Source organism: Ailuropoda melanoleuca, chromosome 7, assembly GCF_002007445.2.
Source record: "Ailuropoda melanoleuca isolate Jingjing chromosome 7, ASM200744v2, whole genome shotgun sequence".
Taxonomy (NCBI): domain Eukaryota; kingdom Metazoa; phylum Chordata; class Mammalia; order Carnivora; family Ursidae; genus Ailuropoda; species Ailuropoda melanoleuca.
In genome coordinates, this window is record NC_048224.1 from 47,062,195 (window position 1) to 47,133,110 (window position 70,916).

The 70,916-nt window shown below is 41.7% G+C and overlaps 4 protein-coding genes and 1 long non-coding RNA gene across 21 annotated transcripts in view; 2 read left to right on the plus strand and 3 right to left on the minus strand.

The window, feature by feature from the left end:
• Positions 1-1,831: 1,831 nt before the first annotated feature.
• Positions 1,832-31,281, minus strand: FBXW2 (F-box and WD repeat domain containing 2). Its single transcript, XM_002915957.4, has 8 exons — positions 31,117-31,281; positions 30,906-31,014; positions 26,120-26,629; positions 18,627-18,821; positions 16,358-16,491; positions 13,615-13,701; positions 12,615-12,784; positions 1,832-6,808 (listed from the first exon to the last, which is right to left on the minus strand). Exons 3-8 carry the CDS (start codon positions 26,607-26,609, stop codon positions 6,520-6,522), a joined length of 1,365 nt encoding a protein of 454 aa, XP_002916003.1. The 5' UTR covers positions 26,610-26,629; positions 30,906-31,014; positions 31,117-31,281; the 3' UTR covers positions 1,832-6,519.
• Positions 31,282-33,934: 2,653 nt separating this feature from the next.
• On the plus strand, positions 33,935-36,273 carry LOC109489097 (putative UDP-GlcNAc:betaGal beta-1,3-N-acetylglucosaminyltransferase LOC100288842). The gene is made up of 2 exons (XM_034663723.1): positions 33,935-33,940; positions 35,170-36,273. Exons 1-2 carry the CDS (start codon positions 33,935-33,937, stop codon positions 36,271-36,273), a joined length of 1,110 nt encoding a protein of 369 aa, XP_034519614.1.
• Positions 35,389-58,798, minus strand: PSMD5 (proteasome 26S subunit, non-ATPase 5). 5 transcript variants are annotated; one of them, XR_004626566.1, is made up of 12 exons: positions 58,475-58,798; positions 52,443-52,623; positions 51,204-51,317; positions 50,639-50,767; positions 48,751-48,860; positions 47,311-47,453; positions 46,232-46,423; positions 43,614-43,723; positions 43,094-43,234; positions 39,422-39,670; positions 38,117-38,199; positions 35,389-36,037 (listed from the first exon to the last, which is right to left on the minus strand). XR_004626566.1 is itself a non-coding variant. In XM_034664425.1 (11 exons), exons 1-11 carry the CDS (start codon positions 58,645-58,647, stop codon positions 40,379-40,381), a joined length of 1,551 nt encoding a protein of 516 aa, XP_034520316.1. In that variant the 5' UTR covers positions 58,648-58,798; the 3' UTR covers positions 39,894-40,378. The 5 variants fall into 5 exon arrangements, 4 of the variants coding, with proteins under 4 accessions (XP_034520317.1, XP_034520316.1, XP_002916002.1 ...); XM_034664425.1 differs by lacking the exons at positions 35,389-36,037; positions 38,117-38,199; positions 39,422-39,670 and adding exons at positions 39,894-40,636; positions 52,299-52,347 and having other exon boundaries at positions 52,492-52,623; XM_034664426.1 differs by lacking the exons at positions 35,389-36,037; positions 38,117-38,199 and having other exon boundaries at positions 39,421-39,670.
• Positions 58,799-58,810: 12 nt separating this feature from the next.
• The window catches only part of LOC105236146 (protein CutA homolog), a 20,920-nt gene continuing 8,814 nt past the window's right edge, over positions 58,811-70,916 (plus strand). For 7 of the 13 annotated variants that reach the window (XM_034664408.1, XM_034664409.1, XM_034664410.1 and 4 more), the window contains exon 1: positions 58,811-61,286. In XM_034664408.1, the coding sequence (XP_034520299.1) occupies positions 58,989-61,070 (2,082 nt within the window). In that variant the 5' untranslated portion in view covers positions 58,811-58,988 and the 3' untranslated portion in view covers positions 61,071-61,286. Of the gene's footprint in view, positions 61,287-67,193; positions 67,343-70,916 lie in introns of all 13 variants that reach the window. The other 6 variants (XM_034664421.1, XM_034664419.1, XM_034664416.1 and 3 more) reach the window with 1 other exon arrangement.
• The window catches only part of LOC109489100, a 12,913-nt gene continuing 8,455 nt past the window's right edge, over positions 66,459-70,916 (minus strand). The window contains exons 4-6 of the long non-coding RNA XR_002142049.2: positions 70,054-70,815; positions 66,886-67,004; positions 66,459-66,772 (exon numbers count right to left, since the gene is read on the minus strand). This is a non-coding gene — a long non-coding RNA (uncharacterized LOC109489100). The remainder of the gene's footprint in view (positions 66,773-66,885; positions 67,005-70,053; positions 70,816-70,916) is intronic.

A 70,916-nucleotide genomic window follows, 5' to 3' on the forward strand; every position in this document is an offset into this window, starting at 1 on the left:
CCGATGAGTCTTCTACTGGGAACTTGTTTAAGAAAATATGCACAAAGAAGTCCTCTCTGTAGCATTGTCTAAAAGCAAAACCGGAAGCTACCTAATTATCCACTGAAACAGGAACGGGTTAGCAAATCATAATAATAAAAGAATATTACAAAGTATTACAGTAACTGGAAAGACTTCAAGCACATTTTTGGCAGCACAAAACACAATGATTTGTCAATGACTTGTAATCATATAAATCTATACTTATGTGGATAAGGATTAGAAGAGAATATTAAAAATTTTTGTGATACAGGAGCTCTGGGGAATTTTCTCCATAAATTTGCCTTGTTAGATGATCTTTACCACAATGAGAGCAGAACATGTGGTTCAAATGCAAAGGACAGGAACATCCCACTGGCAAGGACCACCCATTTCTAATCACGGAATGATCATCAAACATTGTGCCCAAATGTTCTCAGAACAATTTAGATGTTTATAGGATATGGCAGAAGAGGGGAGTCTAAGAGGAAGAGCTATGTGCCACTGGTCTTTCATTTTGCTTCAATGCTCTGATACTCTCAAAAGTTATTTTTTTTCTAGCTAAGGTAGCCCCTAAGATGATCTGCAGAACTTATTAAAATACCTTCCCAAGAACTTACTGAGCAACATGTAATAATTCAACCTTAAACAGTGTTGCTGGGGAGAGAAGGTATTCACCTGAATTTTGAAAAGATTATGGATCAAGGGTGAAAGTTAATGGTTTGCCAACTGCAAAAGGTACAATGTGATGAACTGCCAACAGACTGCACATCTAACTACCCCAGGCAAAAATGCTGAGTCAAGCTGAGTGGGGGATGTTGGTCATCTGAGGCTCTAAAGACGGTGGGAAGTCAATGGGATCCTACAGGCTGGCCCTAGGAGTGAGAGAGAGTAACTTGGGGGGCTTTTCAATGAGAATGGGAGAAGACCCAAACTCCAAAGTCAGGAAAAGAAAGAGCAAGAACTGTTTGAAGAGATGAGTTGGAACTCAATTATGGATAGGTTAATAAATCCAGACACCCCTTGTTGGTAATAGGGAGACACTGAGGTTGCTTGAACAGAGGAACCACATGCTCAAAGGAGTGGGTGGCAAGATGCCCTGGAGGCAGGTGCCACGGGTTTGAAAGGTACACACAAGTGGCGGAAGGGGGAGGGAGCCGTCCAGGTTTGGATGGAAGAGACTTGAAGTAGGCAGAGAATGGGAAGGGAAACAAGGAAAGGGGGGGAAATCTAGGACCTGGGTCTATGGAGGCTAAAACTCTGGGCCCCAACCTCCTCCTCACCACTCACTATTCCTCCAAGCAATTAGCCATTTTCCAAGCCTCAATTTCCTCTGTATAACAGAAGTGACAATCTGCCTGTGGTGGTACTGTTGGGGATCAAAGGTACAGGACCATGTTTGGTGAATGACAAGGAGTCCTACAAATTTAATTTTTAAGAAGAATGAACCAACTAGAGGATTGGCTGAGTAGAGGAGGCACGAAGATAATCCCAAAATCTGGAACCTGCATTAATGGCACTCCCCCCCAACCCCCCCCCCAATTTGCATCTACTCATAGAGCCCACCAAAATCCTTTCCCTGCATTTGACTTTTCAGTGTATTGTTTTCCTCTTGGATCTCATTCAGAAATTCCTATAATGTTGGGCTTAGATTCTAGAACATGCAGAAATATTAAAGGCACAGAGTTGCTTTAGCTCACACCAGAGGCAGTTCCATTTCTAAAAACACATTCTAAAATGCAATCGCTCTCGCAAAATCCCATCTGAATTCGTTGGGGAAAGAAGATGAGAAAATAGTCTTAACTACAGAATGTATTTTTAAGGAAATGCAGCTTTATTACTTTCAAGTACAAACAATAACTTGGACTTGACTAACCAAATGTTGCCTAATTGACAGAGCCTGCCTTAATGTATAGATATCGATGATTTATAGTTAGCACAATCACCCATGGTAGAAGTATGTTTCGTGATGCATGAAAATAACTTCTCATTTTATAGAGACATCTTGTTCCACATTCGTTCCACTATCTGCTTAGGCAATCCTTTCTCCCAGCACCCCAGACACTTCAGATAGAAATGTCACCTTTTTTCCCTAGATCACAACATACATCAAATTAGTGAAACATGAATTGATACATTTTTACCACATTGCCATAGATGTTGGATTGGTGAGACCAGCCTTTTTCAAACCTGAGCGTTCTCATCAAGAGCACTAAATCTAAATTAGTGAAATACGTCTGTTTGCAACATGAACAGAGGGACACAGAATAACTGTGAGCTTCGTCATCTGAATTAATGATTTTCCAGGTTTAAATATGCAAAAACATTTTAATTTGAGCACATTCACAAAGAGCAGAAGTAGCTGGGTTCTTCAAACGGCAATAATCCAGTGGGATTACACCACTCAGGACTGTGATGCTGACTTTAAGCAACTAAAGTTCCCTGTTGTAGGGAAGCTTGGAAACACATGGAAACAACTTGACAGCAAACATCCATCTGCACTGAGCATGATCATTCAGCGTGACTAGGGAGTGGTGCAGACTACCCAGGACTCCACTAGGGGACTTATTCTGGAAAAAAACCCCTCACTTTCCTAGAGCAGTCACAAGGGACGCTCTGATCAGACACTGGCAAAGACGGCTAGTGGGCATTTCTATCAAAAATGCTAACCCCTGCTCTTTCCATCACTCTAGCTGGGGACTGCATAATTCTCAAGAGGGTCTTGGTGGTCTTAAGAATATCTTAGCAAGCACCAGCATAACCAGGTAGGAAGGCTGTGTCAAGGGGACAGACCTAAAGAGCTTCTCCCCTACCCTGACAAAATCTGTGTCCCTAAAGGCAAAGGTGACCGTGTGCCCTGCCCCAGACTGTATCCTAGAGCAGTGATCTGATTCTGCACACTTCCCTACTGAGAAAGGCACTTGCAGGCCGCCTTGGCCCGCAAGAGGCCCAGAGGAGGAGGCCCAGAGACTGGTAGAGTGATAGTGGAAAATTCACCTCTAGGTTCCAAAGAAGCCAGGGCACACAGCCACAGCTTCAAGGAGCTGGCTGGGTTTGGCCAAAGCAATGTTGTAAAGCCCGCCTCCACCATCCTTAGCTACTTCTGTCAGGTCAAAATGCCTAACCTAACAAACAACTTCTTCATGTCTAAAATAATACTGTTTCCAAAAATATTTCTTTTCTCCCTAAGATGTTTTCTAAATGCAGAGCAGTAATCACTCTCCTGAGAACAAACACTAGAATGATAACATAATCCTCACTCATACTTTACTAAGTGCCTGCAGTGGCCAGAACAGTCTTTCTTAAGAAAAAACTATGAAAAATGAAGTACAATCCTTAAAATTTAATAGCAATATTCCCCTACCTTCCACTGATGAAAAGCTATCCAAAACTGTGTACCTTCCTGTGCAACTTTTCAAGATCTAGCCCCCCTCCCCCTGAAAAGAAGTCTTTCTATTTCTCCAATAGGTCTAAAGGTCAGCTTAGGGCCAGTTTTGACAAATTTGACTTATTACTTCAAATAACGGGGCTGGAGGAAATTACCTCCCTTTGAAAGGTGAAAATGTCCCACTCTCAACTCTCCTGGACCCCAACCTCCCCCCAGAGCCTGAAGTTGTTTCCCTGCCCCTTATGAACCTGAGAGGAGAGGAACCCTTCGCTTCCATGACACTTCACTCAAGAAATCCAACGCTCATAAAAAAAGAATGGGGTCCCTCTGCTCATGACTTACGCATTTTTCAGAAATGAGAATGTTCACAAAAAAAGAGGAAAAGGAAATTTTCTTCCACTCTGAGCTAAGGAAACAGAAGTCAGCACGCGTGGAAGATAGTCCCCTAACGCAATGCAAGGGGACTACGCCACTCCAGCTTTGGCGATCCTCTACCCACTTCCCTCACTGACCCCCCACTTCACTTTTTTTTAAAGGATGCGTTAGCTTTTCATTTTTATAAAAGCTGGAGTTTGTATGAATAAACCCAGCATCTATACAGCTATCAAATAAAATGCTCAGGTGAAACGAAGGCCTCCGTGAGGAGGAATAAAAGTTAGGACTCCAGCCACTGCCTCAAGCACTGCTGTCAACATCAGCAGCGTCAAGCCACCACCCGCAGGGAAACTTCGGTATCCACTGAAAATTGAAATGGGACATTGCCACAAAAGTTCCAGGTTTGTCATTTTCAAAAAAAAAAAAAAAAAAACCATTTCTCACAAATAACTATAATGACTTGCCCTGTGAAACTGCTGGATGTATCTGGAAGTAAGGTGGGAATGGGGACGGTCATTAGATCAGGGATCTCAGAGATCTGTTCAGGCTGGAGAAAGGAAAAAGGCATTCGCCCTCATCATTGCCCCACGTCTCCTGAGGCGCCTGCAAAATGGACTCCAGCTGCAATTCCGAGTCCATTTCTTGGAAGACCGAGCGGAGCTCATGCACATAACTCAGTGTGAGATGGACTTCGGGGATGGAGAAGATACTACTTTTTTGCCTAATCCCCTTAGAGTCTCACCAGGAATACGAACTACACCTGTCCTTGACACCGACCACCGGCTCTCTAGAGTATTAACTCCACGGCATTCAGAGGTCCCGTCAGGCTCCGTGCCACTGCGGATTTGGGAGAGCTGGGTCCCCACCAGAGTTGGCTTCCTTCTCAGCTCTGCCAGAAAGCCCTTTGCCCACCTGTGAAATGGATATGCTTTATATCTGCACCAGCGAGGATGAGTCACTCATGCTCCCAGGCAGAGGCTACCACCGAGGTTCCAGTTTGTATGTTCGTCTTCAAACTACTACCCGTTGGTATGCGGATGAAATACGCCCCCCTCGCTTTCCTGTAACACCATGGGAAACAGTTGAATTGTCCTGGGTCTGGCTCCCTCTACTCTCTCCCTAATGTCTGTGACAGTACGTTAAAACATTCCCACTGATGATCTCAGAGTTACCTAACTTTATAAGAATGAGAGGGTGGAGGATACAAACTGGCAGCTCGTAAACACTTTATTTAGCTCACTGTATTTTAAACTATCCTCAATTAATTAGCTGTCATCATTTTAAAAATCAGAAGATTTCAAATAAAAATCTGGATTTCCACTCCCTCCTGAAAAAATTATACGAGCTGCCGCCACAGGGCTCACTTCTACCTAATACTTAGAGCTGAGTAACTGCCCCATCAGATAAGCTTTCCATGATTCAGCACAACCCTGCCCAGCACGCTCCAATCATTTACATCATGCATGGCTGCCCCGGGCATTTGAGTTTGTGAACCCTAATCTAGGGCAATTCCTTCATTTTAAAGATGAAGAAAATGAGGGTCCAGGGATAGAAAGTTAATCTGCCTGAAACCACACATCAGATTAGAGGCAAAGGAGCAACAAGAAAAGTCAGGTTCAGGTGTCTTTCTAAGACCGCCCATTCTAAAGAACCACGATTCCCCTTAGCATTTCATGTAGTTGCTAACATTTTCTAGGTAGAATCTGTTATATTTTCTACATTCTTTCTTTATCCATCCTTTTCATATAGCTTGTTTCCTTACAGATGATAACTTTGTACCAATGATTTCATTTAAATATCTTCAACCTAAAAGAAACAATGAATTGGAAAAAACTGAAATACCAACTTTTGCCCACACCTCAGCAGACACAGGACCAAAACCTTAGAAATCACTTAGCTTAACACCTGGCAACGCAGGGAAAAATGGGGCCCAGGGAAGTGATATACTGCGGCTGCAGGAATGCTGGGTAACAGAGCTGGTCTTCAACCTTCTGGCTCAGTGCTCTTTCTACTGCATCCCATCACCTGTGTGCACTCACCCAGGCAGTAGGGAACCAAGGACCAGCTTGCTCCACATGGAAACAAAAACTCCAGAACTCCCTTATACCTTGGGCATGGCCAACCTTGACTCTGCCAAGTGCTAGAGTTTCGAATGTGTTGTGAACAATTTATAGAACTTGATTTGCCCTGGAAGACAGACTTTCTTTAGAACTGGCATTTGGTGGAGAGTTTATGAATGTCACAGGACTCAGTGGTCTTTATAACACTGGCGGTTATAAAAGCTAAGCCCCACATGAGAGAAGTTGCTGGAACAACATCATAGCACCTTTGCTTCAACTTCAAAAGAAAAAAAGGCGATGGTAAGAAGCTTTAATAGACTGAATGTGTTTTTATAGGCAACCAATTAGCAGATTAATGAACCATTTAATCTTCTTTACTGAAAACCAATATTCAAGGACGATGAACCCCAAATGCATCCTCTTATACTGACCAACGTAACTAAGTACAAGTGAAGTCAATGGTGTACCCCATTAGCATGCTGTGCTGTGTGTCAAGAAAACAAGCCCGCCCCCACCCCGAGCCCTGGCCCCCTGGCAAACACAGATAAATGATTGTGCACTGCGCGATGATACCATTAGGTGAGAACTTTGGTTCATGCAGTTGGCTGCCAGAGAGGTTGCACTGAAAACCCGCAGCCCTGGCACCCAAAGTCAGTCAGCGGTGGTCAGCTTGTGGCGTCAGCCGTGCTCCTTCCACAACACCAGGTGAATACTGTGGTCAGGCATGCTGGTGGCAAAGACCAAGCCTGTGTCATTGTGCCCATCCAGTCCATTGAGCCAGGATGCTTCGCCTGCCAGAAAGCTTGAGCCTCTCTTTGATTTCCGGTATTCTGGCAGAGGCCAGCGGCTAATCAGGCTCTCTGTCCGCAAGTCCATGATGTACAGGTAGCGGTTGTCAAACAGCAGGGCAAAGATATCTCCAAAGCCAAGCAAGGCCAAGTTTGCTATCTCAGGAGTCTTGATGACCCTACAAAGACGAGAGTTAGGAAACATTAACCAGAAAACAACTTTACTTCTGTTTCTGCCACTGTAATCTTTCCTGGAAACACAGAAAAACAATGGAAAATTCAAGAAAATTTGAGAGTTAAATGAAAGTTTTTGATAAAGTGGAATAGACAGAAAGCTGAGCTTCCTTAAGAAAGGGGAGGGGGGAGAACCCTTCACAATAACATGATAACACAGGCATGGAAGGAGAAAGGCATGGTACCTGATGAACATTTATGAAAGCACAAAATGCCCACCCAGGCTGAAAAGGATCTTACAGATTATCTCACTTAACATCTCATTTCCAAAACGTGAAAACTGAAGTCTAGCTAGGGTACATACTTTGCCTAAGGATTCACGACTGGTCAGTTACCAGTAAGAACTGGGATGCAATCACTCTTATTACTAGGTAAATAGATGGATTCATCAAATCCTAGAATGCTGGCCTAGGGGAGCCTCCTAAAGCCTGGAATAAAGACTGGAAGCCAAGTGACTCAAGTGCTACTCTATTCAGCAGGTAGCAAACTTTAAAAACAGTAGAGGCTGAAAGATTCAAGTTTTCCTAAATAACCAAAAACATTTATAATAAATGCGTGAGAAGTTGTTAGAGAAAACACGGGAGTGGTAGGACAGACAGACAGCCTTCACATTCTCCAAATGCTGATGACAAAGGCACAGAATGGGAGAGATCCAGCCAAAGGCAGTATAAATGAAAAACAAAAACAAAAAACCATAGTCTATTGTCTGCACACTTAGTGAGGCAAAAGGCTGACAAGAAAAGGTGATGTTCTCTTTAGAGGCACTAGGAAAAGAGCTACGAGAGAAGGATACGCAAATTCTGCTCTGGGATGATAGGTATGGGTTCTGTGAAAGGTCGATTAACCTGAGTTTCAACAAGGACACTACTTTCCAAGAGGTTAAGCAGAACGGCAGGGCCTGGTAACCAGGACAAATAAGGAACAGGTGAAGGAGATCAGCAGAGAGGGGGAGGAAAAGACATCGCAGGGACAGGGAAACTATAGGTGATCGTCACCTGTAAATACAAAGTGAAGAATGTGTGAGACCAGACATGATGACCTCTGGGAGAAAGAACTAGATCCAAGACAAAGAGTTACAGCGAAGCAGATTTCACCTGACATTAGGAGGAGAGGGGATTTAGTCATGAAGGCCTGTTCCTCACACTTAAGCCATCCCACACCAAACTTGCTGGGCAAACCTGTTTCTCCTCCTCACTTCCTGGCTTGCTCTTTCAAGCAGCTGCTCAAGCTAGGAAACATGGCAACCATCCAACTCTCCTTCTTATTCAAGCCACAAATTCAATCACCACCATCCACTGATTTTGCCCCTTAAATTTTCTCCTACTTTATTCACTATTATCTAAATTGCCACAACTTGCCTGCAGCACTGCTGCTGACAGTTCCAACTGGTCTCCCCACATCTACTGTTGGCCCCTTTCCGTCAGCTAATCTCACCTTAAAATCTAATCCTATTACCACCTCTTTTCACTTTACACCCTCTGAGGACTCTCTACCGCACTCATATCTCCAGGGCCAGGCTCCTACAGTCTCACAGCCTTTGAACAGACTGGTTTCTTGTCCTCCAATGCCCCTTACTGCATGCCCACTGCTGGCACTTAGTTAATGCAGATACTCATCCTTAGCTTAGCCCAAACCTCTTCAAAGAAGCTTTTCCTTACTGCTCAACTAGGTGGGGTCTCGAAGTACTCCACACAGTGTGGCCCTTAGGCCAACCATGAAAACATCTCTAGGTAATTAGCTATTTAATGTCAATCTTCCCTCCCGCGGGTTAGTAATTTCCCCCGGTGTGATGAGTATCTCTGCAGGCTCCCAGTGTAGATCCCAAGGCCTAAAACACAGCTCGTGCTCAATAACTATCTGCTAATGAATACAGCAGTGGTGCAATGAACATGGGCAAAGAAAAACTCCTACAAAGGAAACTGGGAAAACAGCAAGAAAGTCTACTAAGTCCCACGTCACCAATGCAAAGTAGGAAATAACCAAAAACTTAGATAACTGGGTGGCTGGGATAGGACTTAAGCCTGGTGACGATGAGCCGACTCCAAAGACTGAAGCACAAATATGTTACAGAGGAGAATACAGGTCTCGACGGGCTCACTGACCCTTTAGCTTTGATTACTTTAGAACTGTAAGCAGACATCCCTGCTATGCAGTCTGGGCCCTTGAACTTAAGTAAGTCTGCTTACTGTACTAAGATAACTCAGCTCCAGAGATTGCGTCATATCTTAGATTTATTGAGCAATATGCTACCATTTGCGCTTTGCTTCATTTCAGTTAGCTTCAAAGCATAAGCAGCCCTATCTGATCTTAGCAACTGAGGCCAAAGGAGTTGCACTAAGGTTTCAAAAGAGTCTGGTTTATTTGTGTTGCAGGAGGTGAAGAGGAGGCAAGAGATAAAACGCCCCCCCCCCCAAGAAATCTGAATCTAACACTTCCTAGCAGCAAACAATTCTGCAGGTTTATTGCTCAAAGCTAGTGTATCCAAATCCCCAAAATTAACACAACTTTCATCTGGGTCTCTGGACTCTCTAAACGCCACTCGGAGTCAGAAAAATACAAACGTGAGAAAGGTAGATGTAGGATCAAATTAAAACCTTTAGAAACTCAAAGCATTAAAAAGATGATGATACCTCTATTCCGCCTTACTTCTGCATTCCTCCCATCCAAGTCTTAATCGAAAACAAAAACACAGGGCACCTGGGTGGCTCAGCTCGTTAAGCGTCTGCCTTCGGCTCAGATCATGATCCTGGAGTCCTGGGATCGAGCTCCAAAATCAGGCTCCCTGCTCAAGCAGAGTCTGCTTCCCCCTCTGCCCCTCACTCAGCTCATGCACTTTCTCTCAAATAAATAAATAAAATCTTTAAAACAAACAAACAAAAATACTAAGCTGTACAAGGTCTGATTTTCCAATGGTGACTACTTGCATTTTTGTGAACTATCAAGTTCTTTCAAAAATTCCTTCTCTCTGGCTTGCTGGTACTTTAAGCATACGCCCCCTGGATGATGCAAGGATGGACGGAGAGAGACACGGATGGATGGATGGAGAGACGGACAGACGGATGGATACAGGACTAGGGTTAGCTGTGGGATGCTGGGCAAGGCCCATACCCACTCTTGGCTTCATTTTCCCCATCTATAAAATGAAACTCTTAGACTAATGTTTTCTGGGATCTATTCCAGCCTTTTTTTCTCAAAGCATAATTACCAATCATTTCTAGAAATGATTCTGACAGTTTGGAATCCTAATTGGTTAGAAATGTAGGTCTGATTCCAGGAAGACATAAAAGGGTTATAACTGTATGACCAGAGAGACAGGGCCCGCCAAAGTCCTGCTGGCTAGTATGACAGATCCCATACAGCTGACCTCAAACAGTCATGCATAAAAACAATGACAAGAACATTCAATTTTCTGTACTACTCCAAGTCAGCATTTCCTGAACCATGCTGCAGAACACTAATTCTGTGAGCTGGTAATAGGTGTTCTCAAAAAAAAAAGGGCTTTGTATACAATGAGTGTGAGGTACAGTAGGTTAAACGAATTCAAGCAGGCTTCTTTGTGCAGGGCTTCTCAGAGCTGTTAGTAATAAAGATCTGCCAGGTCCTGTGCTTGGTCCTCATTACAAGTACTTCATTTGATCTTCACTTTCCAGATCAGGAAACTGAGGCACAGAAAGGTTAAGAAACTTACATAAAATCCTCCAACTTACAGGAGGTGGTGCTGGATTCTAATTCAAGGATTATCACCCAAATAATTTCTCTCTCTCTTTTTTTTTTTTAAAGAGAGAAAGAGAGCATGCATACCCGGGAAAGGGGGGTCGGTGTGGAGGAGCAGAGGGAGAGAGAGAATCCCCAAGCAGGCCCCATGCAGAGGGGAGCCCGACGTGGGACTCAATCTCAGAACTCTGAGATTATGATTTGAGTCAAAATCAAGAGTTGGGACGCTCAATCAACCAAGCCACCCAGGTGCCCCACCAAAGTAAATTCTCTTAGACACCATATAGCACTGGCTTCCAATAGCCTCCAACATGCTTACAGATACCATCAATCTCCAAGAAGGGTCTAAGGTACGCAGTGAATCACAAAATTATTTGGCCATGGACCTTTTCTTATTTCTTTGGAGATAAACTCTGTAAGTTGTATTTTTCTCTACTAGTCTTTCTACTAGTCAACAGAAGGCCACTTGATCCCTCAATGCAGAATTCTACTGACTAGACATACATAATTCAGAACTAGACACACAGATGGCCAATGGACACATGAAAAGATGTACAATATCACTCATCATCAGGGAAATGCAAATCAAAGCCGTGACGAGGAGCATCTGGGTGGGTCAGTGGGTTAAGCATCGGCCTTTGGCTCAGGTGATGATCCCGGGTCCTGAGATCGAGTCCTGCACTGGATTCCCTGCTCTGTGGGGAGTCTGTTTCTCCCTCTGCCCCTCACCCTGCTCACGCTCATTCGCTCTCTCGCTCTCTCTCTCAAATAAATAAAACCTAAAACAAAAACAAAAACAAAAAACCATGATGAGGTATTAGCTCGCACCTGCCAGAACGGCTAAAATCAAAAACATAAGAAATAACAAGTGCTGGCGAGGATGTGGAGAAAAAGACACCCTCTTGCACTGTTGGTGGGAATGCAAACTGGCACAGCCATTGTGGAAAATAGCATGGAGGTTCCTCAAAAAGTTAAAAAAGAGAATTACCTTACAATCCAGTAATTGCACTACCGGGTATTTACCCAAAGAATACAAAACACTAATTCAAAGGGATACGTGCACCCTGATGTTTACTGAAGCAGTATTAACAATAGCCGAGATATGGAAGCAGCCCAAGTGTTCATCAACAGATGAATAAAGACATGCTGTGTGTGTATACACACACACACACACACACACAATGGAGTACTGAACAGCCATAAAAAAGAATGAAATCTTGCCATTTCTAACAACATGAATGGAGCTAGAAAGTATAATGCTATAAGCGAAATAATTCAGAGATATATGATTTCACTTGTATGTGGAATTTAAGAAACAAAACAAAGAAAGGGGGAGAAAACAGAGAAAGAGAGACAAACCAAGACACAGACCCTCAAGTATAGAGAACAAACTGATGGTTACCAGAGGGGAGGTGGGTGGGGGGTTGGGTGAAACAGGTGATAGGGATTAAGTAGTACACTTGTCATGAGGAGCAGTGAGGGACATACAGAAGTGCTGAATCACTATATTGTACACCTGACACTAATATAACACTGTAGTGCTAATTATACTGGAATTAAAATAAGAAACTTAATAAATATATCAACATTTTACTAAATACACATTATCTGTCTAAAACTATATTTAAAAAAATATATATCAGAACTAGGGACCTGAACTCTCTCTTCATCCAAGCCCCTCATTTTCCCAAAAAGCATGCTTTGTTGTTGCTGTTGTTTGGTGGGCAGCAACATTTACTGAGGGCTAGTAAAAAGCTCCCGAAGAGGGAGGAGGCCCAAGAGGGATGCCCAGCAGGTTCAATTCTGAAAGGGGAAGTGACACAGTAAGAGGAGATTAGAACCTACATCTTCTAGGCTCTAGCATAAAACTCTATAATAATTGTCTCTAAAATATTTTTTGTGTGATTTTCAGCATATAACTGTTTATAACATTTCCCAGATTCAAACTACTGACTGGTTTATCCACATATTTAGTCTTGTCTTTACTAGACAAGACGGGAACAGACTGTCAAAGGTGAAGGCTCAAAGAAACATTACCTGAGAATATCATAACTGGCAAAGTCCCACTGGTAGAGACCCAGTGCTGAACTACAGACAATGTATTTGCCATCGAAATGAAGTCTTGGCTGCAGGCAGATACTCCTATCCTCAGAGACAGACAACGTCTTTAAGCACTTGCAGTTGATTTCTCTCCCAATTGGCCAAATCTACAGATAAAAGAAAATTAGGGAAGATGACAAATCACACACCACAGAAAAGCTTGTCCTGAAACAACGTCATTTGTGTTTGCCGACGCCAGATATAAAGTGAAGTACATCGGAAAGACCACAGGTTTTATGGTTGACAGTCATGGGTTCAAGCCCTGCTGCTGCATGTATGTACTGCATGATCTTGGGTAGAATACTTCACCTCTCTGCACCCCAGTTCCCACAAGGAAGATACCTACCACACGGAATGGTTTAAAAAATGCAATAAGAACAAATCTAAGAGTGCTCTCTAAACTTTTTGCAAATTGTTTTTTTTTTTTTATTAAACAAGTAAATTTTTATGTTTTCATAGTTTAGATCTAAGAAGTAAAAGGGTATGAGATATGGGTCTTAAGAAAACAGAATGTGAAGATAAATTTCTGTGGATCTTTTTTTCTTCATTTACAAATCAGGGGTAGAAAATGCCTCATACATATGGGACACCTGGGTGGCTCAGGTCATGATCCCAGGGTCCTGGGATCAAGTCCCACATCAGGCTCCTTGCTCAGCAGGGAACCTGCTTCTCCCTCTAACTGCTGCTCCCCCTGCTTGTCCTCAGTCTCTCTCCCTCTGACAAATAAATTTAAAAATCTTAGGGGGAAAAAAAAAAGAAACTGCTTCACAGATAGAAATAATGAGTAATTTTCTTTCCAAGGAATTTCTTTAAGATGACTTATACTAAGACACTCCTGCTTCCCTTGAAATATTCCCCCTGTGCTACACCTTTTTAATTTTCTTGTATTTGCTAGTTTTTCTTTGATGAGGCAAGTTAATGGAGGGGAAAACCTCACCTTGATCTCATATTTGTCCGCACTTAGGAGTATGTAGTCTCCAGGGCTGTGCAAAAGAGACTTGACTTTACACTTTTGCAAAACCACCTAGAAATATAAATATCCATGTTACAGCAAGATCCTTTTAAAACTATTTCTATATTGCTTTTTTAAAAATTAAAATATGAAAAAAAGCGTGAAGTGAGATGGTATGCTAGAAGAGCTAAGCTGTAATTCTATGACCACGTTAGCCTCTAGTTAGTACAACCAGATTCTCTGGTTGTCAGCAGGATCTAAAATTGTCTAATGTTGGCAGCCTTTAATTTCCGCTTTAGTCTGGAAGCAAACATTAGGAATGATTTTAAAAACTGTAAAATGCGACTTTACAGAAAATGTGAGGAACAGGAAAGAAAACAGCCCATAGACCTAGAAGCAGATACGAATGATCTGTTTTCCTGAGCACGTGCATTATAACAGAAAAAGCACTGGACTTGGGACCAGAATCTGCCATATACTGATTCTGCAACCTTGGGCAAGACGAGCTAGCATCTCTGTTTCTCAATTTCCTCATCTTTAAAATAGGGGATGAGGAACTTATTATATCTCATAACTGCAATGAAAATGAAATAAAACAATTAAGTGAGGAGGAGGATGTAATAAAAGCCAACATTCCATTAGCACTTGGAGTAGGAAGATCAGTAGGAGAAGAAAGGGAAAAAGAAAGGGGGGGGTAAACAGAAGGGGGAATGAACCATGAGAGACTACGGACTCTGGGAAACAAACTGAGGGCTTCAGAGGGGAGGGGGGTGGGGGATTGGGATAGGCTGATGATGGGTATTAAGGAGGGTACGTATTGCATGGTGCACTGGGTGTTATAGGCAAGTAATGAATCATGGAACTTTACATCAAAAACTAGGGATGTACTATATGGTGACTAACATAATAAAAAAATATTATTAAAAAAAATTCCATTAGCACTTGGGATAGTCTATAAACATTTAGGGGCTAGTTATTTTTGTAATAAGTCAGCACCAAGTGAGAGGGAGGCCAAGCTCACTTCTTCAGAAGTTTGGGTTGCAGATTCAACTGAAACTGACAGACCTACTACACACAGACGCCCTGCTGGGTCCTGTCCCATCATCTCATTCAGAATTCACAGGAACATTTAACAGATGAAACTCAGGCCCTGAGGGAGGAGTGACTTGTCTTAAGACATCACAGTCAGCGTCCTGGCCCCAAGTCCAATGTTCTTAAGACAACACCAAATTGTCGTTTGTAACTTTTCCATTTAAATATTCAATGTGCCCACTACAGAACTGTGGTAAAAGATACATAACATAAAATGTACTCTTCTCAAACCATTTTAAGTGTACAGTTTAGTGGTGTTATTGATCTTCTCACAAACTGTCCTTTTAGTTCCGCCTATTTTAGAAAAACACATTCACCCACGTGACCTAAAACCCACTGGGTGGCTCTAACTCCTCCTCCTTTGTTCCCCATGAGTCAGTAAGTTCAGCTGGCTTTCCCTTGAAGACAAATCCTTCATGTGTGCTCTCCTCTTTCTTCACTGCCACCCGGGTACGAGCCACAGGTATCTTTTGCTTAGATTATTGCAAAAGCCTACCTGGCCTCCCTGGGTCTGTTTGTGCCCAACTTCAACCCATTTTTTTTTACCTAGCAGTTATTTTCTTAACAGATAAATCACATAGCTCCTTGCTCAGGACACTCAGCTGTTTCCTACTACACATATGACATCCAAATCCTTAACATGAACAAGGAAGGCCTACATGATGGCCACCTCTCCCATACTGCCCCCAACCACAGCACAGCTCCACTGGCCTTCAGGCCATCAAATGTTCTGGGATCTTTCTCACCCCAGGGCCTCGGCACATACTGTGCACTCTGAAACACTCCACTACTCTTTACCCAGCTACCTCCGATTTCTTCTGCATGTCTTGTCCCTTGTCAAGAAGCTCTCCCTGAACAAATTAAATTAGATACCTTCTAGACTTTTTCACAGAATGCTGTATTTTGCCTTCATAGCACTTAACGCCATTTGTAATTGTACATTTATTTGTGAAATTATTGTTTAATAACTGTTTCTCCTACTGGGCTAACATTTGTGCCAAGCCTGGGTCTGTTTTGCTCACTCCTGTATCCTCTGTCCTGCACAGAAAGGAATGGGAAGTTCGGGAAAGCGTTTCTGCATGACATTCCCATGATTAATATTCCATTTGATCCTCACAGCCACCTTTTTTCTGAAAATGAGAAAACACCACAATATTCTTTTAAAGATCCCATATGTTTTTCTTTATCCCATTTCTTGGTATTATTATTTTTTCAAGATGAAAACTGCTTTCCTGATTAAAAAAGAAATACATTTATCCTAAAGGGAAAAAAACACCTACAATTTCATAATAACCTGTAACATTTTGGTGCATAACACACTTATTCAGAAATTGATATCATACTCTACAATGTAGTTTTTTTGTCTATGACTTGTTTTATTTGCTCCCTCTACCCACCGAATACATTGTGGGCATTTTTCCACGTCCATAAGTCATTCATTTGTTAACTGTTTACCAAGTATCTTTTACTTGGCTGGTCACTGGTGCAGGCCATCGTGCACTGTGGGTACATCCGCTCCATCTTACGGCTCCCCTACCACTTAGAAGGCAGCACCTAGCATCCTCCACCCCACCCCCAGTTCCCTCACCCCTACAAAGCCTGATGTCAAGGAGATTTCTTCTGTAAGTCTTCCTACCTTGGTGACCCATTCCGTGTGCCCGGTGAGTGTGTTCAGGCACGTCCCAGCAGATAAAGCCCACACTTTCACAGTGAAGTCTGCAGAGCCACTCACCAAGATGTCCAGTTCATCATTGTAGTCAACGCTAAACACTAGTATATATAACATACACAAAGTTAAAACATACCCCTGTGAGGGTCTTTTATAATAAGAGTTCAATCATGTTCATTCTCCCTAGCTGACCACCTGTGTCATTTCTCAACCAGAGACACAAAAGAATGGTGCTACTCAACTAAGAATTTTATGATAAAAAATACATCCATTTCAAAATTCTTGTTATTATTATTATAGCTTATTATTCTAAGGATGAAATGTCCCAGGAATAACACAATCCTTTTTACTTGTGCTAGCTTCGAACTGAGAGGTAAAACCAGTGCTGGAGATAATGGCATTCCCACTCAGGCCTGCCTGCCTGACACTCCACAAAACTAATCCAGCTCATGCAGGGAAAACACAACACAGGTGGCCCTACTCAGAGTTGCACTATTCATCACAATGAGACAAAATGTCAAGAATAATACTCATAATCAAGAAAACAATACCCATAATCAAGAAAAGCCAGTGTAATGAGAAAAACACACACACACACACACACACACACGAATCTCAAAGGTCAAACTAAGCCATTCTCTCCAATTATCTGAATTTCTTCATGGGTGTACCCCCAGCACCTAAAACAGTACCTGAGTATAGCAAGTACTCAAACATTTGTTTTTAAATGCCTGCCAAACTCTAAAGGAACACTGGGGACCCAGAGACGAAGACACTGGGCTTTTCCTTAAGGAACTCAGTCTAAGTGAAGGGTGAAGGAGGAGTCCAAAAAAAAAAAAAAAAAAAAATTAACTGTTTACCTCTTGCTAGGGAAACACCAAGGAGAATGACTAACTCTGCCCAAGGGTATCAGGGAGGACTTCAGGGAAGAGGCGATACTGGAGATGGGCCCTGAAGGATGAGTAGAGTTTATCAAGAAAAGAAAAAGAATATTGCAGGTAGAGGGAACAGCAAAGGCATGGAGTTAGGAAAAGCCATAGCAATGTCCAGGGAACAGCAAGGAGGAAATTTTTTAGAGCAGAGCTCTTGAAGTTGATCAGGTATAAAATCACCTGAAGTCAATGTACATCTGGACATACAGAACAGTACACTCAATTTAACATATACCATGCTAAATCATGTATCTTCCAATATTAATTTCTATAACAAGCAAGTGGTAACAAATAGACTGAGGAAAACATGTATAAGATGACAAACAAAATGGGGAAAAATTGTTTTCAGCACAATAGCTAGGTTCACTTCGAAATATTACTGAGCACCAGACACAATACAAGGAACTCAGGACCTAAGGGTGAACAAGACAAGCAGGATCCCTGTCCTCCTGGAGTGTATAGCCTAGTGGGGAATCAGACTGCCATACTTATTTGTATGATAAGTGTTATGACAAAATACAGGTTATCGGGAAACCTACAGAAGGGAGTCCAAGAAGGCTGCTCATAAAACATGATGCTTAAGATCATAGACTGTGACTCTCCAGGGCTGAGGCAATTGGTAAAAGGAGGAAAGGAAGAAGGGAGCTGATGCACAAGAGGCTGGGAAACAGCTCAACATAATTTCTGCATGAAGCTATAAAATACAATGCAGCAGAGGTTAGCAGCTCAGATCTCAAGGCTACATTCAAATGACCAGTTTCTGCACACTAGGCCACTGTAAAATTATTAGGAAATATTCAGTATCTGTTTCCTTTATCTTATCTCTAGGCACTGGTTAATTTTAATCAACTGTCAACTCCAATCCAACATAGCATGTGTAGATCATACAATCTGAGAACTACTGTCACTCCAAAGGATTCTCAGCCCTGATTCTACAAATAGAATACACTGAATTTGTAAGCGTAGGACTTGCTCAATTTGGAGGTATGGAACCCGACAAAAGCAAAATAAACTGTTCAACAGTGTATAAATGAAACACATAAGGAGAACCACCCCTTCCCAGCACAAAGGGTACATAGAAGAGTTTTGAAATGTGCCAAGGAAAAAGCAAAATTCAGGAAAAAATTCCAAATAGGAGTACCTTAAATAAAGGGATTAATTGCTATGACTAAGAAAAAAGAGGAGGGAAAGGCATGTTAAGTTAAAAAACAAAAAGAAAACAAAACGGGGTCACATTTTTGGCTCCTGGTTTTAAGGAATGAGGTTAAAGTAACTGTAGAAACCCCTGAAAAAGGGCAACCCACCCGCCCCTGTGTGCCCCCGGAAGTGCTGGGTCCTGGCTCCGGAACTCCATTCCCAGCAGGCCACAGTGTTGTCAAAGGAGCCTGTCACAAGCTTCTGCTCATCAAATTTCACTGCTGCACAAGTGTGGGTCTGGATGCCATAAACGCACTGTCCTGTACTCACATCCCACAGTTTTGCAGACAAGTCATCTGACCCTTCAAGAGAAAAACAGGGAGGTCAGTAAGAAACCAAACACTAAAGAAGGAAAGTCAATCCCCAAGCCATGGTATTCTTCAAGTAGAACCTCATGACCCCCTCGCCCAGCATTTCTATTTCATAGCTGAGAAAAGCAAAGCATGGGGAGGGTAACAACTCACTCATGGTCACCAAAATGGTGTGAACAGCACGCGGACTGCAAACGTTTTGGTTTAGTCCTTTTCCCTTTACTTTCCAGTCTATAGAGCTGTACTAGACTAAAGCATCCCCTGGTGCTTCACTTGTGAAATTTCATAAATCTTTGACTACTATGAGCTTTCTGATTTGAGCTTGAAATGGAGTATTATCTATGACTGCACATATACATCTGCACGCCTATCCATGACCTAACCCTGAGCAAATAACGCATGCAGAATAGTAAGATAAGCCTCAGATCATGGGCTAACTTCTGCAAAGCCTAACTGCTAATTCCTTGAGCCATCCTGAAGTGTATAAAGGAACCTCTAAGAAAACCACGGATAAATTATTCCCAGACATTCACAACAACTCAACAATGAGCTTATAAAGCCTCTTAAGATTCTGCAGAAAAGGGGCGCCTGGGTGGCACAGTCGTTGAGTGTCTGCCTTCTGCTCAGGGCGTGATCCTAGCGTTCTGGGATCGAGTCCCACATCAGGCTCCTCCACTAGGAGCCTGCTTCTTCCTCTCCCACTCCCCCTGCTTGTGTTTCCTCTCTCGCTGGCTGTCTCTGTCAAATAAATAAATAAAATCTTAAAAAAAGAAAAAAAAAAGATTCCGCAGAAAAAAGTAGGTTTTATTCCTGCATCTGATGAGATTATATTGATCATGATGATAATTCAGGATTAGCTTTAATTACGTTTAAAAGTCTAATGATTAAATCAGCCTCACAAACTTACCTTTATAAAAAAAAGTAATAATAAGAATCGATAAAGACGTTTTGAGAATACAAAAAATACAGTCACTATGACAAGGACATAGTATGCAGGAAAGCTCTGAATGACCAGTTTTAGAAACGATGAAATGACTAAATAAAGCCGGCCACAATTTTACCTTTAAGGGCTGGTGAAAAGCCACTGTTTCACACAATGGAAAAATACCACTTATGAAAGGGGTAGAGCGTGAATTCAATCTGGACAAATGCTAGGAGAACACACTGAAATGAAGAATATATTTGCTTCACTTTACTATTGAGAGACTCAATCTCTCCTTTATAAAACAGGGGATGGGACTTGGTTGGTACTCCTCAACAGTCATAGGAGACATGAGAATCATCTGGGGAGGGGCACTGGGCTGGCTCAGTCAGCAAAGCATGTGACTCTTGATCTTATGGTTGTGGCTTCAAGCCCCATGTTGGGTGTAGAGATTACTTAAAAATAAAATTTGGAAACAGTACCGTCCAACAGAAACATAATACACACCACAGAAGTAATTTAGATATGTAATTTAAAATTTTCTATTTACTTTAAAAAGTAAAAAAATATGTAATTTCATTAGCCCAATATATCAAAAATACAATTTCAACATGTAACCAATATAAAAAACTAATGAAATATTTTATATTCTAAGTCCTTGAAATCCACTGAGTATTTCCCATTTCACATCTCAGTTTGGACTAGCTACACCTCAAGAGCTCAAAAGCCTTATGTGGCCTGTGGCTACTATACTACACAGCATGTCTAGATAATCTCAACTACACAACACTTAAAAATGGTTAAAATGAGGGGCGCCTGGGTGGCTCAGTCGTTAAGCATCTACCTTCGGCTCAGGTCATGATCCTAGCACTGGGCTCCCTACTCAGCGGGAAGCCTGCTTCTCCCTCTCCCACTCCCCCTGCTTGTGTTCCCTCTCTCGCTGCCTTTCTGTCAGATAAATAAATAAAATCTTCTTAAAAAATTGGTTAAAATGATAAATCTAGGTGTTCTATAAATATGCCTTAGGAAGTGGCATGGTTGGCTCCTCAATCTTGTGTATATTTTACACAATTTGATAAAAACAACAAAAAAAGGGAGATTATCATAATTATTTAAATTAGTTTATATAGGAAAATATTGGGCCATTCAGTTTCACACCTTAAAGAAACATCAGAGAACAATTACCTTGACTTCAGTTTGATTTTATAGTGTTTCAAGTCTAGTCTCCACTGTTAAGGCTTCAGGAGCCATTATTCTCCCCTCCTGTTTAGTTTTATTTCAACATTCCCTGTGGACTCCCGTTTGCTGTGCTGACTAGCAGCAGGTCATCAATGATGCAACCCAGGGATGAAAGGGGACTAAATAAATGCAGACTATTTTTCATTATATGAAAGAAAAAAAACAAGCCCTCTCAATTCAGGAAAGATGATGAAAACAACACCTTGATATAAAAAATTACAGGGATGGGTATATAACAAAAAGGTAAGCAGAAAACGGAGCTGTGACTCAAATGGAGTAAACTATCGATCAAGTGAAGTTTAAATATTTAACTGGTAGAATCAGATCTCGGCTCTCAGCCGCCTCTTGGGGGCATCTGATTCTGATGACCAAATGAAGAAACATTTGTCACTGCATCTTTGAGACAGGCAATTTTCAATGTCCTTCTTGAAACTCTTCATCACCATTCTGCTTCTGTACTTCTTCCCCCTCTAAGTACACTCTTCAACGATCCATCCTACGCTCTATTCTTCTTCCTCTTCATCTCCTTTAAAAATTTCCCTGTTCTATGGGGTGCCTGGGTGGCTCAGTCATTAAGCGTCTGCCTTCGGCTTGGGGCGTGATCCCGGGGTCCTGGGATCGAGCCCCGCATTGGGCTCCCTGCTCTGCTGGGAGCCTGCTTCTCCCTCTCCCACTCCCCCTGCTTGGGTTCCCTCTCTCGCTGGCTGTCTCTCTCTCTCTGTCAAATAAATAAATAAAATCTTTAACAAAAATAAAATAAAATAAAATAAAATAATAAAATAATAAAAATAAAATAAAAATTTCCCTGTTCTAGCCATAGCTGTGATGTGGCTAACCCCTCAACCTTTTGCTCTAGCCCTGAGTTACACCCCAAAACTCTGATGTTGCATTTCCAGATATTTGTGGAATCTCCACTCGCATCCAACTGCATTAAGTTCATCCCAAACTGAACTCCCTCTACCCTCGAATTTATTCCTTCATTTCCTATTCTTGTTACTAGTACCGTCAACTTCCCAGGTGTATATATAGCTAGAAATCCCAGTCATTTTTTAAATCAATCCTTTCCTCGCCACATACTCAATCCACTGCCAAATCCTGTCATTTCCATTTCAGTGGCTGCTCTTCCATTTAACTGCTCCTTTAAAAAATCTCTACCCTTACTGTCCTAAATCTAGATCTATTTACTCTTATCTCAACTGAAATACTCTAATACTTTAATTTAGAAACTCTACATTTGTTTCTGTCAGAGGGTCTCAACAGAAGTAGTATCATCTCCTAAGGGAACATTTTAGAAATGTGTAGGGGTGATGTCAATTGTCACAATGATTCTGGGGCAGGGGGTGAGGGGCATTACTAGCCTCTATTGGGCAAAGGTTGGAAATGCTAGACATCCTGGAACGTTTGGGACAGAACACAAAAAGAATTGTCCCATAATTTGCATGACCTCTTAAAGATTCTGCCCAATACTAAGTAAAAAGCTTTTTCTTAGTTGTCTGAGCCTCAGACCTGTTTTATAAAAGCATGGAGTTTATTCTAAATTTTCTGAGTGTACCAGGTAGGTTGAGGAAAAATATACTTTCCTTTGTTGGGGACTTTGCTAAGAGTTTTTCACCACTTGAGGTCACATCACTGACGGTATAAATACAACATTCCGCATTTAGAGCCGTCACGTTCATGACAACAGTACGTACACAGGTGCAAACGTGTGATTACACGTCTGTCGTCTAGCACAGCTGTGCGTGAGCACAACATGTTTAATGTGTATTATTTTAAATTACTGTCTTTTTATTTCTGCTCTGGATCAGAGTTTAGGTATTACACTAATTTTTTGAAATATGTGTACGTGCAGCTAAGTTATTTCTATGAATTTTACTTCGAGGTAAGAGAATATTATAAAATATTTATGAGAAGAGGACCTGGGTCTGACAGAGATAAGAAACACTGGTCTACTTGGAAGATAGCTCTGATACTGGCCCTTTTTCAGCTCAGAAATTTCGTATTTTTTTTCTTACTACTCACAGAAAACTGTCCAAACTCATGTTCCCAATATTTAAGGTTTTTATAATATACCTCAAGCCAATTCTTCAGCTTATATTCTAAGAATCTCATAGAATCCCTACTTAATCCTGAGTTCAGCTAAAATGAATTTTATTTTCCTCCTATATGCTCCAAGTTTAGTCCTTTCCACACCTTTGCTAATGCTGATCTTCCTACTGGAAAGCACTTATTCTCATCTAATATCCACCCATTCTCCAAGATTCAACATAAACACTGCTCAATTTTTGCAAATGGAGGAAATCACTCCTTCCTCTGAACAACTATATGATTTGTTTTCCTCATATAATTCAACTATATCATTTGATCACACCTCTTTTATAGCTATTATTGTTCTTATTCAACTATAAGCCAAGGTCACAATATGGCAGCTTGCAGACTCAATATGACCCAATCATAATATTTTTAAAATGTGAATAATACTTAAAAATACACTAAAAAAAATCAGAATATTGCACAGAAATCTAGATTTGGGACTTCTCTTAATATCAGATCTGATTACCCTAAACTTAAATCCCAAAAGGCAGTAATTCACTACAGTGGAGCAGCAGCTACCCTCTCTAGAAGGGCAAGTGCTCTCTGATTAGCATAGTTTACATGGAGACTTAATCAGGCTACCTTCCTGATCCCGGTGTGTACGTTCTCTGAGCAAAGAACTGTCCTAATTCATCCATGCATGCCCTGACATTGTCTTTCACACAGAAGTCATTTTATAAATATCTACTGAATGGCACAAAGCACAACAGGTTCCTTTCATAATTACCATTTCAGAACAAAGCAGAAGGATAACTACCTAATTCACTATACTGTGTTAATTTTTAGCATCAGCCATCAATCTTTTTGGCAATACTATTTTATTGCTTGTTCAAGGGGCTAATCTAAAGATGTCACTGTAAACTTATTGCCAAATTCAGAATTTCCCAGTTCAACCAAAGAGAAAACAAAAGCTCTTCAGTAATAGCATGCCACAAACACATGTATAATGGTATAACAAATACTTCTCTCACTGGTTACAGTCCCAGGGATGCTGCTATTAGAAAAATTAAACCAATGCTCTGGATTATTTTCAATAGAGCCTAATTTTCAGTATGCAAACCTGATGAATTTCATCAGAATACAAAATACAGAATATAGGCCACTTAGAAAATAACCTTAAAATGCAGGGTTGGGTTCACAGTTATTGTAGATATTAACTTTCCAGGTAGTTAAAGAATTCAGTGAATGTGTCCCATTCACTTCTGCTTCAAGTAACTGAAGTTTTACTGCATTTCAAAAGTAAAGTTTGAGGAGAATTTTTTTTTCTTTAAAAAGCTCAATGTGGTTCTGAAAATGAGTCAACTGACAGTATTTACTCAAGTGCAAGTGACCACAAATCTCAAAGGTAATGCTGTCTTAATCTTTAAAAACTACCTGCCATTGATCATAAGCAAAAAGGATACAGAAAACCTATCACCCCAAATGGAAAAGTACATCAAAGTATAAAAGAACAGATGATGCCGTTCCAATAATCTGGCTTATAGGACAGGGAATAACATGAGCATGGAGTAACTTTAGGATGACAAACGAAACCACGAAATGGCCTTAAATTTTATAAAACTGGCAAAATATCTGGCATTTCAGAGACTGTATCACCACATGAGAAAAATGTATATCCTTAAGAAATCCTACATCTCAAAAATATTAAAATTGAGTCTAGTGGAACTCTCAGAAAGAAGCAGGTTATTTAAAAACTTTGCTGTGACCATGGTACCAATTCAATCTCTCTGCAAAGGACAGTAAGAGGAGCTTTAAAATCATTCACATTTCTGGATTTGTGATTCTTCTTTGAGGCTTCTGCCTCAAGTAAATAATTCGAGGGGAAAAATGCAAAAAAAAATTCATAAAAATAGAAACAATCTGGATTTGCATTAATATTGAACTGACTGAATAATCATGACATATTTACACAAAATGATGACAAAATTTACACAAAACACCTCCTTATAGGAGGTGCTATTAAAAAAGGCAACTATGTACTTTAGATAATACTCATAAATGTTCATTAGAAATTATCTTGGGGAGCGCCTGGATGGCAGAGTTGGTTAAGCACCTGACTCTTGGTTTTCGGCTTTGGTTGTGATCTCAGGGCTGTGAGATCAAGCTCTGTGTCGGGCTCCATGCTCAGTACGGAGTCTGCTTGAGAGTCTCTCTCCCTCTTCCTGTACCCCTCCCGCTTGTGCTCCCTGTCTCTCGTAAATAAATATTAAAAAAAAAAAAAAAAGAAATTATCTTGAATGAAGAAATAACACCAAGTATCCCTAAATATTATATACAATGAAAGTGACTAGGCATTGGGATCATTGATAAGAACTGCCTGGAACCATTCTAGACATTGTCTAAGAATTACTTACAATGCCTATCAAAATGTATTGCCTAAAACATGTGCGCTGATTATAATTATATGCAGAAACATATGCCCATTATAATTAGAAGATACACATAATTTCAAATTTTAATGATTATTTTGTTATATAGTTACTTAATTGCTTAGGGTTAAAATATCTAACTTTGTTTCCATGTCCAACCTCTTCTAATTCTTCTTAGAACCACAGGAATTTACAGAAAAGAGAAATACTTCCCTTTCCATATTTTATAGACAAGGAAGCAAACACAGAGAGGTTAAGTAATTCTTCCAAGATGATCTAACTACTTGCTAGGTCTAGACACCAACTTTTCGACTGACTTTTCTCAAAAAACACCGCTGACAGAAAAAAAAATTTTAACCAACATGGAGAACTGTACATGGAAGAAAAAAGCACTGAAAAAAATAGTTACACCTTTCTGATTCACATCACATTTAAAAGAATGTCTGGAGCTTTCTTCTCATACAATTTTATAAAAATGATTTGTTCTCTAGAGGGAAAGAGGATAAAGGGAGGTAAAACCACTCAGGGATGGCGGTGGAGGGAATGCCACTACAGATATCTCATATAATTAATACTTGCCATCCTCAACCCTAAGGAGTAGTTTGTTCTGTTTCTAAGATTATACCCTATGAAATGCAAAACAACAAAACAGTTCCAGGGTCTCCTACCTGTACAGAGAAGTCCATCTTTATAGTAAAGTGCATACACTCTGGCACTGTGTCCAATTAATGATGAGGTCTCAAAGGCTTCATGGTCCTCCAGTTGCTTCATTCTCAAAATAGCCTTCAAATAAACCTTCTTCCAGTGCAAAGCGTCCTGAACAGAATCATCTATCTGCCAGCCCAAATTTTTACACGCAGTCTGCCACACCTCTGTACAGGCACTTATCACCTTATTCCACTGTTTAGAGACGAGGCAGCATGTGAGTAAAGTCTGAGGATCGAGCCATTTTAACAAATAAAAACTGAGCTCCAGGGGAAGGAGTTTGAGGAAGTCCCGCTTGAGGAGAGTCTCCAGGTTATTGGAGAGATGCCTGAGCTGGACTGCCCCACTCAGACTAATCAGGTGATCCAGAGTTTCATTTTTCTGCAAGTCCGTCAGAGAAAGAAATGTAACAGAAATGTTATCAAGCCATGTCTCAAAGTCCTTTCTCTCCATAAGGTTATGGAAAAATTTACCTGTGGCACATCAAAATATTGTATTAGTTCTGCTCAAAAAGACTGTTCAAGCAAGACTGCTAACAAATGAAAATTAGTGTAAAAAACTTGGCATTACAACTTTATGCTTAGTTACTACATTACAACTTTACAGTTAATTTATTGCATTTGAAAATCTTCCATGCACACAGAGGAAAATACATCTGAGAAAACATATTTTAATAAATCATGATCTCTGAAACACAAGTCAGTGAGACTTATGTAGGTGTATGTGACTTGCTCCTTTTGAAGTCTAGCACATGCTCCATGCATCTTCACAGTGAAAGATTTACAAAGTATTTATTCATTACAAAATAGTTTATTCCACATACTTCTCCCTCACCCCACCCCCCACATCAAAACCATCATAACACTATTTCCTTAATACACTCTATCTGGGTACTAAAATCACAAAAATAAGCACCAGAAGGCAAGTCTTCTGAGCAGTAACTGGATTTATTAGTTATCATGCTGGGCACAGCCTGACCTGTTACCAAAATCACAAAACTGACTACTGGCTTTTCAATAGATGTTCAGGCAAAAAAGGTTTAGGGAAGAAAAATAAGCAGATGTAAAAAGTTATGTGGCTCAGGTATTCTGGCTCTCCTACTTCGTTTATGGCACTGCCTGTTAGAACATGAATTACCAAAGGCCTTAGGTGGCCTTACACAGTTTTTATAAGTCTCCTATGAGCTGGTGACAACTCCTAACCATGAGGGTCAAGGAAGCCTGCACAAGTAAGTCAAATTAGTAATCCTGATGCTTCCAAAACACCAAAAAACAGGTAGCATCATCTCCACTTTGCAGAGGAGGAAGTTAAAAGTCAGAGAGGGTAAGTGATTTGCCTAGTGTCAACAGAGCTATTAAAATAGCATCAGAACAGCCTGGAGGTCAGTGCTTTCACCATCAGTACTCTTCCAACCACACCAAACTGTCTCTTTCTGATGACAGCTACAACCAGGAGAATCACAACCTGGTCATAAAATCTGGAGGCACTGTAACTATCTGATTACAGCACCTTCTCCTTTAGGAGAATGACAAATTGCTCCAGGACTAACTGGAACAAAAAAACCCTTACAATATACAGCATTACATACTGTGTCAAGGTGTCAACCCACTTTTAACAAAACGGACTAAACTAATGAAAAGAAAACAAAAAACAAAGCAAATCAGTAAAAACATCTTTCCCAAGGTTGGCTATATGTTCACAGATGTTAGTGCAGGATGATCAGTACATGGAGGTCTCTTTATTATCACGTTTAAACATTTCCATAATTTAAAAACAAAAAAACCATCTTCCCTTCTAATCTGACCACTTATTCTCCCACCAGATTGTCATACTAATTTTAAAAATTTATATCCAAATTAATGCGGAAGAGGAAAATAAATTCCTTCCCATATACGTCATCTAGGTCAAGTCTACATCAAAAGCCAAATCTCATCTTCCCACTTTGTTCATGTAGGTCAGTAAAAATCATTTTCACTTATTTCCCAATACCAAATTAGACAAGAATGTTACTGGACACAAAAGAGTAAAAGCAACCAAACCTTGCAATCATATCTGATAGTTTGGTTTGGGGAACAGTGAATGAACTTTAAAATAATACTCTGGAATCCTCAGGGTTTGGGCTAGGCAGGATTTATTAGTTTAAGCATTTACTTGGCAGCCAAAAAATAATCAGTTCACCAAAAGTTTTATCAACAAAACAAGCTAACAAGCCTCCTCCTTCTGAATCCAAACATCATTCTATCTGTAACATTTCTGGAAATTTTTTACTCTAAAAAAACCACGCACAGTAAGGCAAAACAACTCTTTTCTGTGGACGTTCACAAAATGTCACAACAGCTAATTAATTAATACTGGCCAATTAAAAACACCAAAACATCTACCCAGGAAGAAGTGTGGAGGACATCCTCTCTCACATCTACACACACACACAAGTATCCATACATCCATCACAGAAATACTTATTTCTGCTTATAAGCTGAATTATTATTTAAATGACTACAAGGAAAATTTATAATACCCATGAAAACATTATCAGGTTCCCACCACTGACAAAAACTAAGAGACATCCTACAGAATGCCAAATTAATGTACTCATGACACCACAGAAGATTATGGGACAAACTTTTCCAATGAGCACCTTTAAAAAACTCAGCCATTTCTGAGATTCAGATATTCTCTTAACCCCTAATAATTTTTTCCCCAACACTGCACTATTAAAAAAACACCAGTTTTTACTTTCCTAAAAAAATCAACTGTCTTTGGAAGGAACTTTCTTAAGGTCGCAGGTTGCAGGTCTAAAAGGAACCGTTTTAGAGAGCCTCTAGGAATATCATGTACTGGCAGCACAAGGCCAAAATGGGACAACTTCAGGAAGCAGGATTTCAATTCAACAGGCGCTTTCCAATAATAAAAGGGCTGTCTCCAGAATGGTGTGAGATTCCCATTGCTGGGAAAGTCGAGGACAGTTACAGGGAGAATGAGGTAAATGAAAATGCTCTGGAGTCAGTCAAATCTTTTACTGATTCAGCCACTTCCTGTGGGATCATGGGCAACTTTGACCAACTTCTAAACTTCAGTTCTGTCACGTGTAAAATGGAAGCTATCACTTTGAGAGTTATGAAAATCAGAAACAGGGCAGGGACATCCTTAACACACAGTCTAAAGTAACTCACATCGTATTTTCGTTAGTTTTATTACTATGAATACCTGCCAGGAAAGCTTATAGTAGCCCTAAGGTTGGAACAGATAGGACCACTAACATCCTTTTCAATCCTATGATCCTTATCATAAAGTTTCCCTTAAAATGGCTTAAAATATATGGAGGAAAAACTCAAGGGATCAAACTTACTGGAGTTTAATTTCATAATTAAGGATAGTTATTGACTTGAGGCTAGAATTTCCCACTAGGTGCACTTTTGTCTCTACCCACACTTCAATTCTGCCTTGCCCTTTTTTTCCCCACTTCAGATTAAACATTAAACCTGCCCTTCTGCCCTCAATATTAACAATCACAAGACTCCTAAATTGGAAGATGAGAGGTCTGGACTTGGTCTCTAGTTCGGCCATTCACTTCCTATGTTCTCTTAGGCAACTTTCATATTTGTATTGGTTTTAAAAGACTCAAGTACTCCTCATAGACAGTAACTCCTTTGATTATCAGAACTTTGTGGAAAGTATCAGTACTACTGCCCTTAACTAATAAATGAGGAAATGTATGGCCTAAGAAGTGGAGTGACTTTCCCAGGGTCCCATAGGAAGCAGGAGCTTAACATCCTTCCCAGCCCCCACCCTCCCAAAACAAAACAAAACCTATACCCCTAGGTTTTATTAGAGACCGCCATTCTGGATAAAACATCACATATTTGTTTTCCTCTTTCTCCACCTGGACCCGGCCTAGTTAAGAATGAAAGCAAGACATTTGTTGTTGGAGAGGAGGCTTCATCTTCTCTGTTTTCTTATCAAGCATTATCGGCGGTTACAGTACAGAGGTTTTGAAAACGTGTATCTATAAACATACACATGCCTGGTATCTTTTGAATATTCAAGAAGCTGGTAACACTGGTTGCCTCCAGAGAAAATTGGAGCTGAGGAATAGGTGCGAGGAGCCCTTTCTTGAATTTAAAACCATGTGAATATGCTACTTATTTTAAAACCGCCTTTAAGTTTAAGATAAATAAAAACAGCTCGGAAAGAATACAGTGTTAAATACACGGTCTGCAACTCCACTTGTTGCTGAGTGACCCTGGGGAAATCACTTCACCCATCTGAGGTCCAATCTCTTCACTTGTAAAATGCAACCACGCACAGCATTCCCTACTAGGGTTTTTGTGAGAATTAAGTCGGATAATGCACGTAAAGCGTTTAGCACAGTACCCGACACACTGTAAGCCTCCAAGAAACGCCAGTTACCATTATTATTTAGCATTAATATTGTTATCTGTATTTCAAGCGGCTCCCCATATACACACCTGTTTCCATCGCATACCCACAACTATGGCGCAGTCCCTCACATTAAAACCGCGCTTTGTACTACATAAACCACCTCGCCACACTTCATCATCTTTTAAAGTCATGGCACCCATGGGACATCATTGTTAACTCATTTCGCAGCTAAGGAAACTGAGGAACTAAGAGGCAGTAACTCCGAGACTCAATTTTCCCATCTCTAAAATCAACTCCAGATCCCTTCAACCCGTCCGTCGCTCCCGGGTCCCCTGCTTCCAGAGTCGTGTTCCGCGCAGCACTGACCTGAGCGAGCGCCCCGGGGCCCGGGACCTCGCGCCGGGCTCACACCGACTAGGCGCGCTCGGGCCGCCAGAGCCTTGCAGCGGCCGGGTCCGCTCCGCAGCCATGGCGCCTGCAGGGAGAGAAAGACAAACGGCCCGAGGCGCGGCTGGTCAGCAGAGGCGCGGGCGCTTGAGAGCCCCCTCCTCGGCCCGGCCCCGCCTTACGTACAGACCTGGACCAGCGGCCGCCGCTCGGGGTCTGCAACCTCACAGGGGAGCGGCTTCCGGTGCTGCCTGCGTCATCTCCGCGCGTCCCTCCGCCCGGGGCGCCCAGCGGACGCGGATGCACTTCCGGCCCCGGCCTCGCGGGGGAAGCGGGCTGGCTGGGGAGAGCGCGGAGGGAGGGGGAGCATGCGCACTACAGCTTAGACCTGTGGAGCCTCTTCCTGAACTTGTTTCCGAGCTGTATATCGGAACCGCCTCTCATCTGATCTGACCTTGCACTGTGTGGCACTTTTTCTTATCCTCTCTTTACGGAGGAGAGGGAGGAAAATTTCAGAGACCTGTCCAAAGTCGAACAATCCATTGTGCCACTTATTTTTTCCTAAACACTGTTCTGGGAGTGAGCGAAAAGCACAAAAATACACGACCGCCTGGGATTTACGTCCTAGCGGGGGAAGCAGACAGATAAATAACTAAGCAAGGCATGGTGCAAGTCTTAGCAAGTGCTAAGGAGAGAAATTAAGCAAGTTAAGGGGATTGGTGAGCGAGTCAGGCGACTGGATTCGAATCCCACCCAGGTCTTACACTCTGGCTGTGCCTATGGCCTACTTATTGAACCACTCTGCTTTATTTTCCTCTTCTGCATAGTAGTTATAGTACCCACCTCACGTGATCCTTCTGAGGACTGAAAGATGAAGCATAAATCTTTTAAGTGTCAAAGAACTAAAACTGTTTCCTATGTAGCAGGCGCTACCCTAATCGCTTTGGGTCACCGCACTCAATTCCCACAGCAGCCCTACACGGTAGTTTCTATTATTAGCTCCGTTTTTAGAGAAGGGGAAACCGAGGTCAAAAGGGATTTAATCATCTTGCCCAGAGTCTTACTAGCTGGTTATCATAGGATTTCACCCCAGGCCCCCTGCAGAGCATAAATTCTCCTTGTCTCTCTGTAAAAGCTCATAAACTGCATACACACGATCGTATCTTATACCAGCACCATCCGATAAGAATTTCAGCAATGATATTTTCTATTTGCACTGTCTAATAGGGCAGCCACTCGCCTCTTGTGACTATTGAACACTTGAAAATGCCTAATATGACTGAGGAAATACAATTTTAATTAATTTAAATTTAAATAGCCACACGTGGCTAACGGCTACCTTGTTGAACAGACTGGTCCAAGAGATATAGCACATTATTTAGACAATAAGACAGTCACATATCCAGTTAGTGGTAGAGAATGGCCAAGGCTCCAAGCATCCTGGGTCCAGCTGGTGTACTTGAAACATGGGAAATAAAAATTTGACTATGTGAGGTAGAAGTCTTGAGAGTCAGGTCTCAAGGGAGCAAATTAAATTTGATTTGGTAGGTAGCAGGAAGCCTCTCTAGCCAGAGTGACTGATGACAACATTATAAGAAAATCTAGGAAGACATGGGTACTAAGATCAGACCACCTCCATGAAAGGGAAGGCAGTGCCAAGGTAATTAAAGAAACCAAGCACCCCTATGTGTCTCAACCCCAACATGGTAGGAGTTTGATGATTCAAACTGAAAATCCCAGATGGAGCTGCCTGGAGATAATGTTGTTTGACCTTCCCATGGACCAAACAACCAAACTGTCTAAGTTGAAGCCAAGAGGAGATCTGGGAACAAAATTTATAGCTCTGAGAAATGAAAATTGCAAAATAGGATTTGTGTTTAATTAAATACAAGACGTATTTAATTGCTAAACTTAGAATGTATAAAAAATTTCCTTTCACTTGCATTTTTTAGGATAGATTTTCCCACTTTGTAAAAATTTCCAAGATTGCATGACAGTGGTTGAGAAACCATAGCCAACTTTGAATGTAATGGGATTTTCCTAGCCAACCAATTACAAAAAAAAATAAATAAATAAAATAAAATAAAATGCTGTGAGTGGCAGGCAGGAAGATCAACATATGAAAAGACAAAGATGAAATATAGCCCTGCCTGAAAACAGAATGCTCAATACAACTGCTTATGTGACAAGAACATGAAAATATGCTGCATGTTGTTTCTTTTCTTCAACTTGCTGGTAGAAACAGTGTTTGGAATAATTCCTACACATTTGTGCGCTAGGAAAATGGCAGACATCAAGTGCTTAGTTTCTTCAATTCTGGCTAAAATGGACTACATGTTGTTTTTACATTTTGAGGTAAAAATTCCTGGAGAGGTAGCCTGGGTGACAGATAACTGATTTAGTAAAGTTCTTGCATAGCCTATACTAGGAGTTCAAAATCCTTCCCAATGAGACATAAGCCGAGCCTCACCTATGATGTTTCTTTGGGGAGAAAAAAATGTACCCATTAGGGATGACAAGTATTCCTTGATGTTTAGTACATGTCTTGCACATGCATATACCAGGGAGCAGGAACTATGCCAAATGTTTAGTTTCTTGAGAGCACTCCAAAACAGACTGTATGACTTTTCTCCTTGTGTGATAATGAGTGGAGGGGTGATGTAGGAGAACTGCTCTTTCAACTCCCACACTTCACCAGGAATTCAGCATAAAGGCAAGGGGTCAGTTTCGAGAGGTACACAGGTTGGAAGTGTTTGAACAGGTTTGTGTTCTTTGTTCTGGATTCACTCTAGCTGTAACATAATATGCACTTGCTTTCCTATGGAGCCAGCAGGTATTCTGGGACAAAAGCTCAGGTTGATTCGGAAGAAACTTTATCCTTAAAGTCTCAGGCACAAAGTACTTCACGTCTATTGCTGTTAGACTGGAATGATGCTCAGCTACATTTGGGCATCATTTGTCATCTGGACTCAATAATTTCCAAAGCCCTGAAATTGCTCACAGACAACATGCAGGTAAGTTTCTTAAATCTTTGAAGCATTTGATATTTATTAAAATAGGCTTTGAGAAAGCTGAAGTTTCTTCTGTGTGCAAATCATCAGCGTTGAGAAAATGGAAAGGAGTTCAGATTATAATTGCAGGGGTTCGTTTTGTTTTGTTGTTCTTTTCCAATTCAGTAGACATAGAAAAGGAAAAGATGAGAGGATTCTCAGTGGTTAAGAGTGAGCTTCGGAATTTCGCGGACTTGAATTCAAATCATAGCCCTACCTTTTGTACTTACCCATTGAGTGATCTTCAGCAAGTTATGAAACTTGGATGCTTACGTTAATTTTGAAGATAACCTATCTAAAAGGGTTATTACCAGGGCTAAATGAATTAAGGCATGTAAAGTGCTTAGCACAGGGCACACTGCAAGTGCTCATAAAAGGTTACTGTTATTATGGGAGGCTTTGTCAATCGAAGCTCCAGTAGAAATTTAATTCCTTTAATGTTCCCTTGCTCTGTTACGTTACAGTACTATGTTTATCCTTCCAGATGGAAAGTTTCCATCTTCTCTGATGATGTGGAGCAAATTTGGCACAGGTCCATCTTAGCTCTCCGAAGGGGTGCTACGCAGCTAGCGGGAATTTGCCCATATTGATAGATGTATCAGATGGATTAGGGGACATTGCCAAGACAGACAATGTCAGAATTCAGTTATTAGATTAAATTGGAAAGTCATACTAGAAGGATGTAAATGTTTGATAGTAGCCATTGTTCACTGGCCAACAAAAGCAACTACTTCATGGAAAATTCGCCCTTGACTTTTGCAATTAGAGAAGAAACTGATCCAGTGCTTCACTTCCAGAAAGAACATCATATATCTTCCTGTAGGTTTTTAGCACAATGCTTGCTACTTTGTATCCATGTGCTATGTCTGAGTCCTCGTTGCTTCTCAAGAGTCTAACACAGTGCCTTGCATAAAGTAGGCTTTCATCCAAACAAGGGAGAAAACAACCAACTAACATTTTATTCAGTTTCTACTTTGTGCCGAACACTGAACTCTGCAGCACTGGAGGAGAGACGCATGATGCCACCTGTCCAAGGGGCCATGATCTAGTGGGAGAGACATATAACAAAAATAAATCAGAAATCCCTAAAATAGTGTATTCAAAGGCTGTAAGAAGTACTTATAGCATTCAGTGGGGGCAAAAACAAGAATGGAGATGAAGTTTGAATGAACATGTGTTTTCTTCTTATTTAGGTGACATTCTGCAGGATCCGGACTCACCAGTGGTGTTTCATTCTATTTAATGTTATCCTATTCCATGCCTTGCTTTTTGGGGCTGATTTTGTGGAAGAATACTTTCTGCATGCTTTGCCTTATATAGATATGAAAGTTCTCGAAATAAAGGATAAGGCAAGAAAATTGAACGTGGAACCCCTAAGAAGTAATCTTTCCAAGTATTATATCCTGAGCCAGTCAGAGGTGTGTCAAGGGAAGAACATATTTTTACTCTCTCTTATCTTCAGTAGCCCAGGAAATGGAACAAGGAGAGACCTCATCAGGAAAACCTGGGGTAACGTGACCAGTGTCCAAGGGCACCACGTTCTCACACTGTTTGCTTTGGGAATGCCTGTTTTGGTAACTACTCAGCAAGAGATAGACAAAGAGTCCCATAAAAATACTGATATAATTGAAGGAATCTTCTTGGACAGCACTGAGAACCAAACCCTGAAGATCATCACAATGATGCAGTGGGCTGTGACTTTCTGCCCTAATGCCCTATTCATTCTCAAGGTTGATGAAGAGATGTTTGTCAACCTACCAAGCTTGATAGACTATCTTCTCAATCTGAAAGAACACCTTGAGGATACCTATGTAGGAAGAGTTATCCATCAGGATACACCCAACAGAGACCCCAATAGTCAAGAATTTGTCCCTTTTAGCGAGTACCCAGAAAAGTACTACCCAGATTACTGCAGTGGCGAGGCCTTTATTATGTCCCAAGATGTGGCTCGGATGATGTTTGTGGTTTTCAAAGAAGTACCCATTATGGTTCCTGCTGATGTGTTTGTAGGGATTTGTGCCAAGTCCATTGGCCTTATACCCATCCACAGTTCAAGGTTTTCTGGGAAAAAGCACATCAGATACAACAGATGTTGCTATAAGTTCATTTTTACGTCCTCAGAAACTACAGATGCTGAAATGCCCCTGGCATGGAAGGAAATTAACAGTGGGAAAGAATGTACCCTGTTTGAGACTTACTACGGGCTCATTTCCTGCAAACTTCTGACATACCTTGACAGCTTTAAACGTTTTCACATGAGTACCATAAAAAACAATGGCATGTATTCTGGTGATTAGGACATTTTTTTTTTGCTTTTTCTTATAAATGTGTTCTTTTTAAATTAACTCATACCTTGTTACAGAAAGCATCCCTCCCCTTCCTTATGTTTGTATAGTTTCTCTTAGCAAGTTGCAGAATGTTATTAGGGCTGTGATGTACGACATCATATTGAGATCTCATTTTATGAAATTTAAGTTGATAGAGCATGATTCTTTTAAAAATAAAACCTTTTTGGGCACCTGGGTGGCACAGTCAGTTAAGCGTCCGACTCTTATTTTCGGATCAGGTCATGATCTCACTGTCGTGAGATCAAACCCCACACGGGCTCTGCACTCGGCGTGGAGTCTGCTTGATTTAAGAATCTTTCTCCTTTTCCCTCTGCCCCTCCCTGCTGCTCTCTCTGTTTCTCTCTCTAAAATAAATAAATAAATCTTTAAAAAAACAACATAAATCCAGAAATGAGAGAACATTAAATTTAATTATAACCAGAAGTCTTGTTTCTCTTTACAGTTAGTGAATTTGTAAACATCATATTCTGTAGAACTGTCATGACTCGGCAATAGCAATGGTGATTGATTTTTGGGAATGCTCAGAATTGAAGGAAAACACTCAGGAATGTGTTAACAAGTTTTCATCTTGGATGTAAGCAAATATTTTAGTAATCGGGTGGTGGAATTACACTTAACTTGAAAGTATTAACCACCTAGTATATGTTAACTTAAACCATACCAAAGATTTGGATCTCTAACTCTTTGTAAAGCAATTTTCTTCAAGTCCTAGTTAGACACTGCTTTACAGATGGGATGTAACAAATTCACGTTTCATGTTATGTGTATACTCTCCATTAGTTTCCTAGGAATGCTGTAAGAACGTACCACAAACTGAGTGAACTAAAAGAACAGAAATGTATTTGCTCAAAGTTCTGGAGACTAGATGTCTGAAATCAAGATGTTGGCGGGACCCTGCTCTTTTTTTTTTTTTTTTTAAGATTTTATTTATTTGAGAGAGAGAGAGAGACAGCCAGCGAGAGAGGGAACACAAGCAGGGGGAGTGGGAGAGGAAGAAGCAGGCTCCCAGCGGAAGAGCCTGACGTGGGGCTCAATCCCAGAACGCTGGGATCATGCCCTGAGCTGAAGGCAGACGCTTAACGACTGAGCCACCCAGGCATCCCAAGGACCCTGTTCTCTCTGAAGCCTATAGAAGGTAGACTCCTTGCTTGTCTTTTCTAGGTTTGGTGGTGGGGAGCCATCCTTAGCATTCTTTGGCCTACAGACAGATCACTTTAATCTCTGTCTCCATCTTCACACATGCCTTCTCCTGTGTGTCTGTGACTTCATGTAATCTTCCCTCTGTGCTGTGTCCAAATGTTCCTGCTCTAAGGACACCAGTCATTGGACTGGCACCCAAATGACCCCATCCTACTTTGATTATATCAGCAAAAACTATTTCAAAATAAGGTCACATTAGGAATCAGGGGTTAGGATTTCAACATTATCTTTTTGGGGGGACACAATTCAACTTACAACACACTTTCTGATTTCTCTTGTATAAAGACTAAGCACTGTATCAATAGCTCCCATCCTGGGGTTCTTGGGATTTTAGGTGTCCCCAAAGTAATACACTTTGCACATCCCTGCCATGACACTTATTAGATCATATTTTTTGATATATTACTAAAATATACTGAGCCTCAGTTTATGTACAAAATCAATCTTGTAGGACTTGTGGACGAAATGAGATATGTCAAGCATTTAGCATTGGATTTGGCCCCTAGTAAACGTCCAATAAAAGGATGAGGCAGCATTTAAAAACGTATGTTCTGAGTTAAACAGCCTAGGTTCAAATCTTGGCTCCACTTACTTGCTATGTGATCTTGTGCAAGGTCCTTCATTGTGCTGTGCCTTGGCCTCAGGTGTAAACAGGGAAATAGCAGTATTTTATTCCTGGCAGAGGAAGGATAGCAACATGAGTTAATAGATGAAAAGTTATTTATTTTTTGGGGTGGGGGAAAAGCAGAGGGAGAGGGACAAGCAGACTCCCTGCCGAGCAAAGAGCCTGACTCAGGGCTCAATCTCACAACCCTGAGATCATGACCTGAGCTGAAATCAAGAGTTGGATGCTTCACTAACTGAGCCACCCAGGTGCCCCTGAAAAACTTTTAGAACAATGCTTAACAAACATTTGTTTGCTATTATCTTCAAAATATAATCAAGTAACACATCTGACTAGCCACCAGGAAGCCAGGTGAACATTCTAGCTCTGGAGTGTGCAATTTGTCAGAAATAGTAGCTACTATTAGTAATAATGATAAAGAATTTTGTAATTTTCCCCTTTTAAGTTCCAGGGTTTGGTCATATTGCCTTGTAGTTCCCCAAATGTTTCTTGTTTTCATGTCTGGGCCTCTGCTTGCCCTGCTACTCTCTGTTATTTTTTACTTGACTCTCTCCTACTGGTTCTTCAAGATTCAGGTGTTTCCTTCTCTGGAGAACCTTCCTTCAAATCTTGGGTAGGTGTTTCCTGTTTTTCTCTATTATTGTACTTACTATACACTAATGTTCTATTTCTAACAGAAATTTGTTTCTCTTTTCCTCCACTATTAGTCGCTTGCTACCTGGGTGATTTTGAGATAAGCTACTTAGTTTCTCTGAGCCTGGGTTTCTTCATCAGTGAAATACAGACGTAAAAATGTAAACGAGATGAACTTAGCACTTAGGACAGTGTCTAACACTTTTCCCAATGCCAAGCATGATGAGCAGTTAATAGTGTTTATTAAATGCAAAATAAAATAATTTGCAAATCTTATTTAATCTTAGAAAAAAGAAGTCACAGATACAAAATCAGAGTGAGTGTGTAGGCCACACATAGGAGAGAAGGCAACTCTCTGAACTCTGATATTAAATGAATAAAATCAACATCATGAATGAGATTAAACAAAAGTCATCTTAGAAATAGAATGTTTCTCTGGCCAGCAAAGACTTGGCTGTAGCCTAATTAGTGGTATTAGCTGTGGAGAAATGATCAGTATGGAAACAAACAAACAAAATATCAGAGATGGTAGAAATGAGATGATCCATCTGGGACAAGAGAATTCCAGGCACTTGAGAACCATTTTGTTACAGAGCGGGAATGGTTTATCAACATCACCATGGCTTAAAAGATACCTACCTCTGGATTCTTCTGAATCACACTCTGATAGCACACTCATGCCGAAACGTCTGACTGGTGAGTGGTGTGCAGAGCGCTTTTCCGGTTAGAAAGCAGGGCAATGGAAACAGGTGGGAACATTTTTTTTGTCAATGAAAAGAAAGTGCATCCTTTGTTAATCAATGTGATGGCATCCTGGTTTATATACAGTGTCCTGCCATCTGACTCTGGTTATTAGGAGTCAGTGTCTCTCTCTCTGAATTGGTGGATCTGAAAGATTAAAAGCAAAACCCTCAACAATGATGATCTACAAATAAGTAAAACAAGAGTTTGGGGAATCTTTCTGCTTTAGCATGTAACACTCCTTCCAAACCACGACATAGTAAAATTCAATGACAAACAACAAAAATAGCAAAGAACATTAGAAACATTTTTAAAAGATTTATTGTTCATTTTCCAAAGGAATACAATGGTAACAAAAAATCCAAAGACACCATATTAAAAGTATTTATTCTTACTATGGAGAACATAATTTCAAGATTTCATATTGTTTTCCAAAGAATATTTATAGCTGAGACATTGAAAGTGGAATCAGAAAGGCAAAAAGGACCAAAAAGAAAAATAAAGGTGGTAAAGAGAATTCAGAAACAATTTGGTTCCATTCTATTTGAAGCGAATTTTAAATAAGACAGTAAGTAATTCCACGAAAATTTTCTGGGAGAAAAAAACCTCCATCTTGGAAAGATTAAGGCAGTCAGAAGAATCTGAAAAACACCCCAGTGCAATTAAGACCACGTTTGCCTGCTTTCCTGTTTGCACACTGTGTTTCCATGCAGAAACACCACAGATGTAGTGATATAATTACGTTAGACACTCCATGATAATTCTGGGGGAAGGGAAGCTTCTCTTTTGTAAAATACAGGTGAAGTCAAATGCCTTAGGAGTTTTGGTCAAAAACGGTCTAGACTCTAGAGGAAATCATTCAGCTCCTTCCACGGCTGTTGTGGAAATAGGTTTCACATAGTATGGACCTTCACTCAGGTAAGTTCTGAGCCTCAAATAATTTGGGTTCCCAAAGATTTCTGCAATTGTCTTGGAATTGGCAAGTGCTTTCACCAGTTCGTATTTGGCATCTTTTGAAGCTTTGTCATGCTCCACAGACCGGTCCATCACATACTCCACAAACCCTGGACTATTAAACATAAGTTTCTGAGCCCAGGGTTGATTTGCGATGGCCTGAAATGGAAAGCAGAAAGATCACAACTCCTCTGAGCCTTAAGAAGTTAAATGTGTTACTCAGAGAGCACAATCCTTAGGAAAAAAATTGGGCAAAATGAACCTTAAAAATGTTACCTTTTGGGCTACCTGGGTCGCTCAGTCGGTTAAGCGCCTGACTCCTGATTTCAGCTCCGGTCATGACCTCAGTGTCCTGGGATTGAGCCCCATGTTGGGCTCCACACTCAGCAGGGAGTCTGCTTGAGATTCTCTCTCTCCCTCTGACCCTCCCCCCACTCACACTCTCTCTCAAGTAAATAAAAACAAATCTATAAAAAAAAAATGATACTTTTTGCCTAAATAAATTCCCTTCTGAAAATCTAAGTTAAGAAAATAATCTAGGGGGGGCACCTGGGTGGCACAGTTGTTAAGCATCTGCCTTCAGCTCAGCGTGATCCCGGTGTTCTGGGATCGAGCCCCACATCAGGCTCCTCCGCTGGGAGCCTGCTTCTTCCTCTCACACTCTCCCTGCTGTGTTCCCTCTCTCACTGACTGTCTCTCCTGTCAAATAAATTAAAAAAAAAAAAAAATCTAGGGGTGCCTGGATGGCTCAGTCAGTTAAGCATCTGACTCCTGATTTTGGCTCAGGTCATGATCTCAGGGTCATGAGATCAAGCCCCATGTTGGTCTCTTGTTCAGCGTGGAGTATGCTTGTCCCTCTCCCTCGGCTCCTGCGCCCACTCATGCGCATTCTCTCTCAAATAAATAAATAAATAAATTCTTTAAAAAAAAGAATCTAAATGTTAAGAAGTTTTGTATACAAAGATGTTTATTACAGTGTGAGTTATAAATATCTAATAGTGGAGGGGATGAGAAGTAAATTATGATATATAGCAAGAAAAAATAAACATTAAGAATAATGTTTATAAAGAATAGGTAAATCTATGATATTAGAAAAGTAGATCCAAATTATATACATGGCATAATTACAACAGTAGAAAAATAAAAACAAAAACTAGAGAAGAAAAGACTACCCTGAAGAAACTCTCATACGGGTGCACAAGATAATATTTTTGAGAATGTTCATTGTAGTACCATTTGTAATAGACAAATACTGAAATCTTCATAGATAAAATGATTCACTGTGGCTATACAATGAAATAATGACTTTTTTTTTTTTTAAAGACTTTATTTATTTAGAGAGTGCAAGTCAGGGAGGGGCAGAGGGAGAGAGAGAATCTCAAGCAGACTCCACACTGACTGCAGAGCTCAACTGGGGCTCAAACTCACAACCCTAAGATCATGACCTGAGCTGAAATCAAAAGTCAGACACTTAACCAACTGAGCCATCCAGGTGCCCCTGAAATAAAGATTTTCTAATTGCCACTTTTAATATACACAAACCTTAGAAACAATGTTGATGAGAAAAGAAGGATATGAACAGCATGATACCATTTACAAAGTTTAAGAATATGCAAAATACCGTAATTTGTTTTAAGATACACACATATGTAGCAAAAGTATAAAATCATGCATAGGCGTGGAAACCACGAATGCATGACAGTGATTACATCCAGAGAGGGAGGAAGGGGAAGAGGTTGGCAGAGATTGGAAAATATTACTGCTGTCTGAAATGTTTCACCAAAGCATGCCTAGGTGGCTTAGTTGGTTAAATGTCTGTCTTTGGCTCAGGTCATGATCTCAGGGTCCTGGGATCAAGTCCTGCATTAGGCTCCTTGCTCAGCAAGGAGTCTGCTTCTCCCTCTCCTTTTGCCCCTCCCCCACTCGTGCATGCACTCTCTCTCAAATAAAATCTTAAAACATTTTTTTCACCAAAAAAAAAGTAAATAAATACTAACACTAAAAGGAAATACACAAAACAGGTCTGACTTTAAGTGATTTCAAAAATTCCTACTTCGCAATGTTTTCCGAATTCTAAAATAATAAATAAGCAGCTTTTATGAGAACTGACACTGCTTAACTCAACCTTGTGGGTCTGGGCAAAGCTTGCTGAAGACATACCTGAGCTAGTCCTTTAAGAATGAGTAAGAGGTTAACAAGCAAAGCTGGGGACAGTGTTGAATGTAAAGGGCACATAAAGGTCCAGAGATATGAAGCAGTTTGGTATCACTAGAGCATTAAGTACCAGAAGGGGAATGGCAGGAAATAAGGCTCAGGAAGAAGACTAGGGCTGGGTCAATAAAGGGCTCGCCTGATGGCAGATAAGCATCTGGAATTAATTCTGTGATCCCACAGAATCCTGTCCAAACCTCTGCCACAATACCTAATATCTTTAACTGAAACAATCTGTTTACGCATCTGTCTCCCTCATTAGTCTGCACTAATAGCATAGGGCAGAACCTGCACTACGCACTGGTATATTCTAGGGCATGGCAGAGACACTGGCTCATTCTAAGCACTCACATGCTGAACTAGCTTCATCCCTGAAGGACCCGTGAAAAAGAAGAGGATGCTTACCGTGAACACTTTTAAGGCAGCGCAGTGCAGTTCAGGGAAGGGTTGATTACTTATGCCACGGAAGAGCTCCAGTGGATCCCGGGATAAAGAAGAAAACCAGGATTCTGTCATCCGCAGGAGGTCATCAGTCTGCTGCTCAGGCTACAGGACAGAAAGGGAAAATCTCAAGCCTTTGGAAGTCAGGAAGCCTGGGTCTGATGGCACGCTGTCCTTAGTTTGCTACGTGATCTGTGCTAAGTCTGAAGTATACTTTCCCAAACCCAGCTCAGACTTCCCCAGTTGTTTTTTGTTTTCCTGACAGGGTGATTAGGCAAGCTCTAGGGTCCTCTCTCTCTAGTTCTAACCTCGATGCCTCTACTTTAACTTAAAAAAATGTCACAAGTAATATGGTGAGGGTTATCTTCTTTTAATAAAAGTTGAGGAACATTTACATTAAGTTAACCAGTATTATGTTGACTTATACAGATTTTTTCTCCCAAACGTATCTCACTGTCCTTCATTAATTTCCCAATTTACTTACGGATATATAAAAAATAGATGAAATTGCATCCAAACACCTAATTTTGAGCTCCGTCGAAGCATTCTTTGCTTGATATCCTATTTTCATGAGCAAGCGCTCAAAGCGAGTTCCTTTGAAGGATAAAAAAATATTTTTTATTGTGGTAAAATTAATATAAGATTTATCATTTTAACCATTAAGTATACAGCTCAGTGACATTAAGTACATTCATGTTGTTGTGCAACCATCATCACTATCCCTCTCCAGAACTTCTTCATTTCAAACCATTAAACAGTAACTCCCCATCTCCCCCATCCCCTACCCTGATAACCAGTATTTTACTTTCTGTCTCTGTGTATTTGACTACTCTAAGTACCTCATATAAGCTGAATCATATAATACTTGTCCTTTTGAGTCTGGCTTATTGTACTTAGCATAATGTCTTCAAGGTCCCTACAAGTTATAGCATGTATGAGAATTTCATTCCTTTTTTTTGTTCCGACTGGTCCACGCCCAGCGTGAAGCCCAACATGGGGCCTGAACTCATGACCCTGAGATCAAGACTGGAATTGAGAGCAAGAGTCAGACACTTAACCACTGAGCTACCCAGGTGCCCCTCAGTCCTTTTTTTTTTTTTTTTTTTTAAGATTTTATTTATTTATTCGACAGAGATAGAGACAGCCAGCGAGAGAGGGAACACAAGCAGGGGGAGTGGGAGAGGAAGAAGCAGGCTCATAGCAGAGGAGCCTGATGTGGGGCTCGATCCCACAATGCCGGGATCACACCCTGAGCCGAAGGCAGACGCTTAACCGCTGTGCCACCCAGGCGCCCCAGCCTCAGTCCTTTTTAAGATTGGATATTTCACTGTATTGTATACACCACATTTTGTTTATCCATTTGTCCATCAATGAACATTTTGGATTGTTTCTATATTCTTGGCTATTATGAATAATGCTGTTATGAATACAGGTGTACAAATACCTCTTTTAATTCCCTCGGGTATATATCTAGAAGTGTATTTGCTGAACCATATGGTATACTTTTTAAAAAAGATTTTACTTATTTATTTATTTGAGAGAGTGAGAATGCACACAAGCCAGGGGGAGGAACAGAGGGGGAGGGGAAGAGAAGGCAAAAGAATCTCAAGCAGACTCCATGCTGAGTGCAGAGCCCGATGTGGGGCTCAATCTCAGGATCCTGAGATCATGATCTGAGCTGAAACCAAGAGTCAGTCACTCAACCGAGTCACCCAGGCACCCCTCTATGTATAATTTTTTGAGGAACCAACCACCATAATGTTTTCCACAGAAGCTGTACCATTTTGAATTCCCACCAAATATGCACTACGGTCCCAATTTCTCTACATCCTTGTCAACACTTGTTATTTTCTGTTTTTCTTGTCTTTTTTTGTCATAATAGCCACCCTGATGGGTATGAAGTGAACAATGTTCACTTTAAAGTATGCTTTCATATACTATGACCTCTACCAACCTAAACAAACACAAAAATTAAACGCATAGCTGAAGAGACCAAGTGACAGGCCTAAAACACACATTCATATGCAATACAGCATATATATATATATGCCAAACTGCAGAGGTTTTGGAATCAAAGGACCTGGATTTGAGTAGGAGATGACCCACTGTCTGTGTGATCTTAAAAATATTCTTAACTTCCCTGAGTTTCAGCTACCTTATCTATAAAATGAGAATGTCATAGTATGTTCTTTGCAGGACTGTAAAAGGATTACATGTCATAGGTAAAAGCACTTAGGAAAAGTATATACAACAAGGATACTAGTTGTGATACACAACGGCATACTAATTTTCAATTCAAGATATATTTCATCAAGGTTTTAATAGTGACCACATTATTTTTTGTATATAATTCAGGAGTGTTTTAAGATACTCATGGATGCAGCGTAAAAGTATCATTCTTAACATAGAATTTGCAACAAATTTTTGTTTCTTTTTCTTCTTGGACATTACAAATATAAAACAAACGTGTGTTTTCATTAAATATTCACAATCCCAAGAAGCAGTTGTTTACCCTTTTTATGAATGAATGAGGAAAAGAGGGCCTATAGCAATGAAGTGAGGATATGAAGTTCAAAAAGCAAAGTCAGTGTTGGAACTGGGACATGAACCCAGGTCTTTCTGACTCCAGGCCACAGTCTCTGGACCAGGAATACCATCAAGGAGGGTGTAGAGGGGACACAGTGCTTGGTCTAGCCAAGTAAAAGATAAATAAACAAAAATTTGATAATAATTATGAGACTTTCTAGGGATGAGTCCAAGGTCACAGTAAGAAGACTGCTGTCTCCAAGAGCAATTTCTACAATGTAGTTAATGTGCCAGCAAATGAGCTTATATATTGAATCCTTGTCAAAATGAAGATACCGGGGTGCCTGGGTGGCACAGCGGTTAAGCGTCTGCCTTCAGCTCAGGGTGTGATCCCGCGTTATGGGATCGAGCCCCACATCAGGCTCCTCCGCTATGAGCCTGCTTCTTCCTCTCCCACTCCCCCTGCTTGTGTTCCCTCTCTCGCTGGCTGTCTCTATCTCTGTCGAATAAATAAATCTTTAAAAAAAAAAAAAAATGAAGATACCCCTAAAGAAAGCCAAAATAAGGCATACCAACCTGTTTTTTGTAAAACTTGTTTTCCTTCAACATTCGATCCCAGGATTCCAATTGTGTCCACTGCTACACCAATCATGGTGGGGTCCTGACTTTCAGTCATTTCAAAGACTTTTTCCACAAAGATAGGATAACGCTCACAGATCTGTTGAGGACTATCCATGATAGCCAGGTTTCCAAAAAACTTCACAAATCCTAAAGGTATTTACAAAAAACATATGTTAATAGAGAAGGAAGACCACATAAATTGTGGGCCTTATGTTTTCATAGGGGCCGTACTGAACTACCAGCCAGGAAGGGGAGAATAGTTATAGTACTGTACTCAGTTGACCGGCAACCAGACAGCCCATAAGGAGATACCGAAGGACCTGTGATGTGTGGTGCTGAGAACAGAAACCCCAGGGTGTCAGTGGAGCTGGATTTAAATACTAAAGCACTGTCATATGCAAGAGGAAGAGCAAAGAACAAGGACCACTGGATACAAACTATAGGAAAACAAGTTTGGAGTGATTGTTTGAAGAATTTTTTTTTTTTAAATAACCTCTATGCCTAATGTGGGGCTTGAACTTAACGATTCTGAGATCAAGAGTCACATGTCCTACTGACTGAGGCAGCCAGGCGCCCCAAGAAATGTTTAAACAGAGATGTTCATCGATGAAGTAAGCTAGGCTACCTAAGGAAGGAATACATTTCCAATTCCTGCAAGTGCTCAAGAAAAACTAATTAGCCATGTCCTAGAACAGCATGGCTGAGTAGATCCTATGTTAGATAAAGATTCCACCAGAGTTCTGCTGAATCTGTGAAATACACTATAAATGTCATTAGTAGTATTTTTATTTATGTTGCAACTGACTGACGTTTGAAAGAAACTATCCTAACGCTCTAAACAGCAATGGTATTTCCAGAAAATCAGAATCAATAGTGCACGGCTCCCAGGACAACAGATTCTACCTCATTAAGGGACTGTGGGTATAACCTAAAGGGAATCTGCTCTAAAGAAAAAATAATCCCTGGCCTCTCCTGTCAGAGATAACTCAGAAAAAATATACACCATCATTTTCACAGAAATCAGTATTTCTTACCTGGCAAATAGAAACTAGAGAAAGGGTCTGAATCTGCCCCAACAATTATATTAGAAATCTGATCAATTACTCCTTCTTGAGCAAGGTACTGTCGTCCATGATGAGTATATGCCAGTGATGTCACCATTTCTATACAGGTGGCTCTGAAATGCCAAGATTTTGCATAGTTTATATAGCATATAACATAGTTTTATACATTGCTTCTATAGGCTATCTCACTTAATTGTTTTAAACTGAAAGGTCAGTAATCCTGGCTCTACTTTTCAGATGAGGACACAAGGATGAGAAAATTGCAGTGATTTGTTCAGAATCAAATTGTTATTACAAGCTAGAGTTTAGACTTAAATTTTTTTTTAAAGATTTTATTTATTTATTTGACAGAGATAGAGACAGCCAGCGAGAGAGGGAACACAAGCAGGGGGAGTGGGAGAGGAAAAGCAGGCTCATAGCAGAGGAGCCTGATGTGGGGCTCGATCCCATAACACTGGGATCATGCCCTGAGCCGAAGGCAGACGCTCAACCGCTATGCCACCCAGGCGCCCCTAGACTTAAATTTTGATCTTCTGAGTTGAGGCCCATTACTATTTCCACTGTAACAGAGCTGCTTCCTAAAGAATTTTTTTTTAATTTTTATTTTGAAATGTCATGCATCTACGAAAGTAAAGAGATCAGTGCAGTAAGCCCCGATGTACCCATAATCCTGATTGCACAGCTATCAAGATTTTGCCTTACATACGATTTTGACAAGATTTTATTTTTCATCTTTTTTCTTCCATTTTTGCTGAATTATTTTAAAGCAAATTCTACTCATCTAGCCATTTTTCCCTGCATAATTTGGTATGCATCTCTAAAAAACATGAACATTTTCTCACACAATTATAATGCCATTTCCACGTATTTTAAGAATTGATAAAAATTCTTTGTAACACAAGCAGAGGGAGTGGGAGAGGAAGAAGCAGGCTCCCAGCAGAGGAGCCTGATGCGCGGCTCGATCCCAGAATGCCGGGATCAAGCCCTGAGCCGAAGGCAGACGCTTAATGACTGAACCACCCAGGCGCCCCAAAAGCCCATGTTTCTTCTATCATGCCATAGTGCTATTATTTAACAACGCCATAAAATGTGTAGGATAATCTATTAATACAAAATGGCAGTTATCATGTGATTGCAAAAGCACACATGCCTAAGGACAGGGAATACGGTTAATCTAAAGTAGTTGAATTGTCATGGTTGATTGGGGGGGGGGGAGCTCTGCTACATTCCAGTATACTGTCACAATATAACTTGAGTAATTTCTAAAGGCCCTTTCTTCAGGACAGCAGTCAAGAGATTGCAACCCAGGCCCAGGGTCTCATAGGGAAGATCACTCTTAAGTCCCAAGGCTGTTTCCCGGGCCTCCAAAAAAAAGACATTTTGTTTTAAGAGCTCTCTCAGCCAACATACCTGACCAGCACATCCTCCCCAGTCAGCTCTCTGAGGAGCTGGGTTACCAACCCACTGGTGGTACAGTAGGTTAAAGATTCTGGTGAAACAGAAGAAATCTCCACAATTAACTGAAAGAAAAAAACAACAACAGAAAAAGCAGAAAGGTCAAAACAGTCCCAAATCTGTTAGATCTCATTTTAAATTAAACACAGGACTAGGCACTTTATATAACTGAATTTTTTAAAAAAATCCATTATTTACCTCCGTAAGTAGAAAAACGTCAATGAACACATAAAAATTACTTTGGCACAGAAATATTCCATTATATCTGATTGTATCTGTGGGGTTTTTTTGTTTTGTTTTTTAAGAAATCGTCAATTCATTAATCAGGGTACGAAGGCTGAATCAGCAAAAAGATTGCTAAAAATCATTCATTCATTCATACATTCTATCAGTCGGTCATTCACGTACTCATTCCACAAGGTTGTCCTGAGGGCTTATGGAGAGATATAGGACACTGAAGGATTTTAAGCAGAGGAATGACAGAACCAGATCTGAATTTTAAAAAGATCATCCTGACTGCACCTGAAAACAGACTAGTGGTGTCAAAAATGGATGAGAAGAGACCAGTCTGGATGGAAATACAGTAGTCCAGGTGAGAGATACTGGTAGTTTAGACTAGGGTGGTGGTGGCTCTATCAGGGAAGAGAAGTGCATGGTTTAAGTAAAAACTGATAAAGCAGGATGATCTCATGGATATGTGGCAGGGAGAACAAGGCCTCACAGAGAATGAGCTCAAGGTCTAACACCCAACCATGCTGACTAGGATACAGAGCCAATGTGTTGCTGCAATTTTTGACTGGAGCATGGGCTGGGAAGGAAGCTTAGGAGTTTGGTTTGAGCCTGAGTGTGAGGGGCCTAGGATACATAGGCCAAAGGGAGAACAGTGAGTAAGCAGCTGGACATGAGGGTCTGAGCTCAGAAGAGAGGCCTGGGTTGGAGGTTTATGGAGTCATCCCAGATAGACAGGAACTGAGATCATACGAGGAGTAAAACTGCCTAGAAATGAATATACAGTGAGAACAGGGTTTGGGAATTCATCTTCATGAACTACAACAATTTAAAAAATTCAATAGAGGATAATGAGCCAGGAGACTGAGAAGAAATAGCTAGAGAGGCAGAAGGGAAGCCAGGATAGCATGGTACTGGGACATGCAAAGTAAAAAAGTGTTTTGAACAGGGAATTAGAACAAGGGTTCCATTTTGAATATGCAGCCTATTAACTGTACAGCCTGGGTCAGCTACTCCATCAACAGTGAGGTTAATGACGATCAAGTACAGGGTTTACCATAAAAACTGAAGACAAGTTATGTGGAGATTTAGCACAATGCTAAGTACAAAGCCCGTGCAAATGAGAGTCATTTCTCCATCTTACCACTATAACTACTCCAAAGTCTAGTTTTAACATTATCTCCTCTATTGTGTAGTACTTTATGGAGTGCACTGTAAATATTTTTTATAGGACTGTCTTACACACTAGGCTGGGAGGTCACCCCCACATCCCCAGCATCTAATATAGGGCCTAACACAGACTATCTGCTCAGTAAGTGCATGGTAAATAAGCCATCTTGCCTTCCAGTGTAAGCTCTACTGCATTCTGAATTGTAAGCATCAGAAAGTGTGCTTTCAGGGTCACCTGGGTGGCTCAGTCAGTTGAGTGTCCAACTCTTGATTTCGGCTCAAGTCATGATCTCAGAGTTGTAACATCAAGCCCTGAGTTGGGCTCCATGCTGAGTGTGGAGACTATTTAAGATTCTCTCTCCCTCTCCCTCCCTCTCCCTCTGCACACCCCCTGCATTAACGCACACACTCTCAAAAAAAAAAAAAATCATGCTTTTAGTCTTACCTCATACACCCTGTATCGAACAATGTCATTTGTTTTCATTACCCTTTTCAAATCATCCAGCAGATTGCTTTCAAATAAAGCCTCCAGTCCTGCTTGGGTTAGTGATATTCTTGACAGGGACTTAATGGCCTAATAAGGAAAGAAAATACCTCTTAAATCATAAAAATGCAGAATATTAATATCTACTTCATGAGATTGATGTGAAATTAGTGTGTGGACTGCATCTTGCACAATGAGCATTCACTATGTTCTAGCTATCATTATTTAAAACTGAAAAAGATACACAGTATTCCTTCTAGAAAACAGATGATGTAAATTTTATTTCTTATCAAGCAACCTAATATAAGCTCCATAATGGATAATTTAGATATGTGTATTCTAGAAAACAGAAGGGGTTTATTGGTATTCATTTGACACCATTTATTTATCTGATACCATCTATATTAGGTTACGAATTCAACTATACAAATCATCCCTCCTAAACTTCCACCTCTCAATCCAGAAGGCCTTCTTTTGTTTTTTAGGATACTCTGTGTGTTTAAGCTGATGGTTCTAGGTGACTCACCGCTTTAGCTACAGACAGATTGTCTCCACCAATACAATAAATGATCTGTTTTAGTAATTCAGCATTATTTAGAATCTCAGTAACAGCATCAGAATTTTCAACAATTCTTCCGACCTGAAATACAAAAGCAATCAGAAACTCCCTTGCTGTGCATTTATCTTAGGAATTACTGATTACAGCTATAAGACAAGCCATTAAAAAATTCAAAATGACCCAAATTCATTAAAGCTGAACACACTCCTGGTATAGTCACATTATTGAACAGAAAGAAAAAAATTAACGGCAAAGAGTTGAGACACTTCAGGGAGAGAAGACAATACAAATTCTAGTTCTATCAATTTTTAGCTACACTGCCGTTGGGCAAATTAACTAACTTCTTCGAACCTAATTTCTTATCTGTAAAATGAAAACACAATACTTAATTGCATGATAGTTATGACGACTAAAGGAGACTAAATAGGAAAAGTACCTACCACTGTGTCTAGCACATAAACGGTCAGAGAATCAATCAATACTTTCTCCTTTTCTGTTGAATTAATACTTCCACAGGAGAAAAGGAAAAACAGTACTTGAATGCCTACTGAATACTAACTGCTTGGGTCCTAACATCTGAACAAGATAACCCTCAGCAGCAGCTCTTCACCCAAATAATAGAGTATTTTGGTTACCAGGGTTTTAAGAGTTACTGTCTCAATTTCTTGGTTTAGTGACCTTTACAATAGTACTTTGTTCATGCCACTATAATAAGACCTAATATGGCAATTACTTTGTCTAGATTAGGAGCTCCTTGAAGGAAAGAAATAGGCTTTATTTATCTTGGTAGCTCTAACAATATATGGCACAATGCCTGGCGTGTAAAAGGAATTCAGTCAGTATTTGATGAACGAATATTTCAGACAATACTAACTAGAACTCATTACTTTAGCTGGGATCCTCCTGGTTATAGTTAGCTATGCACACTAGAACAGACTAGATACTTCCTAGGCACAGAGAAAGATCATGTTTTCTTCATCTCTCTGTCTTTGGCACCCAACACAGAGCCTGGTCCAAAGCAAGCGGTCACTAAATTTATTATGTGCTAGTAAAACTTCATACCTGGGACAGAGTGAGAATTTTTACGGAATCATCAGGGTGAGTCAGTCCCCTCTGAAGGTCAGCCCCGAGGTTCCGGGCCACATGAACTGGCTCCACAGCTTGGAGCNGTCAGTTCCTTTATTATGTGCTAGTAAAACTTCATACCTGGGACAGAGTGAGAATTTTTACGGAATCATCGGGGTGAGTCAGTCCCCTCTGAAGGTCAGCCCCGAGGTTCCGGGCCACATGAACTGGCTCCACAGCTTGGAGCAATCTCTCCAGAATTGATACACACAAAGTGGTCTGTTCCCTAAAGGAGACGTCATAGATCTCATTAGTTTGTGTCCTGCCAAGTACAAAGTAACAACCTATTAAGATCTGAATCCTGGTTCAATGAGATCTTCACCCTTTAAAATACTAACTTCAGGGGCACCTGGGTGGCACAGGTCATGATCCCTGGGTCCTGGGATCGAGCCCCATGTTGGGCTCCCTGCTCCCTGGGGAGCCTGCTTTTCTCTCCCCCTACCCCTGCTCATGCTCTCTATTTCTCCTTCTCTCTCAAATAAATACATAAAATCTTTAAAAAAATACTAACTTCTACTATTTTATTAAACATTTACTAAGTACCTATTATGTGCCATGCCTGTGCTGTGGCTACAAAGAAGAATATATATTCTGTAGCCTCAATGAGGTCAGTCTAATGGAAAATACAGAAGAACAGAAAGGCAACTATAATCAGGTGCATAAATGTTAGAGGTTAGGGTTGGAAGCTACGGGAGCTCAAAAAAGAACATGGAGACCAGGAAGTCCTCCCAGAGGGGTAATAGCTGAGCTAAATTTTAAGAAAAAGTGGGAATTATCTAGGAGGACAAAGGAGTTCCAGGTAGAACACATGAAGGGGCACAGAGGAATGAGGCAGTGCTATACGTTCAAGGGAGTATAAGGAACTCCATACCACTGGGGTAAGAATGGGAGAGAAGTGGGGAGAAGGTAAGAGGGGAGGTATGAATGGGGAGAAATGAAACCAGAAAAGATGCACAGAAGCCAGATCCTGATGGGTCTTTTTTGCTATGGAATTCAGACTTTTTCCAGAAGGCAATGGCAAGCCATGAAGTATATATAGAGTTTTTCAGTCGGAAGGCAGGTGATGAGGAAGTGAAACGGGGGAGTAGTAAGGAGGGATGGAGAAGAGGGAAAAGATTCAGGAGCAATGAAAGAGGTAAATTAATCAGAACTTGATGACTACCAGTTGTGGATACAGAAGATGTTTCAAAAATAACTTCCTTTTCTCTTAATGGTGCAGGTAAATAGCCCAGTACTCATACTATTAATAGGAGTATACAATTAAACTGATACCACTTTCTAAAAGTTGATTAAGCAATACATAGAAAAAGGCTTAAAAATGAACATAACTTTTTTAACTTAGGGATTCCACTTTGTATAACTGCACCTAAGGGAATAATCAAGAATGTTTATTACACCCAAGATAACTGAAACCATATGTCCACACAAGAATTTGTATGTGATGTTCATAGCAATAGAAACAACCCAAACGTACATCAATTAAACACAACCTGGTTTTATCCATCCAATGGAATATTATACAACATGGATGAAGTGTGAAATATTACACTAAGTGAAAGAAGCCAGACATAAAAAGCATCCTTTTGATGATGATTCCATTTATATGAATGTCCAGAACAGACAAACCTATAGAGGCAGAAAGCAGATTCCTGGATGTCAGGGGCTGGGGGACGGATAGAGAGGAGGAAGGGAGAGGAGGGACTGTTAATGGATATGGGTTTCTTTTCCTTTTTAAAAAATTGTGACTGTATATACCACAGCATTTACCATTTTAATCATTTTTTAATGTACAGTTCTGTGCATGAAAGTTCATTCACATTATTGTGCAACCATCACCATCAACCATCTCTAGAACTTGTTCATCTTCCCAAATGGAAAGCTCTGTATCTATTTTTTCTAAAGATCCATTTATTTATCTGAGAGAGAGAGAGCGGGGGGTAGGGGCAGAAGGCAAGGGAGAGGGAGAAACTGAGCAGGAAGCCCAATGCAGGGCTTCATCCCAGGACCCAATTCATGACCAGAGCCAAAGGCAGATGCTTAACCAACTGAGCCACCCGGGTGCCCCAAACTCTGTATCTATTAAATGCTAACTTCCCATTCTCCCCTCCCTGGAGCCCCCAGGAACCACCGTTCTACTTTCTCTCTCTATAAATGTGACTACCCTTGGTGCCTCATCTAATTGGAATCACATAATACTGTCCTTTTGTGACTGGCTTATTTCACTTAGAATGGGGTCTCCAAGTTTCCTCATGTTGTAACATGTGTCAGAAGTTCCTTCCTTTTTAACGCTGAATAATACTCCACCGTATATATTCACACTTTGTCTATTCATTCATCTGCTGGTAGATACTTGAATTGCTTTATTATTGTAATTTCAATTTGCATTTCCCTAATGACTAACGATATTGAGTATCTTTTCATGTGTTTATTTGCCATCCACATATCTTCTTGTTCAAATATTTTGCCCATTTTTAAATTGAATACTTTTCTTGTTACTGAATTTTGAGAGTTCTTTATGTATTCTGAATACAAGTCCTTTATCAGATATATTCTTTGCAAAGATTTTTCTCCATTTGTGACTTGCCTCTTTATTCTCTTAACTGTAACCTTTGAAGAGCAGAGTATTTAATTTTGATGAAACCAATTTATCAGTTTTTCCTTCTATGGGTCATGCTTTTGGTGTCACACCAAAGAAATCTTTGTTCAACCCAAGGTCATAAAAATTCTCTCCTAGGTTTTCTTCTAGAAGTTTTATAGTTTTAGGTTTTATATTTAGGCCTATAATCTCTCATACACTGTCGGTGGGAATGGAAAATGGTACAATTACTTTGGAAAACAGTTTGGCAGTTTCTTAAAAAGTTAAACAAACACCTACCATACGATCCAGCCATTTCACTCCTAGGTATTAACTCAGAGAGAAAAGAATATGTCTATGTAAGAACTTGTACACAAATGTTCAAAGCAGTATTATTTGTAATATAGTCAAACTGAAGACAGCTCAAGTGTTCACCAGCAGGTAAACTGATAAACAAATGCGGTACATCCATACAAGCAACTACTACTCAGCAATAAAAAAGGAAAGAAATATTCATCCACACCACATGGATAAATTTAAAATAATTATGAGGAGTGGAAGAAATCAGAGTACATACTGTGGGATTCCATTTATCTATCTATCTATCTATCTATCTATCAACTCTTTTTTTAAAAAAAGGCAAACTCATCTATAGTGATCAGTTGCTGCCTGGCTGAGGTGGAAAGGGATTACAAAGAGGCACAAGGAAACTTCTGGGGGTAAGGCATATCTTTGCTATCCTAACTGTGGTGATCGTTTCATGGCTGTATACATATGTCAATACTTGTCAAATTGCATATATTTTTTAAAGATTTTATTTATTTATTTGACAGAGAAACAGCACAAGCAGGCGGAGCGGCAGGCAGAGGCAAAGGGAGAAGCAGGCTTTCTGCTGAGCAGGGAGCCTGACGTGGGACTCGATCCCAGGACCCTGGGTCATGACCTGACCTGAAGGCAGACGCTTAACCAACTGAGCCACCCAGGCACCCCAAATTGCATATTTTTTTTTAAAAGATTTTATTTATTTGACAGAGAGCAAGAGAGCACAAGCAGGAGGAGCAGCAGGAGAGGGAGAAGCAGGCTCCCTGTTGAGCAAGGAGCCCGATGCGGGGCTTGATCCTAGGACCCTGGGATCAGGACCTGAGCTGAAGGCAGACGCTTAACTGACTGAGCCACCCAGGCGCCCCTGAAATTGCATATTTTATTATGCGGAGTTTATTTTATGCAAACTACATCTCAATAAAGCTTTTTTTTTTTTTTAAAGCAGCCATAGGTTAAGCTGTATAGTGCATAAATTTTAGGTCACATGTGGCCCTTTATACCAAAAAGCCAAAGAGTTAATCTACTATCTGTCTCCACGTTGTAAAGCAATAATCTTAGGACTTACATTCTATCACAAAAACTGTCAAGATTCTAGATTTACATCTATTAAATCAGACTCTGAACCAATATATAGCAACCTGGGTGGTTCTGCCAGGATAAAAGAAATAGATCTAGAGACTGCCAATCTACTATCTGCAGAAGAATTATTCCCACAAAATGCAATTGGTATCTACTATGTACCCAGTCCTGAATTACCCTGTTTTAAAATTTCCATTAAAATTGTTTCCTAGAGCACTGCTCCTTCATTAGGCAAAACACATCCCCCACGGACCTTATTCTTCAAACTCCCATTCATTTCATTTAATCAGCCTTGCGAGATCTGCGGGGCACAGCCTCCCTTCCTGGGGTTTTGGCTGGGACTGCGAGTTGCCCCGGCCACACCAACAGCAATAGATCCCTACTGTATCTTTGGTGTTAACTTATAGTATGATATTTGAAATTTTCTTCATCCATGATATAAAGCGATTGGACTAGGTGGCCTCTTTAAAATTTATGAGTCTGATCATCTATCTGGCATATATTGTACTATGTGCTACACCCTAAGAGGGATGCCGAGATGAACAAAATACATCCCGTGCATTCAAAGAATTTTCAAATTAGAAGTAAACACATAAAAAACTATAATATAATACAACAGTGTCAAGTAGCATTAACAGAAATGATGATAATGTCTCTCAGGAGATCTGAGGACCAGTGACTTGAAACTGGAGTGGCCAAGTGACACTTTTTGCAGGTGACAGCACTTTACCTGGGCTTTCAAGAATGGAAAGAATTTGGAGAGACGGAGGGCATTTCAGTTAGAGGGAACGGCAAGAACAAAGTTAGGAAAGTGCCAAGTCATGCTCAAGGGAAAGTAAATGGTGCCACATGGTAGCTGAAGCAGATGAAATATTCGTAGAGGAGTGGAGGGAAAAGATGAGCTGGAAAAGTAGGATGGAAATATACTGTAAGGGCCCAAATGCCAGAAAAAGAAGTCATGATTTCACACTGTAGACAATGGGAAACCATGGAAAAGATTTGAGACAAACGACCCAAGAAGTTAACTGTGGTTCCTGTGTGGGAACAACATGCTGGACAAGGAAGCTTAAAGGTAGTGAGTCAGACTAATGCAAGAGACCTAGCAAGAGGGAGAAAAAGAGGGACAGAAAAGAGATATTTCATAGGCAGAACCGGATAATGTTAACTAATGGATTTAATGAAGTGCAACACGTATAAAAAAGGGAGGACTCTCAGAAGGATATTGCCAAGAAAGCCCCCTGAAATCACCCAGTATTGATCCAGTGATTTTTTACCTTTTCAAGTAGAAGGGTCACTTTTACATTTCTGGATCACAAACATTTGTAAACTGTTTTAAATTATCAAATGATCAAATACAAAGTGCTTTTTAATCAAACAGTACATATGTGCATAAAATGAAAAAGTTGCCATCCTAAGTCCCACTTCTGTATTAATAGTTTCTACTGTATCTTTCGGATATTCTCGGTGTTATACTAGTCTGTGTACTGGAGGTGGGGGCGGGCGATTGAAATCCTTAAAAACGTTACCCATAATGGGATCATAAACTCACACAATTTTCCTTTTTCATTCAACAACATGGAGGTTTTTCCATGTCCACATATATAGATCGACCTCAATTTTTCTACCAGCTGCACAGGGCTACACAGTAATGTATCATAATTTATTTCCAACCCCTTTTAATGGCTATTTGGATTGTTTCTAGTTTTTTTGCTGTCACCTTCTGCCATGCATCTCTCTCTATATATAGGACATTTTGAGTGCGAGCATACCTGCCTGTTCAATGCCTAAGGATCAAAGATACGTTAATTTAAAATGTGGATGGATCTTGCCAAATTGCCAGGATAGGACCCCTTCTTAAGAGAAAAAAGTCAAGACCCGTACACACGATTGCGGAGCTTCCTTCTAGGTGGGCAACCTCGCTTTCCCTCTCCAATTCCTATTTCAAGGATGAAAGGCAATGAGGCCGGGCGACGCCCAGGGGCGCACAACTCACGCTGGACTTGAGCCCCGTGTCTGGCCTCCCGACCCACGGTCCCTCCCGCTAAAGTGTCCGCGATTTCTTTACCCTCCCTGCGGCTGGGGAGAGCCCCTCCCCTCCTCGCAGCCACCCTCGCCTCCAAGCTCGGGGTCGTCTCACCGGTGGTTCTCGTTGAGCAGGGAGAAAAGCGGGCCGAGGCGCATTTCCGCCGCTTGCTCGCGGAGCTCGCTGAGCGGCAGGGTCTGCAGCACCGAATGAAGCGCGCGCAGCTCCTCCAGCGGCGCTTCCAGTCGCGATACCTCCCTCAGCAGCTCCAGCGCCTGGGCCGCCATCGTGCCCCTCCCGCCGGGGCTCGCGGGGCTGCCGGCTGCGGGATCCCGGCGCGCCGCTTCGAGCCTCGCGAGATCTGCGGGGCGCAGTCTCCCTTCCCGGGGTTTCGGCCGGGACTGCGAGCTGCCCCGGCCGCACCAATAGCAATGTGGGGCCGGCGGGCAACGCGCGCGCTCGGGGGCCGCCAAGCCTCGCGAGACGGGGACCGTCAGGGGCCGGGCCAACTGTCGCCGGTGGTTGCGGGGTCGCGGCTGGGCGTCATCGTGGGCGCCGTTCGGTGGGTCGCGGAGGCCGACTTGCCGGTCGGCTTGCGTATTTCCCTTAGAGAGCGAAGACGCGGCAGATGCCCGGCAAGCGGAGTGGTGACAATGAGGACCCACAGAAGGTTAAACGGCCTCGCGGGCGGCCTCCCGGCCCTAAAGCCAGGCTGTCGGCTGCGGCGAGGGCGGCGGTGGTGGAGGCCGCCGCGGCTTGGGCAGCGGCCGAGGCCACCCCAGGAGGCACGGAGGCCATGGGCATCCTGCTCCCGGGCCAAACACGAATCAAGAGGAGGCGGAGGGTCATGCCTCTGGAAGACAAGATGAAAATTCTTGAGAAGCTGGAAGAAGGCGTGAGTAACACCGACGTGGGGCGCCTGTTTGGCGTCAACGAGTCAACTGTGCGCACCATTAAGAAAAACGAGAAGGCCATCAGGGCCAGCATGGAGAGTGTTTCGCCGGTCTGCTCCAAGGTGCTGTGCATTCCCCGTGACGTAAACATCGAGAAGATGGAGACCGAGTTAACCTTTTGGGTGGAGGACCAGACCATAGGGGGGCGGCCTCTGACACTGAAGGCCATCTGCAGCCAGGCCAAACGCATTTACAAGCAGCTGGTGGAAACCACTGGGAAGGGCAACCCGGATAAGTTTCATGCGAGCAAGGGATGGTTTGAGAAGTTCAGAAATCGCTACAGTCTGCGAAATTCGAGGTTGATGGGGGAGGAAGAACCGCTGAATGCCCAGTCGGCTCCCAAGTATTCCAAACAACTCCAGAGACTGATCAGAGCCAGAGGCTATGTGCCTCAACAGGTCTTCAACGCCGAGGAGATGAGCCTGTTTTGGAAGTGCATGCCTTCACGTACTTTTAGGGAAAAAGACAAAAGCCCCGAAAGCTTAGAGGAAGCGAAGGACAGGATTTCCCTCATTTTTTGTGCCAACGCCGCCGGTGACAAAATGATAAAACCCTTGCTGCTTTATAAAGACCCTAATCCCACTTGTCTTTTGGAAAAAGATAAAAACCGCCTTCCTGTGTTCTGGCGATCACACCCCAAAGTATCATTAACCGCTGCCCTCTTTTTGGACTGGTTTCATAATTGTTTTATCCATCAGGCCCGCAGTTATTTAATAGAAAAAAATCTTGAGTTCAGAGTGTTGCTAATTCTGGACAGAGGTCCCAATCACCCAGACTCATTATTCTTTGCTCATCCTAATGTTGATATTGTGTTCCTCCCTCTGGAAGGCACTAGCTATCTTCAGCCCTTGGATCAGGGTATAATTGAAGCATTCAGGAGGTATTACACCAAGCATATGTTTGACCACTTTGCTGACTGTATTGAGAAAAACCCTTGTCTTACTTTGAAAGAAACATGGCAACAGTACAGCATTGCTGATGCTTTGGTAGTGATAAAAGAGGCAATGGATGATATAAAACCAGCTGCTCTGAATAAAGCCTGGTGGAAACTTTGGGCTGATGTTGTAAATGATTATGCATGTTTCCCTAGAGCTAATGAAGAAGTTGCAAAAATCATAGAGTCTGCAAAACGGATGGACTTTAAATTCCTTGACATTGAAGAGGGTGAAATTAATGAACTGCTCAAGTTTCAAGCTTTGGCCATAACGGAGAGAGAGTCTGTATCAATAAATACGGAAGAAGACAAGTCCCCAGAACCAGAGGTAAAGATGAATCTAAGGAAATTGAATGCTGTCTTACGCCAGGCTTCAGACCTCATTGATGCTGCAATTGATATGGATCCTTTCCTGGACCGAAGTTTGGCCTTTAAAAAAGACTTTAATAAATTGTTATATACCTATAAAGAGGTGCAAAAGAACCTTCAAAATAAAGCAAAGGAGTTGAAGAGTGAAAAAGATAGAAACAAAGAGGAAGCAGTGTGTATGAAGAAGATGGGTACAGAACTGGAGTCTGAATCCGAGTCTGAATCTGAATCCGAGTCTGAATCCGAATCTGAATCCCATGAGGAGGAGAAGGTAGAGAGAAAGAAAGAGGACAAGAAGCCTCCAGAAGATGATTCTGGACCCTCAGGCAGTGGCACCAAGACTCTTACTATATCTGAAAAATCTGCCAAAGCCATAAATGCAGAATTGGACTTTTGGAATCTAACCTTGGAATTGAATCTGGAGAGAGTAGAAGTGCCTGAGTTAAAGGAATAAGAGAATCCAGAAGCAGTTCCTTCCAAATGACAGTTCATCTCTTGCCATGCTTCCCCTGTTGCCCCAACATCTACCTTCATCATGACCATCCTTATCATCACCAGCCACACATTCATATCATTTAGTCATTCATCAAACAGTTATTGAGCATAAGCTGTGTGGGGTCCTGTGCTAAACTTGGGGACAGCATCTCAGGAAATCATCTCAGGATCTAAGGTAAATGGTCATTAAGTGGCTACATTTCTTATTAATGTGATAGGTATAAAAGATCACAGCCTTATTTTACTGGACTTTGGATATAAAGGTTTTCTTAGGACCACAGCTTCATTTTCTCTAACCCAGTTTTTCCACAGATACTAAGTTCTTCAATCCCAAATGGAAATTTTCTGAGTTAACCGTGGTAGTCAGTATGAGATTACTTTTGTTTCGTTTGATGCTTGTTTGTTTAAAAGTTTTATTTTTAAGTAATCTCTACACCCAGTGTGGGGCTCAAACTCACAACCCTGAGATCAAGAGTCACATGCTTTGCCATTGAGCCAGCCAGGAGTCCTGAGACTACTTGCTTTTGAAAAGCTGACATGGTCTTACATTTTCTACAACATTCTTACATGAATTTTCTTTGTTAATCTCCCCTTTAGACCTGTGAAGGTGGTAGTAGCCCTTCCTTTACCACCCTCCCCCTAGAGCTCAGCCCTTCCTTTACCACTGCCCCACCCCACCCAGAGCTCAGAGAGTTTATGTAATTGGCCTGAGTCTTCACAGCAAATCATGTAAATGATAAGACCAGGGCTACAACTGGTTTATAAACTACTTTGTCAGACAGGGTGAGAAGTGTGGCCCTTTAAGAAGTTAGAGTCCGAAGTAATGAGACAGACAGTAAACATAATTAAACACAAAGGCTGTGAACTGGCAGCCTGCAAGCCAGATTTGGCTAAGAGATGTGTTTTGTTTGGTCTACCCAGCATACGACAATTTTGAATTGGTTTCCAGCATTTCCCCGGCTCCTTAAGGTGCTGTTTACAAACGATGCAGTTCACCAATATAAGTGCATAGTTTGTTGAATTTTTTTAACACTTGTGTAACCACTACCACAGTCGAGCTATAGAATAGTTTCCTTAACTTACAGAAGTTTACTCGTGGCTTTGTGTGCTCCGTCCTTTCCCCTGCCCCAGAGATATCATTTAAAAATTAAAATATTTCACATTAAAAAGCTGGATTAAAAAATTGCACAGCCTGGCATCAGTGGACTCTGCATTCCTGAAGGGCCCCAGTCAGTCATTAGCTTGCGGTTCTTCTTATTTGTTTGCAGCTCCGCGTGGTTGATGATGTCGAATGCTGCCACAGAAGTGTGTACAGAGTGCCTTAGGGGAAATAGAGGACTGTGGGATTAACCCTGCAAAAAGCTGCATGGAACAGCTGGCCTAGAAAGATGAATGAGTTTCTAGGGAGAGCAGGTGGGAACAAGAGTATTTTAAGCCAAGGAGAATTAGATGGTAGATCCTGGGAGGAGGAGGTGCTGTGGAGGATGGGAAGGCAGCCGTGTGTGTGTGTGTGTGTGTGTGTGTGTGTGTGTGTGTGTACACGCATGTGCATGTGCAGGTGGGAACAAGAGTATTTTAAGCCAAGGAGAATTAGATGGTAGATCCTGGGAGGAGGAGGTGCTGTGGAGGATGGGAAGGCAGCCGTGTGTGTGTGTGTGTGTGTGTGTGTGTGTGTGTGTGTGTGTGTACGCATGTGTGTATGTGTGCTTCCCTTGTTTTTGTTGGCGGGATGGGCCCTGTAAAGTGGAAGAGTTTGTGTATGTGTATTAGTGTTTGTGTGCCGTGGTTTCTGGAAGTTTTATATATCTAAGAAACTTAGATCTCTTTATCTGTACTTGGGGGTATTATGTCTTTTTTTGTTGTTGTTAGAATGGGAACAGAAAATTAGTATTTTTATTTTTGCAGGGGTTGTAGGTCTGCATATGGTGTCTGGGTTTTTTGTTTCTAGGAAGAGAATTGCCTAGTGAGAATTACTCCCTCTTTCCCTGCCCCCTCCACTCTCCCCTCCCAGCCAGCCTGGCTGGGGCCTGGCTGGACAGTGGGGCAGGCAGCAGGTGGTGAGGGGATGGGTCAGTGTAGGCCCTCAGTGCCCGCCCATCAGCTTGCAACTCAGTTCGAGGCCGCAGTTTGTTACGGCTGTGCTATTAAATTACCAGCGACGCCATGGACAGGCTGGGCTCTCGGTGCCCTCTGCCAGGATACCTGCGGCCCTCTGTCATATGCCTCCTGGTGAGTGCCCCAGGCTACAGTTCTGTGAACTCTCTCACCCCTAAACCTCCAACCCGGGGATTGAGGGGAGAAGGTGCATTTCTTTTTTCTGCTCCTGGGCTTTTGAGCTGGGAGCAGGCAGGAGATGAAAGGAGAAATCCCCAGAGAACCCCCCCCCAGGTGTCCCGGAGACTATAGCATGATTCTGAAGATTACCAGCAACCCTTCACTCCCCACTTTGTGAGGAGGAGCGGCTGGGCTGCGTTTCATCGCCAGGGTTGTCCGGGGAGGTGAAGGGCTCTCTGCTGGCGGAGACTCATCTAGGGATCACATGGTAGATTCTTTTAATCTTTCTCTTGCAGTCACCATCTTCTTTTGATGCATTTGGGGAAGAGTTTGGTTTTGTCATCTCTGAAATATCTTAAAATGTTAAGGTTGGAAGTGGCCAGAGTACCACCAGTGGTGTGGTAATGGTGGTTGAGCAGGAGGTGGAAAGAACTGTAGGAGAGGGTCATAAGTCTTGCTGTTCACTTTTTGGGTGATTTCTTCTCTCTAGCCCTTACATCCCTCGTCTGAAAAATTGGCACAGATCAGTGGCTCTTAACCTTTTTGGAACTGTAGGTTTTCTTGATTTGTGTGTGTGTGTGTGAAAATTTGGATTTGTACAAGGAAAATGTATAGGTAAATACAATGTAGCACTCAATTCCAGAGTTCCTTAAAATTAGGTCGATTAGAACGTTAGAACCACTGGGTGTTTTCCGAGGCCCCTTCTGCCTTAACACAGGTTGTAAAGTCTATCATAACCTCTTTAAAGCTATGTAAATATTCCAGGACAAAAAAAATGGCAGAATGAAATATGAACCAAAGGGATACATAAAATATTTTGAAAGAATGTAAAATTAGAAAAAGTGTTTAGTAAAAGTAAGTATGAAAATTTTATGAAGACTTTAAAAATTATAGTGAATCTTTTTCCATTATAATGTTTCTATCGGGGAATATTGTGATGTGTGTATTTTCCGTCAATTTTGCATTCATAGGATGTCACAGAATATGTCATAGAATATATCCTAGTCCACCTTTGGTTCCAAACTGGCCTCTCATGCTTCTAATACATTGTTGCTAAGTGCACAAACATTTCTCAAACCTCCCTGTCAGGGGTGGTAAAGTCCTGTGAATGTGAAAATGATTGAGACTGAGGAGCTCATGCCCACTTGGCCAGGAGGGGGGCGGGGGGAGACCACGGACATGTGTAAACAGCTGTCTGTACTTCATTGTGAGCAATGGAACAACGGAAGGATGTGAGCAGCAACCCTGGCCTCTACCTACCTACTAGATGCCCAGAGCATCTCCTCCCCAGTCATGACAGTCAGAATTGTCTCCAGACATTGTCAGATGCCCCCCGGGGGGCAAAACTGCTCCATGTTGAGAACCACTGGAGTATGTGAAGCTGAAATGACACCACTAAACCCGTTCCTAGACATGCTCACCACAGTTCAAAGAACCCACAGTGGGATGCAGGAGTCTTGGATTCAAGTCTTGATTCTATCACAGAGTTTCTGTATGTTCTGTCTCAGTTACCTTGTTTGTAAAATGAAGGGTTATCTTAGATACCTGAGGGCCCATTTACCTCTTAGCATTTTGACTGAGTTCATATGAGAGTTTCAATACATTTTAGGTGAGTTTATAGTTAATCCTGTAAGCTCAGTTTTCCACTGATACCTGCTGGCTGAAATGTTCCAGATCTTCCCTAGGAATGGCTTTTTTAGTTGGGGGACAGGCCACTACCCCTTTTGTCTAGAGTCTGTGCTGGAAGCCACTTTAGAGTCATTGGAGCCGTACAGCTCAAAGCTAACAGTGGGTGACTCAAAAGCCCTATCTACTTCACTATTTAGTCTTTCTTTTTTTTTTTTTTTTAAAGATTTTATTTATTTATTTGACAGAGAGAGAGAGAGAGAGCACACAAGTTGACAGAGCGGCAGAGCGGCAGGCAGAGGGAAAGGGAGAAGCAGACTCCTCGCCAAGCAGAGAGCCCGATGTGGGACTCGATCCCAGGACCCTGGGATCATGACCTGAGCCAAAGGCAAAACCTTAACTGATTGAGCCATCCAGGTGTCCCCGCTATTTAGTCTTAATAACCACATCTTGCTGGCGTATTATTTATTCACTAGTTTACTAGTATTTATTGTGAATCTTCTGCATGCCATAAACCGTGCTGGGGGTACAGTGATGAGCAAAGCATGGTCCCTTTGATTACAAAGTCTTTTTCCTATCTGGTTTGAACCCATGACAACTCTGAGGCAGGCAACAGAAGTGTCAAAATCTGCATTCTCTAATAACAGAGAAGGGAGAGAAGGTAACTTGTCGAAGGCCACAGGGCAGTTAGCAGTACCGGCACTAGGATTTAAATCCTGCTTTCTAGTGCTTTTATTTTTGTCTTAATAGTCTAATTGAGTTGTCATTAAGAAACGCACACATGCAATAAAAGCTTCATTAAAAAGCCTGGTTCTTTTGTTCTTGTATGCTCACTGATTTAGTTCAGAGGACTGGTATTTTGATTTGGAGGTGTTGGTGGAGGTGGTAGGAGGGAATGAGAAACCCAACCCAGACAGGCCTCCAGTCAAACTGAAGCTCCAAACATAAAAGCCCTGCTCAGGCCCTGCCAAGAAGTAGGAGCCAGGCCCCAGGCAATAATGTGGAAGGGGTGGGAGGACAGAGGCTTTTTTGAGTGAGTTCTGAGCCCTGGGCTGGGAGGCAGGAGAAGCGCCCTTCTGTTCAGCCTTGCCTGAGTCACTGTGGGCCTCCCTGTAAGTCGCCTCTGTCCTGTTCATGGCTCCATGATCTCCCTCAAGCAGAGAGCCCTGGAATGGAAGCCGTTCTCCAGTTTTCAGTTCCTCTTATTTTAAATGTTTATCATTAAAATAGTAAGAACAATTGTATCTTGAGTGTCTTTTGCGCTCACATTGTCACTGCCATCTTCTTTGCTGAAGATCTTAAGGTCTGTTTCCTAGGTCATTATAGTGTAAGTAGACTGCCTTCTGGTCCCTCCTCTACCATTACTCTGCCTAGCTTGACCATGTTTATTACTCTCCTGCTTAAAAAGCCTCCACAAGCACCCTATCCCATGAGTACAAACCCCAAACTCCTCTGACCGACCCTTTCTTTATAAGGCTAGACAGTCTCATTTCCTCCTGATATCATAGCTGCAGATTGGATATCTCATCTGACCCTAAATACCTCTTGAGTTTGCACATATTATTGTTTACTAGGAGTACCTCCCTCTCCTCTTGTAAACGTACTTATGATTTCAGATCCCCCTTAAACGGTACCTTTTCTTCGAAGCCTCTTCTCCCTCAGGTACAGCCTTCCTCTAGGTCCCACCACGTCTCAGTTACAACAGCACAGGTCACATTACTTGGAATGAGGCTACCTTTTCCACTGGACTGCCCACAGTGCCTGCGCAGACACAAATGAATGAAAGTAAAATTAACTTTCTACAACATCCGTAGATCATTCATAAATCATCCCCATAGGATGATAGCATTTCAGTGGATTCCAGTTGACATTACCTCCAATAGCAGTTTTATACAGTAAGAATGGATTTCCGCTCATCCAGACGATTCCTAACCATGGCTTCACCAATTGCAAGCTATATAATCTTGATTTCTGAGCCTTCATTTTTTATCAGCTGCAAAATGCAGAGGAAAACATTTAGGCGCAAAAACCTCAAGGGCTAAAGCTCAGTACAGATACCAGGGATTATTTCGTGGATGGGGAATGGGGATGAAAAAATGATGCTTAGCCTTGGTTCCAGTTTGCTTGAGCTGGCAGATTGTGTACCACTGCTGACCTATGCTTTTCTTTCCCTACCATGTAGATCCTGACAGCTTCTTTCCTGTCATACCCCATGCTCAGGACCCTTAGCCTGTGGCTCCATTCAGCTGTCACCGGCAGCTATGTCTCCGGCACTTACTCCATCGTCTTTGTCAACTGTCCCAATGAGCAAATTGCCAGAGATATTGCCAGGTACGGTGAAGGAGCGTAGGTGCTGCCCTGGGAGGCTGGAGGAGCTGTCGGGATGCTCTATTGTGTCCACTACGCAGCTGTCTGCTTGGGGTGATAAGAGGAGCACGGCCGAATAGTCCCCAACAGATCCTGCTGCTGGGCCTGAAAATGTTGAGTGGTGCATGGGAGCATTTAAGGGATATGAGGCGAAGAGAGCTAGGTGGCTTGCCCAAGGTGTTAAGGTCAGAGGACAGGGGAACTCTGCAGGCTGAGAATTTAAGTCTTCTAACTCTTGGCTCAGCTCTCTTTCTTCTTGGAGATATGCTCTTAGCTTACTCCCAGAGGTGCTCACCATGGCAAGTGAGGAAAGGCTATTCCATGTATTTGGTAAACTTTCTTTCTTTTCCTTTCTTTCTTTTCCTTTCTTCCTTCCTTCCCCCCCCCCTCAAGATTTATTTATTTTAGAGAGAGACAGAGAAAGAGAGTGTGTGAGCAGGGGGAGGGACATAGGGAGAAAGAAAGAATCCCAGGCAGACTCCCCACTGAACGTGGAGCCCAGTGGTGGGGCTTGATCCCACATATCCAAGATCGTGACCTGAGCCGAAATCAAGAGTTGGACGATCAACTGACTGAGCCATCCAGATGCCCCAGTATTTGGCAAATTCAAAAGCAGCTATGGTGTTGTGCAAAGAGTGCTGGACTTACAATCAGACCAGGGTTTCAATCTTGGCTGTGCCACGTCAGTAACTCTGTGACCTTGGGCAAGTTGCTTTCTTTCTCAAAGCATTAGTTTTCTGAGTTAACGACGTAGGATAATGCTACTTACCTCACAGGACCACTGTGAGGGTGAAATGATATGAAATATGTACAGTTCTTACCCCAGTAAATTGGACGTAGCAGATGCTCACTAAATGTCTGTTGTATCTGAATGTCTCCCCTCATTCCTTTTTATAGATGTGTCTCTGAAGAGGGCTAGTGGGTCTGGAGGGTGATGGACTTGGCTTACTCTATAACTCAGCCATCTTGAAATTTGATGATAGACTAAGTTATGGTATTTTAAAATCGAATCTGGTCTTTGGGGACACACAGCTTCCAAATTCTTGGTCACAGATTAACCTCGCAATTTATTCCATTTTTCTTCCCCCTACCAGAATGTCTGTTTTCCCTCATTAATATTATATTAGGAGACTAGCACTTGTCTGAAAGAACCCATGATTACTCCAGCAATATGACCGTAATATTTAACAGCTAGGAATTGAAATCCCTTTGATGCTTCTGGTATACCTGGGGTAAGTGCTAAACTGTTCAGATCACCCACTCCGGGTCCTGTCAGGGAACAACATCAGCTGACATCTGTGAGGTGGGGTATTGGGAGGAAAAGGACTCTTAATGCCTCCATCCTACCTAGTCGAAAGGCCCGTTCAGTAAATGGATCCGTGTCTGCCTGGGGAGAGGTCTCTCTTGCCTTCTTGCGTCCAAGGTTCCGATGAGAAGTCAGGTGTTTGTCGCGGTCTCATTCTTTGTAGGCAGTGCTTTTGGTCTCTGATTTTAGAAGTTTCTCTCTGTCTTAATATTCAACTATTCATTTGGTTAATATTCTCTCTCTATCTTTCTGTGTCCTTTTCCTGGAACTCCTAGTTAGGTAGATGTTGAATTTGTTCTCTGGGACTGAACTTTTATATTTTTCTGTTTCTTTATTCTGCATGCTGGGAGAATTTCGGAGCAGTCTTCTCTCTTCTTTGTTTCTCAGCTGTTTTGCTATTCAGCCCTTCTATTGTTTTTGTTTGTTTGTTTGTTTGTTTAAACAATTACAGTTTTTTTAAAATAGTTTTTTAATAGTTTTCCTTTTCAAGATTTCTAATTGGGGGCGCCTGGGTAGCGCAGTCGTTAAGCGTCTGCCTTTGGCTCAGGGCGTGATCCTGGAGTTCCGGGATCGAGCCCCACATCAGGCTCCTCTGCTGGGAGCCTGCTTCTTCCTCTCCCACTCCCCTGCTGTGTTCCCTCTCTCGCTGGCTGTCTGTCACATAAATAAATAAAATCTTAAAAAAAAAAAAGATTTCTAATTGTTTTTTAATAACCAACTGCTCTTATTTCATAATTATCTGATCATATTTTATGGATGCAATAACCTTGCCTTATCTCTCTGTGGATATTAGTCATACTTAATGTATTTTAAAGTTTTTTCCAGCTTTATTGACCCATAATTGACATATAACATTGTGTAAATTTGAGGTGTACCACATGATACTTTATATAAATACATATTGCTAAATGATTACCACAGTAAGGTTAGTTACCACATCCATGACCTCTCATAGTTGCCTTTTGTGCGTGTGTGTGGCGAAAACTTTGAAGACTTGATCTCAGCAACTTTCAAGTACACATAATTTTACTTATTTTAAAATCTTAATTTTGAATGTTCTGTTAACTGATTCTCTTGTGTAAATTCTTCTGTTTGTTCAGTTTTTGTCTCTCTTAGTTACTGACCTTCCTCAGTTACTTGTGATCAGCTGTGACCTCGCTCATCCTTGTAGTCACCCTTGGGGGCCGGTGCGGCTAGGAATTGGTATTATGCAGCGCTGCTTTCAGAGAGTGTGGGCTGGGGAGCTCTCGTAACTGCTCTCCTGGCACTTAGTGCTCCTGCCTGGGGACGCACACTCCATTATCGCTGCCTGGGCCCTGGCAGATTTCAGGGGTCCGCCTGCTACTGCCCTGGTGTCCCAGCTACTCACCTCGGTGGTTGCCTCCAAGTTCCTGCCTGCTCTGGTTCCTGTCGCCTGCCAACAGGGACCGTTGCTGTTATCTTCTGTGGCAGTTGCCCGCGTGTTCCCACTCATGTCTCAGGGTGGCCTTTTCTTCTTTGGGGCTTCCTCATGGTCGCTGGCACGTAACACATCCTTACTGTGTGCTGGCAGGGCTGAGTGATGAGTGTTTCCCGTTGTTTCTAAGGTCTGCTGTCAAAGGCAAGGCTGCGGCATCTGTTTAGTCCACCCGCTTGACCTTTAGGAGCCTTTAGGGATGTGGCTGTGGAGCTGTCACTCAGCCTGTTTTGTTTGGTGTTTTTTATTAATGCTTTCGATAGACAAGAGGCAGACAGGTTTAGTTGCCACGATCTGTACAAGGAGAGCACATGGTACATGACAGGGAGAGCCCCAGGAACAGGAGCAGGCAGGAACCCCAGCTTAGCTCCGGAGCCAGCACTGAGGCCTGGTCCCTCAGCTCCAGGCTACAAGGTCTGTCTTCCGTAGTGTTCTTTAGAGTTTAGTCTGCTGCCTCTCTGTTCTGGATTGTTCATGTCTGGTTCCTGGCAGGTTCTTAGATCTCTTTATTGAAAGACACATTCTTAGCTAGAAAAATTAACTGGAATCATTTCCATTTGGGGCCAGGGTGAAAATCCTGAGTGTTGAATTGGAAGACCTGGATTCTAGTGTCCTCTCTGCTGCCAGCTCCACATATGACCTTAGGCAAGTCTTCCATCTCTGGGCTTCCATCTCCTGTGTGTAGAGAGAAGTGGATTAGATCAAGGGCGCAAACACAAGTACCTACAGGCAGGCCCCTAAATGAGCAAAGTGGACTGGAGTGTTGTGAGGGCAGG

Coding starts and splice junctions, on each gene's coding strand:
- FBXW2 (XM_002915957.4), bottom strand. CDS start 26,609: ATGGAGAGAAAGGACTTTGAGACATGGCTTGATAACATTTCTGTTACA. Junction 18,822..26,119: donor AGATGGACTTCTCTGTACAG/GTAGGAGACCCT, acceptor TTTCTCTTGAAG/GGTCAGATGACTTGTCTGCA. Junction 12,785..13,614: donor CGGACAAATATGAGATCAAG/GTGAGGTTTTCC, acceptor TTTTATCTGTAG/ATTTGGCCAATTGGGAGAGA.
- PSMD5 (XM_034664425.1), bottom strand. CDS start 58,647: ATGGCGGCCCAGGCGCTGGAGCTGCTGAGGGAGGTATCGCGACTGGAA. Junction 52,624..58,474: donor CTGCTCAACGAGAACCACCG/GTGAGACGACCC, acceptor TGTACTTGGCAG/GACACAAACTAATGAGATCT. Junction 47,454..48,750: donor GGGGAGGATGTGCTGGTCAG/GTATGTTGGCTG, acceptor TTGGCATTTCAG/AGCCACCTGTATAGAAATGG.